The sequence below is a fragment of the Cyprinus carpio genome, unplaced genomic scaffold (assembly GCF_018340385.1).
Source record: "Cyprinus carpio isolate SPL01 unplaced genomic scaffold, ASM1834038v1 S000006481, whole genome shotgun sequence".
NCBI lineage: Eukaryota > Metazoa > Chordata > Actinopteri > Cypriniformes > Cyprinidae > Cyprinus > Cyprinus carpio.
In genome coordinates this window covers 1231872-1303960 of record NW_024879156.1, presented here as the reverse complement: position 1 = coordinate 1303960, position 72089 = coordinate 1231872, and the positions used below count along the sequence as shown (strand labels likewise).

General features: G+C 39.5%; 1 protein-coding gene, 1 long non-coding RNA gene and 2 pseudogenes across 2 annotated transcripts; all 4 read right to left on the bottom strand.

The window, feature by feature from the left end:
• LOC122143667 overlaps positions 1-242 on the bottom strand; it is a 605-nt pseudogene extending 363 nt beyond the window's left edge.
• Positions 243-23817: 23575 nt separating this feature from the next.
• Positions 23818-24901, bottom strand: LOC122143674 (annotated as a pseudogene).
• Positions 24902-39441: 14540 nt separating this feature from the next.
• On the bottom strand, positions 39442-40401 carry LOC109064334 (olfactory receptor 146-like). The gene has a single exon (XM_019081379.2). The coding sequence runs from the start codon at positions 40375-40377 to the stop codon at positions 39442-39444; it is 936 nt and encodes a 311-aa protein (XP_018936924.2). The 5' UTR covers positions 40378-40401.
• A 3954-nt stretch (positions 40402-44355) lies between these two features.
• LOC109064335 lies at positions 44356-46392 on the bottom strand. The gene is made up of 3 exons (XR_002013373.2): positions 45527-46392; positions 45080-45154; positions 44356-44719 (listed from the first exon to the last, which is right to left on the bottom strand). It is a non-coding gene; the product is annotated as an uncharacterized LOC109064335 (long non-coding RNA).
• Positions 46393-72089: the final 25697 nt, after the last annotated feature.

Sequence of the window (72089 nt, the reverse complement as noted above, 5' to 3'; positions counted from 1 at the left end):
TTTTGGATCTGCAACGAGAGAGGCGTATAGTGAGACCTAACAGAATTGAAACTATGAATACTGAAAGCCCCCAGGCTGATGCTGATAGTTTAACCACCATTTTATTGGTCATTATAGCTGTGTATCACATTGGATAACATATAGCCTCATATCTGTCAAAGGCCATGATCATCAGCACATAATGGCATGCTACCGCACAAACGTACAAAATAAGCTTGTACAACTCACTCTGCATTTGTCATATACAGACATCCCACCTCTCCCGGAAGCTCCGGGAGTTTCCCTCATATTAATAGTTTGGCCTCCCTGACACCCCCGAAAAATTAGATACAATATCCCGGAAATGGTGACGGCAAGGGAGAGGATGAGCAAGAGGAAAGAGCGCCACTTAAGTGAGAGAAAGACACATGTAGTGATATATAATCATAACTGTAGCAAGCTATGAGATCACCACATGAGGGTCTGCATTTATAATTCAGTTTAGACAGTTTGCAAGAATGTTCAGCGTCCGTGTTATGAAAATGTTCACTGCGAGACACTGGCGGAGTGAACATATCTTGATGGCATGGGCGAGGCCTCCGCCGTGTTGCCAGATCCAGTGATTATAGCCATTTTTTGGACTTGTCCTTTTCCATTTAATTTGACATAAATTCAAATTTTAAATAATTTCGGTTTGTTTTTTATTTTTTGTTTTTTATTTGTTTTAATAGCAACATCTGGCAACACTGCCGGCACTTAAACTGACAGTTTATCAAAAGGGCCCAGCGACATGTTATTGCTTACAGGATAGCACATTCGGTAAGGGAAACACAAAAAATATCATGATATTATCTATCATACAATTTATCAACGTTATCAAAAAATAGTAGCATTTAACACTCCTCACATCCTCTGATGATTGGTCACATATGTGCTAAGTAGACCAAGCAGTTATCTCTTATTTCATGCAAAATTAATAAAAGTCATTGACACAGACTGCTATGACTTTGAGCCATCCAGTTAAAAGGCTCAATGCTCTGCAAAGCAAGGCACATCACAGAACAAGGAAAGGGGTTGTAAATGAACTGCATGAATAAGAGTTGCATTACCATTTATTTTAGCCATTTGAGACAGAAAACATAATACAAAAGTAATGAATGCATGTATGTGTGTACTGGAAATAATTCAAACATGTGCTTAAAAATGTTCTATTAATTTAGTTTACTTAATCAATCACGTGTCATAGAACCTTGGGAGGCTTGGGGGGTTGTGGTACTACCTCCCTGAAATGAGTTTTCTCAGGGTGGGATGTCTGTTGCTATATCTTTTCTAACTGATCCGGCTTACGGTTTTCGTAAACCAGACTATCAAAACCACCTAAAATCCCTTAGACTTTAATTGAGGGGGTGAAAAACTTTTATATAATAAGACCTATGGTGTATTTAAGCTATCTATTGCTATAGCAAAGCTTAACAACTTCCTACTGAAAAAAACAGATATTATCAGTTTAATATTGTTAAGTGATTTGACTGGTCTCCCAAGCTGGTTTAAAAAGTGCTCACAAAATGCTAGTAACTTGCTAATCATGCTAGAAACATGTTAACAAAACGCTAGTAACTTGCTAATGTAACGGAGTTATTTTGTTTATGTTATTTTCACTCAAAATCCCCCTTTTTCTATTAAATACGATGTATATGATCTTCAAGATTTGTTCAGGAAGTGCATTGTCACTTTAAGAGTATATACTTTGTCTTGTGCCACGCGCGCGCTTTGCTCCCTCAGTTCACTTCCTTCTGAGCCGAGAGAAGTTTGTCTCGTGGTTCATTAAATGGTAATGTTACTTATATTTGATGATATATTCTGAATTAAAGCTGTTTCTGGCTTTGTTAAACATACCTTGTATGTGGGATAATGAAATCGTATTTGTGAATGATTGTGATTGTGACTGTTTGCGATTGTGAGTGAGATTAGCATATTAGCCTGCTGTATTTACTCTCCGTTTGCCAACAGGTGTTTAATTAAATGTAAAGATCACAACATTCACGTTTTCAACATATTTCCCCATTTATGCAGGTAATGTGGTAGTAGTTTGGTGTGCAATCTTTGTTATTAATTTCATGTTATTGTCTTATGTTACCTTATGATAAGCAGATTAACTCAATGTATTTTCCTTTGTGAAATCGCTCGCTCAGTTCACTTCCTTCTGAGCCGAGAGAAGTTTGTCTCGTGGTTCGTTGAGGCATTAAATGGTGTTTAATTAAATGAAGAGATCACAAAATTCATGTTTTCAACATATTTTCCCATTTATGCAGAAAATAAAGACAGTGCTAAGCAGTGAAAGGTATGAAGTTTCTTTATTGAGTGACATCAACACAACGCAGAGTGGATTCCCTTTACCTGGGACCCGTTACAATAGTGCTGTGACCTTTTAAGGATCCATCTGAAGATCGACGCCTGTTTGTTCGCCGTGGGAAGCTGCAGTGACTGGTTTTAGGTATTTTTCTCAAGGACTGGAAGGACTATTTTATATGAGGGTGGACAATTTTTTCTCAGAAGACACGTCACCAATTTAAATTCAGACTTTCAACCAATTAATTTGCTGATTAGCAAATTAACATACTGATTACTGTTATCAATTTATGCTGTTCAGAACAGTATTTTTGTTTGTTTGTTATACTAAAGTTAAAGTTAATTGACCTTAACAGCGTGGAAATATGGCAGAGAGTTTTAGTAGTTTTACTGATGAGGTGAACGACAATGTGACATTTGACCAAAGTAGCCGATTTGGTAGGGGAAGGGGTCTTTTCAGTATACCTTCTGAACCTAGGACACCAGGGTCTACTACCAGGGCCTTTGATACACCCGTTCTGACTTCCACAAGATATGTAGATCGTGCCATGACAAATCATGTTAACCAAAACCCAGATTTGGGTTCACTCATCAATGAAATAGCTGAAAAACTGGGCCAGTCCATTACTGCTCAACTACGATCTGATAGAAGTACACATAGCAGTAATTTTGAACAGCCAACTGAGATGACACTGTCTAATGTCAAACTAGTGATGCAGTCAGATGTAAAAGAACCATCAATATTCAGGGGTGGTGGTTCTGACAGACTCACTGTACAAGAGTGGGAAAATCTCATGTCTCTGTATCTAAGAAAACGTGCTATTTCAATTCATAAGCAGTCACAAGAAATCCTGGATAGGCTTATGGGGAAAGCAGGTGATGTAGTTAGAAATAAACTTCGTAATTACACATCCGTTGATCACTGCAAAAATCCACAATTGATTTTTGACATTTTAAAACAACATTTCAGCACAATCACCTACTCTAGTATGCCACTAGCTGATTTTTAAAATACTTTGCAGATGCCATCTGAAGATGCAATGGAGTATTGGATCAGGCTGAACACCTTCTCCCTTAGCAGAGTCTGGCAGTGACACTGATTGTATGAAAAGCCTAGTCAGTCTGTTAGATCATCTTGTCACTCAGCAACCCCAATTCCAAGCGAGCCCTCATCATCAAGTTACAATGTTTCAGACTTACCGCAAACCATGCAGAGTTTGTAGATCCTTGGATCATTCAACTGTGTCTCATTGCAGACAGGCGAACCGATGTCTGAAGTGCTTAACTCCTGGTCATCGGAAAAAAGGACTGCCCTCAGCGAGCCACTCCTCATCTACATCAGTTGAACAGTGATGTTAACGGACCACCTCACCAGTTAAACTAGATGGCCCACGTCAGGGAAGGGGTGATGTGGGTATGGATGCTAATTCCCTTCATGAAGAGTGCGATCTTGCTCTGCTATATGAGGAGAACTGTAATAGTGCTCCTAAAGGGACCAGGATAATTGTTCAATCCAGTGAAAAAGTTGAATCCTTCAATAGTCTTTTCTATGTTCCTGTTTGCATCAATGGCCATGTTCAGCTTAACAGAATGCTTGATTCCGGTTCTATGGCATGTACAAACAGCAAAAACGCTGAAGAGAAAATTGGTTCAGCTGGCGTTTTGTCTGAGAAGTAACATGCTGAAGAAAACATTGTCTTGGTAGGCTGTGGTGGTCAGCATACCCAGCCTGAGGGTTTCTATGATTTAGAAATCCAATTCTTTGGCATCCAATGTGTTGTCCCTTGCTTGGTCGTGCCTAGTCAGCGTGATGATCTTATTCTGGGCTCTAATATCATCAAACACTTGATTCATGAACTGAAAAGCAACAGTGATTATTGGGACATTGCTTCTAGACCTTACCATCAGCTTGACAGAGACATTCAGCAGTTCTTGTCAATGTTTACCGGTGTTGAACATTGGAAAGGCGAAACTGTCCCTGATAAAATAGGCACTGTCAAACTCACTCAAGCAGTAGTACTTTTGCCAGAGCACAAACATTTGGTCTGGGGCCGTCGAGAGGTGGTGAGGGTACGAAATTTTTGTTATGATTTGGTTGTGTTCATACCGGTTTGATATTTTATTTTGTTATATTGAAAAGTACCAGTCTAAAAATCTACTCAAGTAAAAGTAAAAAGTAGCTCATTTAAAATTTACTCAGAGTAAAAATTACTTAGTTACATTTTAACAGTGGCAGGGAGGCAAAAATGGTACAGGCCAAGGGTGTCAAACCCAGTTCCTGGAGGGCCACAGTTCTGCACAGTTTAGATATAACCTTAATTAAACAAACCTGATCCAGCTAATTTAATCATTTAGGCTTATTTGAAAACTACATGATACTGTGCTGGAGCAGGGTTAGAACTAAAGTCTCCAGGAACTGAGTTTGACACCCCTGGGATAGGCCTATTCATCTCAAACCAGTTGTTTTTAATTAAAGGAATCAGTTTATTTAGAATAATAAGACATTTGGGCTGTTACCAGGCAAATCAGTATCAACAAACTCATCTTTTCAATGCAGAGGAAATGCAGAAGCTTCATCGGAAGTGGCATTTAGATGTATTTACACACTGTTTTAATGCAGGACAAGAATGCATTTAACCTGCAGTTACAAATGCATGAATAATGTTTTGATATACAAGACATAAAATGTTGAATACTCATTTGAAATGATAAGAAATTAGTTATTAAAAAAATCAAAAGATACTTTAAATGTGAAATCAAAATGGCCAGTAGGTGTCAGCAAGTCACTGTTAATAAGTGAATCATTGCGATTGAACCGAATCATTTAAACGGTTCATTCATTCAGGAACGAAATACTGTCATGTTGCTCAGAGACAAAACTGTGCTATGGTGGCTGTGTTTGGAATTATTTTTTGTTGTAGAAATAGAGCAAAAACAGGCAATATGGTGTCTAAAACGAAAGTCTCTTAATTAACTTGTTTACTGACCTGTTGTATATATATATATATACATATATATATATATATATATATGACCTGTTGTATATACTCATGATAATTTTTGGAGGAAAAGACGGCATTCTTTGTGATTTTGATTTACTATATGAAATGATATAAATATTTACATTTTCTGCCCCTATATCTTCAATTTTGTGATCGTTCTAAATGCATTTCTACAGACTGAATCACACAGTGAAAGAACGCACTATAAATGCGCGCGCACATCATTAAAACAATTATGATATTATCGCAGACGATATTATATCGCACACTCCGCACCACTGTCTTTTTGGCTAATTTGTGCAAAACCTCTTACTAAAATGTCAAGCTTCATTTTAACCACCAATGCAACGATGCAGTTATTTAGCTTACCTCTACATGCTTGCGAAGGGTGGATGTCTTGTCGAGATTTTATAAGCTGCTAGTTTGGTCTCCCTAGGCAAGCACAGCTTACACTGCACAATAAAGCATAAATATGGCCAGGGGTTCACTTCATTTCCTTCGAGTTCAACTTCAGAATATGACGAGGTTTTGTTTTCAGCGGTGTCTGCACCACTAACGCCTGTTTTGTCCGTCTGCATCATTCTTGTGATTTTAGCGCCAGTTTGCACTCCTGCCCATTATTTAATGCAGTAGTTTACAGGGAGCGATTTTTATTTATTTATTTTTTTACTCAGGAATTAATGTATTTTAAAATGTAGCGAAGTACAATACTTCAAACAAAATATACTTAAGTAAAAGTAAAATTACAGATTTTAAAAATTACTTTAAAAAGTAGAAGTACACAAAAAAGCTACTCAATTACAGTAACGCGAGTAAATGTAATTCATTACTTTCCACCTCTGGGGCCGTCTGCCACCTAACGTGCCCATGTCACCTGGCAGCACAGTGATTGTTGAGCTGACCAGTTCCAAATCTATGCCTCGAGATATTCTGGTCAGTCGCCTTGTCACACCACTCTAAGGTGATAGGTGGGTGCCTGTGACAGTTGTAAATCCAACTAACAAAATTATTACATTGAAAAGAAACTCCAAACTGGCTGATGTGTCTCCATGTATTGCGTCTGAAGATTTTGAGATTTTTCAGGGTCTGCATATTACTCCTATTACTCCATTTTAAAACAAGTCAGATGTCTTATGTAATACCTATCCTGTTAATAAAACTGACAAAAGTCTGCTGAAACTGGCCCTTGGTGACATTGAAATTAATTGGAGTCAAATCAGTGATGATTGTAAATCTAAGTTAACCAAGTTACTAGCTGACTATCAAGACATCTTCTCCAAACACCAATTGGACTGTGGTGAAGCCAGGGGATACGTGCACCGTATACAGTTGACTGACGAGCGACCCTTTCGCTTGCCTTATAGGCAAGTGCCTCCTGCCCACTATGAAAAATTAAGACAAGTTCTCACTGATATGGAAGAAAGAGGTATCATCAGAAAGTCTTCAAGCGAGTATGCATCACCATTAGTGATGGTGTGGAAGAAGGATGGTGGGTTGCGTATTTGCACAGACTTCAGGTGGTTAAACGCCAGAACCATAAAAGATGCACATCCCTTGCCACACCAGGCTGACTGCCTTGCCGCGCTTGGAGGAAATTGCTTCTTCAGCACGATGGACCTCACATCATGAATATAGCCTTCATGAATATAACCGTATGCCACAAGGGCTTTGTAATAGTCCAGCGTCCTTTTGGGTTTTGTTTCATGTTCATGTTTTCATGTCTTTTATTTTGTTATTGTTTTGATTTTGTTGTTTGTGTCATGCTTTCCTTGCCCTCATGTATCTCTGCTTTGTGTATGTGCCATGTTCTCATTGGTTATTGTCTGGTCATGTGATTATCAGTTATGTTTGTTCTCATTGGTTGCTTTAGTCATGTGTCTTGTTCCCATTGGTTTGTTGTTGTCATGTGACCCTCATTGTTTGTATAAGTAGTCATATTTTTGCTATTTTGCTTTGTCGTGTATTAACGTAATGTTGCAACCTGGTGTCGGTGAGTCTAGTCTGTTCATGTCATGTCAAGTCTGTTTCTGTCAAGTCTGTTTCATGCCTCGTCAAGTCAAGTCTGTTTAAGTCAAGTCTGTTCAAGTCAAGTCTGTTCAAATCAAGTCAAGCCTTCGTTTCTTGTTGGGATTATGTTTGGATGTTTTGGATTGCACCTTTGTAAATAAACTGCACTTGGGTTCATCTACGCTCGCCTTCAGTGGACTGTTTGTTACAGAATACACGACCGCCTACCATGAATCCAGCAGTTTCACGCCTCCTCTGTCTTCGTCAAGGTAACCGATCCATTGAGGATTATGTCCCGGATTTTTGTGAACTTTCTAACCGGGTGGACTTTAATGATGTGGCATTGAAGGACACATTTTGGGTGGGTCTTAATAAGCCCATTTCCTCTCAGCTTCCTGGGGGAAAAGTTCACTGGTTCCTTGCAGAATATATAGACTATGCCTTACTGCTAAGTGGATCACCATTCACTGTGGGAACTGTGGATGATGGTATCCACAGTCCCGCAGCACCTGCCAAGCCACAGCCTGTTCATACCCTGTCTGCTACCCCAGGGTTTGCTCACATCATGACTGCCAAGCCAGCACCTGTTCACGTCATGCCTGCTACGCCAGAGCCTACTCACATCATGCCCATTTCTCAAGAGATTCTCCACAACATGGCCGCTATTCAAGAGCTCCGTCGCAAAATGGCTGCCACTCAAGAGTCTCTTCAGAGAATGGCTGTCCTTCTAGAGTCTCGTCACGCCTCAGCTGAACTTCCTGAGCCTCGTCACACCTCAGCTGAACTTCCGGAGCCTCGTCACGCCTCAGCTGAACTTCCGGAGCCTCGTCACGTCTCAGCTGATCATCCAGGGTCTCGTCGCAACATGGCTGCCATTCCAGAGTCCCATCATGACATGGCTGCCATTCCAGAGTCCCGTCACGACATGGCCACCATTCCAGAGTCTTGAGTGGAGTGGAGGTCATCACAAGGATAACAGCACAAGATCTGATGGACAGTGGTGGCTGCACACCATCTGTCAAAAGAATAAACTCTTTCCTTGGCATGGTATTTTATTACCAACACTTTATTCCCAACTGCTCATCTATCTCTAAACTGCTTTTTAGTCTTAAAGCTGGACAGAAAAGTAGAGGAAAGTTGTCCAAGAATGGGAAATTTCAAGGCACTAACCATAAACTTACCCCTTCAGATTGGACAACAGAGTGTCAGATTGCTTTTGACCAACTCAAGGCTGCCTTATTGGAAAGTGTCATGCTTGCTCATCCTGATTTCAACGAGCCCTTCATTCTTTCTGTCGATGCCTCATTGGACGGCTTAGGGGCTGTATTGTCGCAAGTGCCCAAAGGGGAACTCAAAGCCAGACTGACTGCTTTCGCAAGCAAGTCCCTCAGTGCATCAGAGCGCAAATATCTAGCTCATAGACTGGAGTTTATTGCTGTAAAGTGGAGTGTATGTGAGAAGTTCAGCCATTGGCTGAAAGGCCACATATTCACCATCTGGACAGATAATAATCCTCTCACTTACCTCCTAACTAAACCAAAACTTGATGCATATGAGTTGAGATGGGTTTCAAAACTTGCGTCATACACGTTTGACCTGAAACACTTGCCCGGAAAAGCGAATGTGGTAGCAGACGCTTTGAGCCGTGACCCCTTTGTTAAGCCAATCGGTCAGAGACTGTTGAATGAGCCGTATTCTTCTTTAATGCAGGAGGCCAGTGGGGTGAGTGAAGACTGTGTTCACAATGTTTTCAGGCTCAGTAGCCAAGTTCAGTCCAATCAACCCACGAGGAGTTTTTCACAAGGAGAAGGCTTTGACATGGATGAAATCAGAGCTCTTTGTCAGTCTCACTGCAGTTGGACAGATGGAGCAGAGTTCAGAGCCCTTCATTTAGTCCACCATGTTCAGAAGATTTCAGGTTGCCAAGAAACTTTACAAGTGTTCTCTGCCCAGGAGCTTAGGCAAAGCCAACAGGAAGACCCAACAATAGCCAAAGTGTTGTTATTTCTGTCTAAACAGAGACGTCCATCGAGAAGAGAAAGATATGGTGCCAGTGTGCAAGTGCTGAGACTGTTAAAACAGTGGAATGAACTGGAAGTTAGAGATGATGTGATGTAGAGAGTGACAAAAGATCCTTTGTCTAAGAAGAAGAGATTCCAGTATGTGCTGCCTGGTAGTCTGAAGAACAAACCTTTATCTGGCATCCATGATCTTGCAGGCCATCAAGGGCAGGACCACACTCTATCACTTGCGAGACAGCGTTTTTATTGGCCTGACATGGAAAAAAAAACATAAGAGAATATGTGAAATGCTGCCAAAGGTGTGTTTTTGCAAAGTCCCCAGAACCTTCTGCTCGTGTCCCTTTGGAGAACATTAAGAGCTCTGCTCCAATGGAGTTGGTGTGCATAGATTTCTGGTCGGCAGAAGACAGTAAACAGCATTCAGTGGATGTCCTCGTAGTTACTGACCATTTTACAAAACTCGCTCATGCCACCCTTGCACCAATCAAACGACGAAGCAAGTTGCAAGAAAATTTTGGGACAATACGTTTTGGATCTACGGGTTCCCTGAAAGAATACACTCCGACCAGGGCACCAGTTTCGAGAGCAACCTCATAGCAGAGCTTCTTCGTCTAGCTGGTGTCAAAATCTCATACAACAGCTTACCATCCAATGGGAAATGGTGGCACTGAGCGTTTTAATAGAACCTTGGGTGGCATGCTTCGATCAATCTCTTTGAAAGCAAAGCACCAATGGCCTCAGCAGATCCAAACCCTAACATTTGCCTACAATGCTACTGTTCACGAAACCACAGGCTATCCACCCTTCTTTCTCATGTTTGGACTCATACCCAGACTTCCAGTAGACATCATGTTTAATCAGGTACTTGATAACCCTGATGTTGCTGATTATGACTCTTATGCCAAGTGTCTTGTGCCAAGACTCTTATGCCTTTGCTGTCTTGTTTGAAACATGATATGCAGATTGCTCAGAAGCATTCATCAAGCTCAACAGTACAATAAGCATGTTAAAGGCACTATCTTGTCAGTGGGAGATCGGGTTTTGGTCACAGATAAGTCAGAACGAGGAAAAAGAAAATTGGCTGATAAATGGGAGGATGGAGTGTTCACTGTTGTTGACGTGAATCCAGACATCCATGTTTATAAGATAAAGGATGCAACAGGCCGCATGAAAGTTGTGCATAGGAATCTATTGTTGGAGGTGAACTTTCTGCTAATCCCTGGCATTACTGAAGGGTCAAGTCCCACTGAAATTGATCAGTCACTTACCTCTGCAGAGTCTGATCAGAATAATTATGGAGTAGATCAGGCAGCTTGTGCGATTCAGACGTAGAGATTTCAACTCTTTTGTCCACTGATATTTCATCTCAGTGTTTCTCTGATTATTCAGATGAGCTTCTTAGATCAGCACTCAGTCCTGTGGCTGACATGACCCTACCTGGTGATTTGCCACCCACTTTCCGATCAACTGTGGTAGACACAGTGGATACAGAGGCCACACAATATCCTAGTGCAGCTAATGGCTTGTCTATTGATGAAAGACGTGAACAACAGTCAGTTGAAATCCCACAAAACTTACCTCTCTCATCAGATTTGCTCTGCACTGATTTATCATCACAAGCTGATGTACATGCTCATACCGAGCTTGTTAAACCTGTTAAAACAAGAGTGGGAAAAATAGTTAAATCTGTAACAGGTTGATTGAAACTATGGTGCAGATACCATACCAGTTTTAAGAGTTCAAGAGGTCTTACTGATTCTGAAATATTAGCATCCCTTACTTCTGCTCTAAAGAGTACTTATAAAGATTGGTTGTTGGTTGAAAGAAGACGTGCTTACCTGGAAACAATTTAAACACAATTTTTTTGCATGCTTTCCTTACTGATGGCTAGACTAAAGTCGGGAAAAAATAGTAGAATGACATTGTCCTGCATATATTTCGCTGGATATGCCTGCCGAGCACCTTTCAGGATCGCCAACCTGTCATGCCATCTTAGTACACGGAAGATGAGAGTATGCGGCCGATCAGAGTTTTTCCTTCCATCATACACACATCGAGATTGGCCTGGTCAATCTCGATGTCACAGCCTTTCAGTGATGGGATCCACTTGGAAAGATAAGCTCTGGGGAAGCCAGCTGCATTTGAGCCCTCCGCCCCTTCTGGGAATCCCACCAGTCATACGTTATTTCTTCTGCTCCTATCTTCAATGTCCGTAATTTTTTCGGTGAGTTGTTCCAGCTGAATTCTTAAGTTTGTGACTGTCCTACTATCCTCACGTGCAGCTGCTTGAACGGAATCAACCCAGTCCCGTGTCTGCTTTGCTGCGTTGGCTAGCTTTTCAACTTCCGCTTTTAGCTCTTTTACAGAATCGTTGGTCGTTTGTATATCCAAAGGTAAATCACGGAGTGCTGTGGTGAGTACAGAGTCTATTGCTTCTCTTACAGTCAAAGCCACAACCAAATCGAGAGTACTTTGTTGCTCTTTGAGCGCTAGCTTAATACCGTTAGATATATCAATGTTGACATCCTCTCTGGAGATAGTGGAATCGTTGATTTTTTTTTCTTTATTGGCAATTGTTCAATCTTTCTTTTCCGAATGTCCTTGACTGCTGGGGTACTCATAGTGGGCTAGGTAAAGAGTGGTTAAAAATTTAGTGACAGGGTATATACAATTTCTGACAAAATGAACAGAGCGAAGGACTATGCGTGCATTGTTGCCAAAGGGTCACATGATCTCCTGAGAGCTGACTGAAATATGCTCATGACAACCCATTAAGTGGAAATCTTGGCAGGCTCAAGACATTGTTGAGGCTGGTGGACATATGCTACTGGCCAACGATATGTTCTGACGTATGAAAGCATTGCAAGGAACGTCAGGTATGTCAGAAGTACAAATCAAATGTGGTGAAGTTAGCTTGCTATATGCAGTTGACATCGACAGTAGAACCTGGGCATATGCTAGGGATTGACCTCATGGGACCATTCCCTGAAAGTCAGAAACAGAATGAACATCTCTTAGTAATTGTTGATTACTGCTCAAAATGGGTTGAGTTGTTCCCACTGAGAGTGGCAAAAGCTCCACAAATTGCACACATCCTGGTTGAAGAAATTTTCACCAGATGGGGGACTCCCATGTACCTGGTGTCTTACAGAAGAACACAATTCACTTCTCAGCTCATTACTCTAGTCTGCAAGCAGTGGAATGTCATTAAACAAATTGCCACTATTGCATATGACGTGATCTACAAACATCCCAATTCCAATTTATTCAAGGGGCCCTTCATAGTGGTTCCGTGGACATTTATTTTTTGTGCAAATCATACAATATTATGACATAAAACTGACATGGAATACAGTAGAGGTTGTTTCATCAACAATATCGCTCGTTCTTATGGAAAATAGACTTTATTCATGAGTGTCCACGAAACTGCTGTGAGGAGTCCGCTGAATACATTGGAATTGGGATGTTTTAACTGCAACAACTAGGAGGGTTCTGATCATGCTGAATTCGAAATCTTTGCCTTCTGTGCAAAGAAGCGGGCAGAAAAGTTTGGTTGACCCTACGACCTCCTTCAGGGGTCCAAAGGTCAGAAAATGGGCGAGCACATGTCTGTATTTTCCCTTGAATATTTTTGTTGATTTCTTCTTAAATGCTGAGGGCTTTGACCCTTTTCCACATGGTACGTGAGGGCTGCTTGGTCAAGCATTCGAAGCCCCTGGGCCCTGTCCCCAATATGACTGTTATTCTTAATCAAACATAAAGAAACATTCCAGCCAGCAGCCATATCACCCTGCAGCCCAAGACTGGTTGCCCTCTGAAGCTAAGCAGGGCTGAGCCTGGTCAGTACCTGGATGGGAGACCTAGGTTGCTGCTGGAAGAGGTGCTAGTGAGGCCAGCAGGGGGTGATCACCCTGTGGTCTGTGTGGGTCCTAACGCCCCCAGTATAGTGATGAGGACACTAAACTGTCAAAAAGCACCGTCTTTCGGATAAGATGTTAAACCGAGGTCCTGACTCTCTGTGGTCATTAAAAATCCCAGGATGTTCTTCGAAAAAGAGTAGGGGTGTAACCCCGGCATCCTGGCCAAATTCGCCCATTGGCCTCTGACCATCATGGCCTCCTAACAATCCCCATATCTACTGATTGGCTTCATTACTCTGTCTCCTCTCCACCAATAAGCTGGTGTGCGGTGGGCGTTCTGGCGCAATATGGCTGCCGTCGTATCATCCAGGTGGATGCTGCACACTGGTGGTGGATGAGGAGATACCCCATTCTATGTAAATTGCTTTGAGTGCCCAGAAAAGCGCTATATAAATGTAAGGAATTATTATTATTATTATTCCATTTGCAACTTATTAACCCTCTGGGGTCTAAGGGGTTTTGGGGGCCTGGAGAAGTTTTGACATCCCCTTGTGCTTTTTTCAGTTGCTTATAAACATATACATGACTAAAGTCTAATAACACTGTAATCAGTACAAACTGGGCTACAATAATATGTAAATAGCATGTATGTACATGACTGTGTTTTTGAGAAAACAATGTTTATGCGTGGTTATTGAAAAACTACAATTTTGAAGTCACTGAAATAAGGTCATAAAACACATACAGAACATTTGTTCACAAGACTGTAAAATATGGACCTTGTAGCCTAGAATTTTTGCTACAAAATGATGTGAAAATCATCTTGTTTACTCACTCACAGAAAACAATAGATAGATTTAAATTTTCTAAGACACTTTTTGTTTTGAAAGGGTATATGCGAGTAGGCGTGATTGACCATGAATATTAGTGTGATTGACACCTGAGAAGACAAAGGCCCGCATAATGAGCTGCATAATGAGCCTTTCAGCCAGGTGTGTGACTGAGAGAGAAGAGTTACAATAAAGAATGTGATGAAAAAATATATGTATATATTTTTAGGTTTGTAGTTTATTTAGAATATATTTAATTATCCTACAAAATAACTTGAGATTCACTTGTGAGTGCAGTTAAACAGTTTATTAGGAATAATCAAAGCTGACTTTCAAAGCTGAATTTTTAGCATCATTACTCCAGTCACACGATCCTTCAGAAATCATTCTAATTGTCACATGATCCCAGTCTCAGTGTCACATGATCCTCATTCTAATGTGCTGATTTGCTACTCAAAAAAAACATTTATTATTTTTGTCAATTTTTTTTTTTTTTTTTTTTTTTTTTTTTTGATTAATTGAAAGTACAGCATCTTTTGTAACTTGACTATTGTATTTATCATCACTTGTGTGCTTAATAAAAGTTTTAATTTCTATATATACTGACTCCCAGCTTTTGAATGGTATTGTGTATATTGTTACACTTGGAGTAAGACTGGAGTAATGATGCTGAAAATTTAGCTTTGATCACAGGAATAAATTAGATTTTAAAATATATTCAAATAGAAAGCAGTTATTTAAAATAGTAAAAATATTTCACAATATTCCTGCTTTAGCAAATACAACTTTCTGTATTTTGGATCAAATAAATGCAGGCTTGGTTAGCAGAAGAGAATTCTTTACAAAAACATAAAAAATCTTGCTTTTCAAAAGTTTTGACTGGTATTGTGTCATGTTGAATTATATAAATGAACATCACATACCTGGCACATACCTCATACTACGTTTATATCGTATTGCTGTCTATGTTATACGTTAGAACATAAAAAAAAACATCCTGGCATCATGAAACATAGAGATGATGTAAATGAAACTTGATTATACATTTAGTCAGGAATTATATTTTGGAAAATGTCTAACTAGTAAAATGTGTACAAGTTATATGAAAACTAATACAAGCAGATTAATAATAAAAAAGACTTACTCATGTTTATGATCTCTGGTTTAAGCCACTTCATTCTTTTTTCTGAGGTACTCCAAATCTTATTCCTCTCAGCACATCTTCTTGGGGTGAATTATGTACCGGTATTATTCCTCTCAGCGTGAAGTGGACAGTAAAATAAAAAAAAAAAAACCTTGAAGAACAGTCTCGCTGCTTTGTTTGCTGTCATGTGGGCGTCTACACACCGCGAGCTTCACGTAGACGATTGTAATATCAATAGCGCGTTCAGCGCGGGCGTGGGCGTGATCGCATTAGATATAATGAAGGGAGACAACGCACCCTGTTTGTTTTCTTTATTTTATAAATGCACAAAGTTTTGTTGTTATTATGTGTGTATACAAATAAGAATAGACCCTTTACAGATTCGATTGATGTATTGCTCTTCTTATCTGTACAATCAAAACTGAAAGTGTAATTTAAGTTATTTTTGGGGTTATCAGGAGAAGATGCCACAAAACGCGTATCTGCGTTAGTCGACCACAGAGGGGTTAAGGGCATAGAGGCCTCTTGTAGACGGTGCTCTAGCCTGAGAGATTGTGTTAAGCACATTCTCTGGGAGGTTTGCAAGCTCCCATCGAGAGGCCAAAGGTGCAGAGCCCACAGCTCACAGTATGCAGACTGTATGATGATGAATCTTAGTGACTCGTAGGCTATGACACAAGTTACTATTAAAGAAAAAAGGTCATCAGCATGCGTTAGTGGTAAACAAAAAAAGCAGAACGAATCACTGTTTGGCAGTTGTACTTTTTGTGTGTGCTGAAAAAAGGAAGCTGCAAAATAGGAACCCATTTCATCCTGCATTTTTATTGGCTGGTCAGTAGGCGTAGGTCGTAGCAGCAAACACACTGTGCAATGATCATGCTGAATATCTGACAATGTCAGAAAATTATTGTAGGCTACCTTTGGCTGCAAGTCCATGAGCAAACTCAGTCTACCCAGTCATTGATTACTTTCACCTTGACAAATCCACCTCAAATTACCAATTTAATACAGAAATTGAATTCCTCTTCAAGCCGGCTAGACCCTGCACGTACTTTCTTCCTGAAACACTGTACCTTTGTTATTTCTGCCCCTATCTCACACCTCATCAACATGTCTTTTATTTCTTCCACTGTTCCAATTTTAATCAAACTGCTGCTGTTACACCTATTCTCAAAAAAAAGAAGAAAAAAAACAAACAATTTGGATCCTGTAAATTTATCTAACTACCATCTGATTTCTAACTTGCCATTTATACAAAAAAAATATGGAATAGGCTGTTGTCTCTCAGCTGCAGTCATTCTAGCCCAAAACAATGTCTTTGATATTTTTCAGTTTGGTTTCCACTTACAGAACAGTACGGAAACTGCTCTAGTAAGGTCGTCAATGATATTTTACTCTCTGGTGACTCAGGCAGTTTGTCAGTTTTTTTATTACTTGACCTCAGCCTGGCTTCGATACTGTTTGTCCTAAGATATTACAGCTTTGTTACTCTATTGAGATATCCTCGTCCTCGCCCAATTCAGGTAGGCCGAATATACCCTCTCCTTCAGCCAACATTTCTGATTCTACAACCTCAGCCATGAAGATTTGCGAATCTATCGAGATATCCTCATCCTCACCCACTTTAGGTAGGATGAATATAGCTTCTCCTCTGGCCAGCACTTCTGAATCAGGTGATGATGATACAACTGATACAGGCCAGCAGTTTTCTCCAATTGAAGAACATATTACACAATTAGTAGTAAGTTACTAAGGGCTAGAAGCATCCCTGTTATGTAAAAAAATAAAGATGCACCATTCCATGCATCAGTAATTTTACAAAAACCAGAAGAGGTGTTTAAGCAAAACCTTGTTTACTCACTCTCTGTGTAGTGGTAAAGTATATTTATATTTCTAAGTATATTTTAATACAGTTAATTAGTCAATACTTTGTTGATTAAATAATATTAACTAATTTTGCTTTGTAATGTTTTACTGCTTAATAAATATTGCACAAAAGCTATTAAAAGGCCTATAATATATTTGTATAGTACAGATGGTATTTGTTATCTTTAGATCATATTTCAAGTTGGAGACAAAGAAATGAAGTCATGGAAATTAAACAACTATGTTGACAAGATGATTGACAAGATGGTGTCATGGACGGCTGCCTCTGTGTGTTGGTGCACTTTGTTTTGTGTTGTTTTGTTTGTTAAAACAGTTTTTTGTGATGACACATTGAGCTCGTACACCAGAGAAGTGCTCATGAACATTAGAGCTTCAGTCCCTACGGATTTATTTCCATCGACACATCCGTGAATTTTTTGGACATCCTGGTCAACGGTGTGCTCACCTTTGCGTAAGTAGGGAAATGCCGGAGGAGGGGGAAGCGTGCCAGTGTGTTTGTGCGCCTCCACCGACGCGGACATCGTACACGGCTACCAGGAATATTTCTTTCCAATGTGCATTCACTGTGCAACAAAATGGACAAACTTCAGCTACTGGTAGTTAAAAAACAGAGACTTTTCTTTGTCCTCAGTCCTGTGCTTCTCTGAAACGTGGCTGTGTGAGCTGATACCGGACTCGCTGCCAGGATTCCAACTTTACAGATCGATCACCGAGCAGACCTTTCAGGAAAGACGAAATGTGGAGGAATCTGTTTTTATACTAACAGTGGATGGTGCAATGATGTAACAGCGGTTCAGCAGTTCTGTTCTCCTGGTCATTTTTCATTAACTGCAAGCCCTTTTACTCCCCTCACGAGTTTGCTTCATTCATACTGGTCGGTGTTTACATTCCACCGCAAGCCAATGTGCAGAATGCACATACCCGGACTCTTTTGTTATTGTCCTTGGTGACTTTAACAAAGGAAATCTCACAAGTGAACTCCCCAAATACAGACAATCTATTAAATGTCCTACCAGAGAGGAGAACATTCTGGATCCTAGCTACACTACAGTAAGCAGTGCCTATCACGCCGTCCCATGAGCTTCACTGGGTCACTCTGACCATGTCATGGTCCATCTGATTCCTGCATACAGGCAGAAAGTAAAGTTTTCCAAACCTGTTGTGAGGATATCAAAGCAGTGGACGAGAGAAACTGTGGGGAATCTTCAGGCATGCTTGGATTGTACTGACTGATGATACCAACAACCTGGATGAGTATACAGAGGCTGTAACATGGTACATAAGCTTCTGTGAAGATAGCCGTGTTCCATCACGCACCAGGGTGAGTTACAACAATGACAAACCCTGGTTCACAGCCAGACTCAGACTGCTAGAGAAGGAGACTGCATTTAAAAGTGGAGATAAAATCAGGTTTAACCCTTGAGCGGTCTTCAGTCATTTTTGACAGGAGAATTTTACATTTTGAATTTTTAAAAACTGTAGCTTCACCAGAATGGTACGAAACTTGGTGACTTTTATGGCACTTGGTATGTGAACACACACAAAAAAAAAAAATTTACGGCATGATTCGAAAAAGATAAGTGGTCGTAAAAAAATAGTCCCACTCATGGTCTTCGGTCAAAAATGACCGACCATAGGAAATGAAATACAGAAAATACAGAACATTTTTATTTGTGCAATCTTCAAATCCTCCACAATGCAGGGAAAAAATTGCACAGCAATGAAGGAGTGAAACTCTAAAACATCTAGAGTGCAAAATCAACACACCAACTCACACATGTGCGGACACACACACTTGTACACACATACACACCTATGAACTGGTGTGACTGTAACACTGCAACTATGTAAAATAAAATCAATAATTGGACTACAATGGAATGCAGTAAAAAGGTGGACAGCAAGGAAGGGGCTACACTCTAAAACATCAAGAGTGTAAAACAGATACATTCACTCACACACACTCACAGACACACACATACAGAAATATTCATACTCAAATGAATTGGTATGACTATAACCATATAGCCAAAATGATTCAGAAGACTGAAATAAGAGGTTTAAATCTGATCAGACCCAGAAGGATTAAGCTCTGATAAAGCATTCCTGTTAATTTTTGTTACATTTTTATAGAATTTTAATGTTTTGTGTAACAAAGTGCTTTCTGTGTTCAGGTTTGAATGTAGTAATAATAATGCAAAAGAAAAAAAAACTACACTTCAAATCAACATTTTAAACAACAAAAAATATAAATCTTGACAAAAAGTAGTCTTTGAGAATGCCTTAATATACATTTTAATCCACAACCTAATAAAAGTAAACAATTATGTATAAAAACAACAAGGGAATTCACAAGCCTCTCTATAGAGTCCTATACAGGAATCTAGTGGTTACACCATGAAATTACATTCTTTTTTTGCTCTCACCAGGAGGTGCTATTCTGCCTTCTAAAATTGGATTGAAAATGCCTAGTCTCTATTTTAATCTGAAATACTGCATTAATTGAAATATATATATATATATGTATATATATAAGTTTTTTTGTACTATTTTCAATGGGAAAAAAATTATCATAATTATTGCATAAATATTAATTAGTACCATGAAATTATCTCAAAATACAAAAGAAAAAATGTTATTGAACAAAAATATATTACATTGATTTTACTGAAGGAAAAAAAAAAAGTTACATTTCAGGTGTCCGGTCACTATTGACCATGAAGACCATTAGTGTGACTCTCAAATGAGGAGCGCACAAGGGTTAAAGAGTCAAAGTACAAGTTTAGCAAGGTGGTGAGAGAAGCTAAACAACTGTACTCTGAGAAACTACAACAGCAATTCTCAGCTAATGACTCCACTTCTGTCTGGAAAGGACTCAGACAGATCACAAACTGTAAACCTAAAGCCCCCCACTCGGCTTACAACCAACGACAGGCCAACAACCTGAATGAGTTTAACTGTCGCTTTGAAAGACAATGGGACAGTCCTGATACATCCCCTGTGACACCATCCTTCAGCTTGAGCTTGAACATCAGCTCATCAGCTCCACCACAGCAGAAGCTGAGGCCTCCTCACAGCCCTTCACCTCAATGGCTCCCTCCCCCTCCAGCCCCATCACAGGGACATCTCTTTCCATCGAGGAGAGAGATGTTAACAGAGTCTCCAAAAGACAGAACCCTCAGAAAGCAGCCAGACCAGACTCTGTTTCTCAATCCTCCCTGAAGTACTGTGCTGACCAGCTGTCTCCAGTGTTTACAGAGGGGGGACTGAGGTTCAGAGTTCAGTGGTGCATGGGGAAAAAAGAGGGTGGGGGGCAAGGTCAGGAGGGAGTTCAGCTTCCTGACAGCCTGATGACTGAAGCTGTCCTTCAGTCTGCTGGTCCTGGCCTGGAGACTCTGCAGTCTCCTCCCTGATGGCAGCAGACTGAAGAAGCTGTGTGACGGGTGAGTGGGATCACCTGCGATGCAGAGAGTCAATTCAAGTCAAGTCTGCTTTATTGTCAATTCTTCCACATGTACAGTACATACATACAGAGAATCGAAATTGCATTACTCTCAGACCCCCGGTGCATACAGATAACACTAACAGTAGAGCCTAAAAATCTAGATCAAATATAAAATATAAGATAAAACTATACAATAAGGGAATGTAAAAAAGACATAATAGAAAAAAATAAAATAAAAATAAAAATAAGGTTAAATAAAAGCAGCGCAAGGCACATGGCAGATAGAGTGCAAACCAGTGAACAAACAGTGCAGATAAAAAGATTTTTAGTGCATAAAAAAAGCTTATTCAGTCTGATTAAAGTGACAAAGGACTCAAGAGCAGTTATTTTATTTAAACTGACTGATGAGGTGGTAGAATGACATCAGTTCCATGGTGAATGAGGTAGTGAGCAGACCAATGCTGCACAAAGTGACTGGTGCATGTCATCGTATGTTAGAGGGAGGGGGGGTGAAGGACCTGGAGATATGGGATCTGGGCGGGGGGGGGGGGGGGGGTTCATAGTTCAGTGGTGCCTGGGGCAGAAGAGGGATGGGGGGGCAAGTTCGGGAGCGAGTTCAGCTTCCTGACAGCCTGATGGATGGAGCTGTCCTTCAGTCTGATGGTCCTGGCCTGGAGACTCCGCAGTCTCCTCCCTGATGGCAGCAGACTGAAGAAGCTGTGTGACGGGTGAGTGGGATCACCTGCAATGCAGAGGGCTTTGCGAGTGAGACGGGTTCCATAAATGTCCTGGAGGGAGGGTAGAGAGACACCAATGATCTTCTCAGCTGCTCTCACTATGCGTTGCAGAGTCTTCCGGCAGGACGCCTTGCAGGCGGCATACCACACTCCGGCAGGACTAGTTGGAGTGGTCTTGATGGTGCCTCTGTAGAAGGTGTACATGATCGGGGGTGGGGCTCTGGCTCTCCTCAGTTTGCGGAGGAAGTAGAGACGCTGTTGTGATTTCTTGGTCAGTGCTGCAGTGTTGTCGGTCCAGGAGAGGTCCTCTGTGATGTGCACACCCAGGAACTTGGTGCTGCTCACTCTCTCCACAGTCGCACCGTTGATGGTGAGAGGAACATGCTGAGTGTGCGCTCTCCTGAAGTCAACAACAATCTCCTTCGTCTTCTCCACGTTCAGAGAGAGATTGTTGTCACTGCACCACCCGGCCAGGTGGCTCACCTCGCTCCTGTAGTTTGTCTCATCTCTGTTGCTAATGAGACCCACCACAGTCGTGTAATCAGCAAACTTAATAAAGAGGTTGGAGTTGTGTGACGGTGTGCAGTCGTGGGTCAGCAGAGTGAAGAGGAGGGGGCTCAGCACACATCCTTTGGGGGCCCCATTGTGCAGTGTGATGGTGCTGGATGTGTTGCTGCCGACCCGTACTGCCTGAGGTCTTCCAGTCAGAAAGTCTAACAGCCAGTTGCACAGTGAAGTGTTAGAATGGCCGGCACTTAATAATCATAAAATCACGGCACCACGCATCATTGTGGGTTAGCCGTTAGCTTAGCCCGGATACCTCCGCACTTACCCCTATTCTGCTTTCTCTCACGCCGCTTGTGGCACCTCCGCTGTGGGCGAGACGCAGCAGTGGGGGTCGGTGATGGTGAAGGCCTCTGGAGCAGACCGAGATCCCACAGCTCTTCGGCGTGTGCAGAGTTTAACTCTAAAATAGTGGTTCTGCCGACATCGAGCAGAATCTCATGACTGTATGCGCGCTTAAAGACAGGCAGACGTGATGAGGATGTACAAAAACATTGCAACTCACAAGACAAAAAACACGAAAACACTGTTCTGACGGAAGAGAGAGAAGCCACTGCATGTGGACATGCCACCATCTTGAGATTCCATCATCCCTGTCCCCAAAAAACCCAGGATCACAGGTCTAAATGACTACAGACCTGTCGCCCTGACATCTGTAGTAATGAAGTCATTTGAGCGCCTTGTTTTGTCCCACATCAAATCCATCACAGACCCTCTCCTGAACCCCCTGCAGTTTGTCTACAGAGCAAACAGGTCTGTAGATGACGCAGTTAACATGGCCCTCCACTTTATCCTTCAGCACCTTGGCTCCTCAGGAACCTATACCAGGATCTTATTTCTGGACTTCAGCTCTGCGTTCAATACAATCACACCAGCTCTGCTACAGGACAAGCTCTGCCAGCTGAATGTGCTTGATCATAGACTTCCTGTCTGACAGGAATCAGCATGTGAGAATGGGAAAACATGTTTCTGACCCCCGAACCATCAGTACTGGCTCCCCTCCCCCCTGGCCATGTTCTTTGTCCTCTCCTCTTTTGCACTGGCTCCTCACTGCACATTTTGCACAATGTTCAGGAATGTACAATTTAAGTTTCAACTTAATTTGAACATTTGCACTCCCTCACTTTACATATTCTGCACAAATGTAGAGTTAATGTTCATGTTTGTTTATGTAGTATTTTAAATGTTTATCTTCCTGATTTTTTCTGCTCTTATTGTATAGCTTTTACTTGTGTTTTTTTTTTATTCTTTATCTCATTGTTGTATTATATATTCTTGTTTTTCTTTTGTCTTTGTCAAGCACCAATTTACCAAGACAAATTCCTCATACATGTATACATACAGTACTTGGCAATAAACGTGATTCTGATTCTATGCAGTACTTTACCTTTCCCTATGGTACTTACAACTTGTACCTTACTGGTAATATGTATTGAAAATATTTAATATGAAAGGTCTATACAAATCTGGAATTTGCTAGTGTGGAGAGACAGTTTATTATGTATTGGAATTTTAAAACAATGAGTGGGTGGATTTTTACCATTATAGGCTGGTTGCTGCCACACAACTGTGTTCAAACACCTTATAAAAAGTGATTTTTGCATTCTATGGCACCTTTAAAATATACAGCTAAAACGACCCTCCTATACAAGCATTAACTGCTTATTTTTATTGTAAACTACTACCAAATAGATGTATTTTAAATGGTGAGAAATACTAAATTACAGAAATTATATAAATACTAAAAATTAGTGTAAGATAAAGTGCTACTGTTTTTCCAATATATTCACTGGCAATCAAGGAAAAGAATAACATAGATAAAATGCATGCATCCAATATTGAGAACTTTTTTTTCCCAGAGATGTGTATGATGTACAAAAATATACAATACAGTTGGCATTTAAAAGAAAAAAAAAAAGAATATATATATATATATATATATATATATATATATATATATATATATATATATATATATATATATATAATTGATTAAGGATTCACCTTCTTTCTACAAAAAATATGTAAAAATTTCTGTCTTATTTCTTTGGTTTGTAAACCATATACTAATGGATTTAGTCCTGGGGGTACAATATTGACCATACTAGCTAGTTTCCTGCTTTCAGAGTATTCAGGAGGAAAACGATGAAGAAAAATAAAACTAGCACAAGAAACAAACATGATTATATAAACAGATATGTGAGTGACACAGGTTTTTATGGCTTTACTGTTCAGTGATTTGTTCGCGCTGGTTATGCATACAGTAGCAATCTTGCCATATGTTATAAATACAGACCCAAGTGAAAAGGTAAAAACAATCACAGTATAAACTATTCCAAAGATATTATTAACAACAACATTTTCACAGGACAGTTTAAACAGTGAGGCATTGTCACAGAAAAGGGTTTTCAATTTTGGATCTGCAACGAGAGAGGCGTATAGTGAGACCTAACAGAATTGAAACTATGAATACTGAAAGCCCCCAGGCTGATGCTGATAGTTTAACCACCATTTTATTGGTCATTATAGCTGTGTATCGCAGTGGATTACATATAGCCACATATCTGTCAAAGGCCATGATCATCAGCACATAATGGCACGCTACAGCATAAATATGTACAAAATAAGCTTGTACAACACACTCTGCATACGTCATATATCGCTCTGAAGTTTCTCTGAAAATATCATGCATTATGCGTGGCAAAATGACAGTGGTCCCCATTATATCATTTAGTGGCAAGTTACAGAACAGAAAGTGCATAGGATGATGTAGGTTTTTTCTCAGTTGAAATCAGAATTATGAGTCCAGTGTTGGAAACCACAATAAAGACATAAGCCAACAGAAGCAGGATGAAAACAGGATAGGAAGTTTGAGGTGTAACTGTTAGTCCCTCCATGAGGAGAATGCTGTTTGTGAAAGTCAGGTTGTCCATTGGCTGCCCTGCAAAATCATTTGTATAGAGTAACAAGCAGACATTGTCATCAAAAACATGTCATTTGGTACAACTGCATTCCACTATGAGGAAAATACATACAACGTTTCAGATATTTATGAGCACTTTATAGTATAAATAGTTAAATGGCTTTTCATCTTCAGTTGCATGATTCTGTCTGTATAATCTGTATACATGGTTCATAAATGCAAATCTTGTCATCTGAATATTTCCATAGGGCAACACACCATAATTCTAAACTGTTTTATTCACTACAAAAAAAAAAAAAAAAAAAAAGTAGCAACAAAAATACAGGCATTTTGCTTGTCTAATAAACCAACACTTACTCAGCACGCTATTTTTTACCAAGACAGATGGCAGTCAGGTTGCTAGATGTTCAGTGAAGGACTGTTTACTTGCCCTTAGCTTTTATTTTGTGGTTCAATGCTGTTTCTATGATGCTGCTATCATCCCAGAGGGGAAAACGGCTCTGGTTACGTTTGTGACCTCGTTTCCCTGAGAGTAGAGGTGGAAAGTAACTAATTACAAATACTTTCGTTACAGTACTTGAGTACATTTTTCATTTTTTTCCCCACTTTCTTGAGTATAATTAAATTGTGGTACTTTTACTTGAGTAGAATAAAACTAAAGTAATCAACTTCGTTACATTTATTTTTCAAGAAAAGTACAAAGTACAAAAAAAACAACAACAACAAAAAAACAACAACAAAACAAAACAAAGAAGGCGTCGATGGAGAAACAGAGCGAGCTGGCTTTGTAATAGTCACCTACTGACACAGTTAAGTTCATGTTATGTTCAAACTAGCCACTAGGAGGACACATGTAGCTCACCCTTTTATTAAATAAAAACAGTAAATAGTAGAGTAAGTGCTAGGATAGCAAAAGAAGCATTGGAAAAAGAGCAAGTAGAAATTAATATTTCAATGGGAAAAGGAGAGATTAAAGCCAAGATTAAACAGGAAATAATGCAAATATGGCAAAAAGAATGGGAGTCTGAGTCTAAAGCTAAACATTATCATATAAACCAAGCAAAAGTAGGAGTAAAAAGGATAAATATGGCAAATAGGCTAGAAGAAGTAGTATACTCAAGGCTGTGATTAGGTCATACTGAATTGAATGATACATTGCAGACAATAGGGAAGAGTAATAGATTATGTACAAAATGTTAAACCAAGGAAGATGTAGAACATGTCTTGTTTAGAAGCAATAAATACAACAAATACAGGCAGAAATGGCAGGAAATGGAAGAAAATAAAATTTAAGATATTCTTCAGAGAACAAGGGATGAAAAGAAATAGATTCAAAGATTTGTTTATATTTCTTGAAAATACTGGAGTAATAAGAAGAATTTAGGCAAGGCAAGGCAAGGCAAGTTTATTTATATAGCACATTTCGTACACAATGGTAATTCAAAGTGCTTTACATAAAAGAAAGTAAAATAATCATGAAGAAAAATAAAAAAACAAGCAATTTTAAAACTTTGAAAATGATTTAAAAGTTGACTTATTTAAAATGAATTTAAAACAGTTAAAATAGAAAATGATTTTAGATAAAATACAGTGAATACGTAATATACAGTGCAATCAGTTCGGACATCGCACAGTGCTCATTCAATAAATGCACAGCTAAACAGATGAGTTTTGAGTCTAGATTTAAATGTGACTAATGTTTTAGCACATCTGATCTCTTCTGGAAGCTGATTCCAACTGCGGGCAGCATAGTAACTAAAGGCGGACTCCCCTTGTTTTGATCTGAGTGGTCTGTTAGGTTCATTTTCAGTGAACATATCTGCAATATATTTTGGTCCTAGATCATTGAGTGATTTATAAACGAGTAAAAGTACTTTAAAATCAATCCTAAATGTAACTGGAAGCCAGTGTAAGGACCTGAGAACTGGTGTGTGATATGCTCAGATTTTCTTGTTCCAGTCAGAATCCTGGCAGCAGCGTTCTGGATTAGCTGCAGCTGTCTAATGGTCTTTTTTGGGAAGGGCCGGTACGGAGACCATTACAATAGTCCACCCTGCTGGTGATAAAGGCATGAACAAGTTTCTCCAAGTCTGGACTGGAAACAAAACATCTAATTCTTGCAATGTTGTTTAGATGATAGTAGTATGCTGATTTAGTTACTGCTTTGACATGACTACTGAAACTAAGGTCTGTCTCCAGAGTCACACCAAGATTCCTGACTTGATTTTTAGTTGTTTGACCCCTAGAGTCAAGGTATGCATTCACCTTGAAAACTTCATCTTTGTTTCCAAATGCAATAACTTCAGTTTTTTTTTCTTGTTTAACTGAAGAAATTTCTGGCACATCCAACTATTAATTTCATCAATACATTTGCAGAGGGAGTCAATGGGGCTGTAGTCATTTGGCGATAAGGCTAGGTAAATCTGTGTATCATCAGCATAGCTGTGATAGGCAATTTGGTTCTTTCTCATTATTTGGCTTAGTGGGAGCATATACAGGCTAGACAAGAGCGGTGCAAGAATTGAGCCCTTGTGGGACTCCGCATGTCATGGACGTCCACTTAGACTTATGCTCTCATATACTCACATAATAACCTCTCTCTTGACCTGAACCATTTGAGTACCATCCCAGAAAGCCCAACCCAGTTTTCCAGTCTCTCTAGTAGTATGTTATGATCAACAGTGTCAAATGCAGCACTGTGATCTAGCAATACCAGCACTGATATTTTGTCAGAGTCAGAATTTGAGCGAATATCATTTATTATCTTAATGAGTGCTGTCTCTGTGCTGTAATGCTGTCGGAGACCAGATTGAAAATTGTCCAGGTATCCATTTGAGTTTTAAGTATTTGTTCAGCTGATTAAGGACTACCTTTTCTATAATTTTGTCTATAAAAGGAAGATTAGATATTGGTCTATAATTGCTCAAAATGGTGTTATCAAGATTGCTCTTTTTCAGAAGGGGCTTAACAACTGCAGTTTTCAGGGAGTTTGGAAATGTCCCAAAAAGAAGTGAGGCATTCACCACTTCTAAGAGGTCTGCTTCTAAACAGTTAAGCACACTTTTGAAAAAAAGATGTGGGAAGTGAGTCAAGATATTTGATATTGCGGCCAAATCTGTCTGACCTCTGCATTACTTGAGGATGTGCTAATATCATTCCTGATATTGATGATCTTCTCAGAAAAGAAGGAAGTAAACTCATTGCATTTGCTGTTTGAGAGCATTTCACTGGGAATCTGTCTTGGGGGGTTTGTCAGTCTCTCAACAGTGGCAAGAAGAGTACGAGTAGTGTGTAAGTTACTGTTTATAAGGTTTGAGAAAAAAAGTTTGTCTAGCTGTGGCTAGTTCCACATTAAAAGCATGACGGCTGTCTTTATAGATGCTATAGTAAATTTCAAGTTTCGTCTTCCGCCGCATCCCGTTCGGCTTTTCTGCATTGTCTTTTCATAGTATGAACTGCTTTTGATCTTCTCCACACTGATTTCTGTCTGTTTGTTTGTTTTCTTACTGACTACTGAGTCAAGGAGAATATCAACAGAGTCTGCAGAAATGCTTGGTGTTAAAGATATAGCCTCCATAAACAGCACACCAGTGTTCTCGTTTATGCATCTCCTTCTGACAGAGACAGATCTAAATTCAGTGGTAGCAGAGATAAATATATCAAAGAAAATACAGAAGTTATCAGATAGTGCTACTGGTCCTTAATAACAATGGATGAAATGTTTAGACCCCTACTGATGATTAAATCTAGAGTGTATCCACCTTTGTGTGTGGGTCCATGCACATGCTGAATCAGGTCAAAAGTGTTTAGAACCGTTATCATTTCTTTTGTAGTTTTGTTTTCTGCATTATCTATGTGCATATTAAAATCCCCTGCAATAGCAAAACAGTCAAACTCTGAGGAAATCATTGATAACATTTCTGTGACCTCTTCAACAAAGGCTGGAGAGTATTTTGCAGGCCTGTAAATAATGATAAACAGAATGCGTGGAGCACCTTTCAGCACAATTCCTAGATATTCAAAAGACAAGTACTGACCCAAATGACACTTGCTTGCATTGATAGACACCTTTAAATAGAGCAGCTACACCTCCACCTCTCCTAACAGTCCTGCAGACACTCATGAAAGTAAAGTTAGGAAGGGCTGCTTCATTGAGGACTGTTGCACTGCAGCTGTCTTCTAGCCATGTTTCGTTTAGAAACATAAAATCCAGATTGTTTGTGGTTATAAAGTCATTGATTAGAAATGATTTATTTTTTAGTGAGCGAATGTTTAAAAATGCTAACTTGATGGCAGAGCTTTGTGTCTTTACATTAATCTTAGTAGTTTTTGATGCATAATAGGCCGCAGATTAGATGAGTTTGCCCTTCGGCTTGAAAAGGCCTTGGACTTTCTATCACGTGATAACACTGAAATAGAGAAAGCTACAGGCACACTGGGTTCTTCTGTGTTATTCTGTAAACATTTGTGAATGTTGCTGCTATTATAGCAGGGACCCGACACATATCACTGAGAGCTGCTATCAGTTGTTTTTGGTTCACCTACAGCAAATGGAGGGTTTGGGCCCTGGCGTTGTGGCAGCGGTCAGAGAGCTCTCACAGGCTATTGTGGTTTGGGGGCCCGCAGTTTTTTTGTTGATATCTGCGGGCTTGCAGCGAATGAGTGAGAGAGTTTAGTCCCAGCATACACCAATTCCTCCATTTTCTGTGAAAAGCACAGAAGTGGAGATGCTGGAGAGAGGGATAATGTGTCCGTTGAGCAGGGGCTGTGTGTTTGGTGTTTCCGGTGACTGTGATATGTTGTCTTGGCTTCCCTGGCTGTTTTCCAGAAAGTCGTCCTTGGGTGCTGAGTCTTGTAGCTGTTTTGATACATTACAGTCTGTCTGTGAGGAGCTCTGTGGGCAGGGCTCAGCTGGGATAGTGTCCATCAGCAGTGCTTGTTGTGGCTGCTTGGTGTTATTAGTGTCCTTGTGGTATATTTCAACCACATGATGACTCGGACCTGGTGTGTGTGTTGAATGTATTGACACACTCTGCAGAAGGATGTCGGAAGGAAAAGTAGATATTGTCCTTAAGCACTCTAGCACCAAGTTGTTTGGGTGGAGGCCATCTGGTTTAAACAGTTTGAAGTTGTTGATGAAATTTACTCCTTTTATATTTGCAAGATCTTTGTAGCCATGTGTTCAGCCCAAGCAACTGTGGAAAACCATATTTGTTCCCCTTTGCTGGGAGTGGTCCACTGATAAAACAACTGAACTTTAAGTCTTTGAAGTGTTTTCAAAGAGCTCACTGAAGTCCTTCTTAAGGAATTCTGACTGCTCTTTCCGAATATCATTCTTCCCCACATGGATGATGATTCGATTTGCAGTCTTGTGCTTCATCAGAATGTTCTGAAGTTTCCTGTTCACATCAGAGACCGTTGCTTGGGGAAGGCAGCATGTTGTTGTATTTCTACTACTAATGTTTCTGATAATAGAGTCACCCACTATCACAGTCCTGGGCTCGGCTGCGCTCTGAGCTGAATGCAGCTGTCTGCTCGACCTTGAGCGCCTGTTAGTAGTGGTGTTAGCTGCTGGGTGATCCGATCCATGTTTAATCACATTTGGGGATTCCTCACCCGCATTCATTAATGCTTCAAATCTGTTCTCAAGATGTATAGGGGAGGGTAGAATACCAATGAGTACAAGCCTTGTCATAGTCGAATCTGGGGTAGAGGATGCTACGGCAGCAATACAAGAAACTTGTGACAATCTGATGTCTCGTGTTCCTTTGGGTCTCGCTCCTTGTTTGTGCTATCGATTAGTGTGGCGATCAGTTTCGGCTTGTTTCTCTACACTTGGTATAAACTGTTGAGATTCAGAAGATTCATGGAACTCACCGGCTGTATGCTGAGAGGGTCCATGATGATGGTTTGCTGAGTGTTCCACATGTTTTGGAAGTCCAGCAAGTAACTTTGTTTCAAGAACCACAATCCTTCGTAGAAGTTTGCAGCAGTTCATGCAACAAGTATATTCAACAGGAGGCATTTTCTCTCTCTTCTGTTTGAATGTAGGCAGTTGTTTTCCCGTCTCCGGAATGTAAGCTGCTGGCAGTGGGGAGACAAAGTCTTCTTTTTGTAATATTATTCCAGTCCCAGAGACTTTTTAGTTTTAGTGTTTGTGCCAAAAATCTGTTGTTTGAGCACTGTGCTGATCTGCTGAAGTAAAAATCTTAGAAAAAACAGAGAAAAGTACAGAAATAAGAAGCAAAGCGCAAAACAATAAGCTAGAACGTCCGAACCGTAGCGAAGCCGGAAGCATATAAATGAAAAGATAACCCTTTGTGGGGTTTTTTGATCGTTTATTTCTCTCCCCCCTAAGTAAAGTATCTGCCAAGTCCCTTTGTACACTCCTGTACAGTAGGTGGCGATATACAATAATTACAAGTTGCAAAAGCCAAGAAGAAGAAGTAAGTGCTAGGTTCTGCTTGAAACTGCCACATGAGACATTATTTTTCAATTCAACCTACATTACTGCACACATCATTCACAAGATTAAAGAGGAGGGATTATGTGGTAATCACTAGATTAAGACTGGGGTATTGTGCATTGAATTATGGGCTGGCAAGGGTTGGCAAGCATCTAGACAGCAGATTCAGTTTCTAATTCAGTTTGTGTGGAGAATTGGAAACTGTGAAGCATGTAGTAATGGAGTGTGAAATTCTTTGTGCTGCAAGAAATTGAATGTTTTCTGATCTGTTGGAATACGGGGTCTCATCTTTATCTTTAAAATCGATTCTTTAAAATAAGGAATATGAAACAACGAAGGTTGTTATAAGATTTTTACTCCACACTGGACTTTATTTGAGGATTTAATCTATGAGATGGAGTTCTTCAGATGAACTGAGGAGGGCAGCAATATGCCTTTGAAGCATCTAAGCTGCCGCAAATCACACCAGAAGAAGTAGAAGAAGCAGCTGCCTCATGGTTGCCTATGACCTACAGTACAGACCAAAAGTTTGGAAACATTACTAATTTTAATGTTTTTGAAAGAAGTTTCTTCTGCTCATCAAGCCTGGATTTATTTGATCAAAAATACATTAAAAAAAATGTAATATTGTGATATATTATTACAATTTAAAATAATTGTTTTTAAATTTATTATACTTTAAATTATCATTTATTTCTGTGATGCAAAGCTCAATTTTTAGGATCATTATCACATGATCCTTTAGAAATCATTCTAATATGATGATTCATTATCAAAGTTGGAAACAGTTCTGCTGCTTAATATTTTTTCAGAACATGTGATACTTTTTTAGGATACTTTGATGAATAAAAAGTAAAAGAAAAAAAAAAAGAAGCTATGTTTTTAAAATATAAATATTTTGTAATAACAATATACACTACTGGTCAGTAAATTTGGGGTCAGTAATTTTTTTTTCTTTCTTTTTTTTTAATAAAATCAATAATTTTATTCAGCAAGGATGTGTTAAATTGATAAAAAGTGATAGTAAAGAAAATATATTATTAGAATATATATTATTAGAATTTTTTATTTTTATTTTGAATAAATGCAGTTCTTTTTTAACCTTTTATTCATCAAATATATTAGACAGCAGAACTGTTTCCAACACTCATAATAAATCAGAATATTAGAATGATTTCTAAATGATCATGTGATAGACTGAATGTTACATGCGACACTGAAGGCTAGAGTAATGATGCTGAAAATTCAGCTTTGCATCACAGGAATAATTTTTTTTTTTTTTTAAGTATATTCAAATAGAAAACTATTATATTAAGTTGTAATAATATTTCACAATATTACTGTTTGTTTTCTGTTTGTATTTTTGATCAAATAAATGCAGGCTTGATGAGCAGAAGAAACTTCTTTCAAAAACATTAAAAATAGTAATGTTTTCAAACTTTTGGTCTGTACTGTACATCCTAATCCTGTTTGAGAAACCTTTATGTTTCCTGCTCAAACGTAACTTTAATGTTTATTGGTTGCTTCCATTGCTTTGGTGAACTTAAATGGAGCTTGCTTAGTTTATTGGTTTATTTGATGTTTTCTTTTGTAGAGGATTATTTATGCTGTAGTTCTTGATCAAGTATGTGGCTACCTCATGTGTTTATGGACTATGGCCTTACTATATTGCAAAGCAAATCCTGGGTGTATTTGGAATGAAATCTTCATGCTGACCAGACATCAAAGTTTAAAGATATCATCATCAGCCCTCTTAACTCTGCTCATCTACAGAAAGGACTGATTTTTTTTTTTTTTTTTATGAACTGTTTATGATCTCAACCTGCCGTGGACTGTGCTGGACATTTCAATTCCTCACACACACACACGCACTCATGTGCATGGAAAATTGTTGAATAGTATGTGTATATTTGTAAATGACTTGCAATATTTGGGGTTTGTGTTTGACAAAATGTGTATATTGTTTGAAAATATGCTGAAAGAAACACCATTTCTTGTTTGTGTATGAATTTTTTTTTTTGTAGACGTCTTTCACATTGGACCAATTCTGGTATTTGCAAAGAAGGTGACCCTAGTCCTCCAACGGCTTTTTTTTCCTGTAGCCCAACCAGTGCAAAGTAACTAGGACTGTTATAGATGGTGCCTGAACAGGGACCGTTTTTGCAAATTGAGTGTGAAAAGTCTTTTTTTTTTAAATAATTTTATTCTGATTAATGTGTGAATTGTGTTGTAGAAATTTTGATATCATCACATGGTGCAGAGGATGAGTATGAACCCCCAACGCAAAAGGCCCCGAGAAAGATGCCTTCTTATCCTCCTCTATGGGCTATTTCACAACAGGCCATAACTTTGCACACGCAGCAGCATCTGCAGGGATCAATGCCTCTGAAATACGTAGGCGAGATTCTTTCAAGTATACGTTGTCCTTCCCAGCCTTCCAAACGATGTCTCGGAGTGGTCGCGTTCAAAATCTTATGATTATGCTTCGATTACCACCATCCTGGTTCCGTTTCCTGACACGGTGCATCATGTGAAGTGCGTCGCTGAGCTTGCCATGGATATCAGAGGACTTTTTGCAGGAGACGCTGGAAAGGGTGTCGGCAAAAAATGTATCACGAATCACATCAGCCGATGCAGGAGGGTCAGCTAGCACATCAAACCTATTGCTCAGGCCAACTTCAGAAATTAGTTCAACTTCGGCGCTGACATCGACATCCATAACTTTAGATAAAACTGTGTCACTTTCTTCCCATTTAAGAAATAAACAATGCAACACAATGCGGAAACATTTCTTCGAAGACAGCAAAAAAAGTATAAAGATTTAAAGTCAACTGATTAATCACATTGCTACCACCACCACCAGAACTCAAAATCACACATCTATCCTCCACAATGCCATCTTGGCCCCCCATTTACCCATGTTGAAAGGTACAACTGTGAAACAATGTCACGCTATCAACGTAGATTCACTTTGCAAAATCAATACCTAATTCAACGTTAATCCAACGCCTACAGAACGACCATAATTCACCCATGATGAAGGTAAAACAGTAAAAAAGCGTTGCAATATCAACATTGATCCAATTTGCAAAATCGACACCTAATTCAAAGTTAATCCAATGTCTACAGAATAACATTAATTCACCCATGATGAAGGTAAGACGGTGAAACAATGTTGTGATTTCAATGGTGAAACGTCACAATATCAACGTTGATCCAATTTGCAAAATCGAACCAATCCAACGTTGATTCACCAGTGCGGGCTGGGTTATATTTTACTCTCTGGTGGCAGTTTGTCAATTCTTTTATTACTTGACTTCAGCTTGACTTTCGATACTGTTGGTCATAAGATATTACAGCTTTGTAAATCTATCTAGATATCCTCGTCCTCGCCCACTTCAGGTAGGCTGAATATACCCCATCCTTCAGCAAACACTTCTGATTCTACAACCTCAGCAGTGGAGCTTTGCAAATCTTATGAGACATCCTCGTCCTCGCCCACTTTAGGTAGGATGAATTTAGCCCCTCCACTGGCCAGCACTTCTGAATCAGGTGATGATGATACAACTGTTACAGGCCAGCAATTTTCTCCAATTAAAGAACATATTGCATAATTAGTAGTAAGTTAGTAAGGGCGTAGAATCATCCTTGTTATGTCAAAATAAAGACCCACCATTCCATGCATAAGTGATTTTACAAAAAACAGAAGAGGTGTTTGAGCAAAATCTTGTTCACTCACTCTCTGTGTAATGGTTAAGTATTTTTTCTAAGTATATTTTAATACAGTTAATTAGTCAACACTTTGTTGATTAAATAATATGGCAAAGATTTTTACTAAACTGGATTTAAGAAGTGCATACAACCTGATCCGGATCCGCGAAGGGGATGAGTGGAAAACGGCCTTTCTCACCACTAGGGGGCACTACGAGTACCTCATTATGCCGTTTGGCCTAGCCAATGCCCCAGCTGTGTTCCAGTCATTCATTAATGAGATACTTCGTGACCTGTTAAACCAGCTTATATTGATGACATCTTAATCTATTCCAAGTCAGAAGTCGAGCACATCCAAAATGTCAAGATGGTTCTTTCACGTCTCCTCAAGAATCAACTCTTTGTCAAGGCAGAGAAGTGTGAGTTTCACGTTCCACAAATGACATTTCTGGGGTACAACATCAGCCATCAAGGGGTAGAAATTAATGAATCCAAGGTCAAGGCAGTCAGCGAATGGCCACCAACTACCATCAAGGAACTGCAGAGGTTCATGCGCTTTCTTTTCGGCAGGCAGAACATAATTATGATGTGGGAAATAAGAAACTATTGACTATGAAGGCCGCCATTGAAGAGTGGAGACACTGCTTAGAGGGGGCAGTCCATCCATTCCAGGTTATCACAGACCACAAGAACTTGGAGTACATCAAAAGTGCAAAACGTCTGAATCCTCGCCAAGCTCAATGGTCCCTGTTTTTTACATGCTTCCAGTTTACAGTTACATACAGACCCAGAAGTAAGAACAGTAAAGCAGATACTTTGTCAAGATGCCATGACTCTCCTGTCATTCCTGGTCCACCTGAAACTATACTGCCACCAACTGCCATTATCACACCAGTTACTTGGGACTTCATGGAGGAAATTCAACGCGCCCATCAGCAAGAACCACCACCAGCTGACTGTCCCCCAACCAAGCATTACATACCTCAAGCTCTTCGCCATAGTCATGCAATGGGTTCATGCAACTCTAATATCCCCTTTGTGGTGAAGGATAATCAGCGGCCCCAGATTATTGTTGTTTTCACTTTCACAGCACGTTAAACATCACACTCTGGACAAACTGCGCAATCAGTAGAAAGATTAAAGACTCTAGTTTCGATATTTGACCACTTAATAAAACATTGTTGATAAAACATTGTTGCAGTAACAGTAATTTATTAATTTATGTCAGGAGTGCAAAATAATAAATTCGTATTATGTCAAATTTTGAATATAAATTCACCACGCATTCATATTCAGTCACGTCAGCAGCGGTTTTGAGTTTTGAGTAAAAGTGTACTTATAATTTCATAAATTGTCTTATGTAGCTTCATGCTGTTGTTAGTGCTAAAGCAGCTACATAACAGGTGTGGTTCTTCTTCAAAATGCATTTTGTCATAATAATTCACGTAAGGTCGTAAGAAAATGTTTTGTATTTTTATAGAAAGACTTTTGATAATAGTTGGGTAAATGTATAGTTGGATTGAAGCGATGTGGCTTGGTAAACCTCGAAATACCAGAACAAAGGCTAATAATGGCTGAATAAAAACAAAAGAATAATGATAAAAAAATAATGCGGATAATGTCTCATACTTGGCCGATGTGTGAAAGGCTCGTTTCGTAAGAACAATAGAATCATGAATTAGGCAGTTTGCGGAAACAAACATATGGAGACAGCAAATAAATTTTATTAGCCTTTTATTAGTCTTCTCTAAAAACACACGTGACATGGCCTTAGAAAATGTTTCATAAAATTCACAGTTTTCCAGATTATATTATGAATTTTCAAATGAAGCATTAGTAGACTTGTGGTTTATCTTTATGTGTCTAAAATCATATCCTATATCAACAATTTTTTTAATACATTTAAATTTTTTTTTTTTTAATTTCTTTATTTTTGTTTTCATGTTTGAGCTTATATATCTTTATTATCATAACAGTCTGAGTAATTCTGATTCTTGAACAGTAAACTTTGAAGTGTCAGCTTTGTAAACATATGTTGATTATGTATCTAGTCAGAAAGACTCATGAGCAGAAACCTTTTTATTTTGGGTATGTCATTTGTGTCTCCATGCTGAAAATGGGGGGTGACCGGTAAGGGGCTAAGTTCAGGTCATCCAGGAATCTCACGCACAATCAGCCTGATACAAAATTCTTTCTGGTGGCCCTCAATGAGTCAAAATGTTACCACTTATGTCAAGACATGTCAAGTTTGTGCCCAATCAAAGACCCCCAAAGAACTGCCCTCCGGCCTGTTACAACCACTACCCATTCCACAACGCCCCTGGACACATCTATTGATTGACTTCCTCACTGACCTACCTCCCTCTGATGGATTCACTACCATTCTGGTGTTTATCGACCGGTTCTCTAAATCATGCAGACTAATACCCCTGAAAGGTCTCCCTACAGCCATGGAAACAGCACAGGCTCTTTTCCACCATGTCTTCAGAATCTATGGCCTACCTGAGGACATTTTCTGACAGAGGAACTCCAATCACTTCACGAGTCTGGGAAGCTTTCTGCAGGCAACTTGACATAAACATAAGCCTCACCTTAGGTTACCACCCTCAGTCCAGTGGACAAGTTGAACGACTCAACCAGGAGATTGGAAGATATTTGCAGAGTTATTGTAGCCGGGAAAAACATCGGTGGGCAGAATTCCTTCCATGGGCCGAATATGCTCAAAATTCCCTGACACATTCTTCTACAGGACTAACCCTCTTCCAATGTGTTCTGGGATATCAGCCTCCTCTGTTCCTGTGGTCAGGAGAACCTTCATCTGTCCCAGTGTTGGATGATTTGATCAGGCGTAGTGAGAGGGTGTGGGGTGTGGTTTCAGGATGACTTTAGAGTTGTTGGGACCGAATTCCAGGCAGGTGGCTCACAGATAGCACCTGCAGATCTCCCATATGCTTTACCGCTGCTAACGCTAGTAGGCATGAAGGTCAATGAACTGTAGAGGGCTTTTTAACACTGTGGGCAGATCCCATATAGGGATGGTGATTGGGGGAGACGGGTTGTAAGATATTACAGCTTTGTGAATTTATGGAGATATCCTCGTCCTCACCCACTTCAGGTAGGCCTTATATACCCCCTCCTTCAGCCAACACTTCTGATTCTACAACCTCAGCCATGGAGCTTTGCAAATCTATCGAGACATCCTCGTCCTCGCCCACTTTATGTAGGATGACTGTAGCCCCTCCTCCGGCCAGCACTTCTGAATCAGGAGATGATGATACAACTGATGCAGGCCAGCAGTTTTCTCCAATTAAAGAACATATAACAGAATTAGTAGTAAGTTAGTAAGGGCGTAGAATCATCCTTGTTATGTCAAAATAAAGACCCACCATTCCATGCATAAGTGATTTTACAAAAAACAGAAGAGGTGTTTGAGCAAAATCTTGTTCACTCACTCTCTGTGTAATGGTGAAATATATTTTCTAAGCATATTTTCTATTTCTAAGTATATTTTAATACAGATAGTTAGTCAACACTTTGTTGATTAAATAATATTAACTCATTTTGCTTTGTGATGTTTTTGTGTTTAATAAATATTGCTCAAGAGCTATTAAAAGGCCTATAATATATTTGTATAATACAGATGGTATTTGTTATCTTTAGATCATATTTCAAGTTGGAGACAAAGAAATGAAGTCTTGGAAATTAAACAACTATGCAGTACTTTACCTTTCCCTATGGTACTTACAGCTGGTACCTTGCTGGTAATATGTATTGAAAATATTTAATATAAAAGGTCTATACAAGTCTAAATGTCTATAAAACAAATAAATTAACTAAATTCCATTATAAATCTATTTTAAAATCTATCAGTAGATCAATTAGTTCCACCCTGTGACAAGCAGAACAGATAATAAAGTTTAACATAACAACATAACAAAGCTATTTTATCATTCTAATAGAATATTATTTAACATACCCTAGAAAAAAAATGACACAAATAGGGAGACCACCACTTTATAAATATTCTGAAGGGGAATTGACAGACTTAACATGATAGAAACTAAATGGAAATGTTTAGTCAAGATAGATACTCTCTTGTGGTTACATTTATATATTCAGTTAAAATATACATTTAAAATGACCCTCCTATACAAGTACTAACTGCTTATTTTTATTGTAAACTATTACCAAATATATGTATTATAAATGATGAGAAATTCTTTATTACAGAAATTATATAGATACTAAAATTAGTGTAAGCTAAAGTGCTACTGTTTTTCCAACATTTTCACTGAAAATCAAGGAAAAGAATAACATATGTAACAAAAAATAACAAAAATGAATGCATCCAATATTGAGAATTCTTTTGTTCCAGAGATGTGTATTATTTACAAAAATATATTACAGCTGGTATGTAATAATATATATATATATATATATATATATATATATATATAATATATATATATATATATATATATATATATATATATACATGTATATATATATATAAAGATTAAGGATTTACCTTTTTTATACACCAAATATGTAAAAATTTCTGTCTTATTTCTTTGGTTTGTAAACCATATACTAAAGGATTTAGTCCTGGTGGTACAATATTGAACATACTAGCTAGTTTCCTGCTTTCAGAGTATTCAGGAAAACGATGAAGAAAAATAAAACTAGCACAAGAAACAAACATGATTATATAAACAGCTATGTGAGTGCCACAGGTTTTTATGGCTTTACTGTTCAGTGATTTGTTCTTGCTGGTTATGCATACAGTAGCAATCTTGCCATATGTTATAAATACAGACCCAAGTGAAAAGGTAAAAACAATCACAGTATAAACTATTCCAAAGATATTATTAACAACAACATTTTCACAGGACAGTTTAAACAGTGAGGCATTGTCACAGAAAGGGTTTTCAATTTTGGATCTGCAACGAGAGAGGTGTATAGTGAGACCTAACAGAATTGAAACCATGAATACTGACAGCCCCCAGGCTGATGCTGATAGTTTAACCACCATTTTATTGGTCATTATAGCTGTGTATCGCAGTGGATTACATATAGCCACATATCTGTCAAAGGCCATGATCATCAGCACATAATGGCATGCTACTGCACACACATGTACAAAATAAGCTTGTACAACACATTCTGCATATGTCATATATCGCTCTGAAGTTTCTCTGGAAATATCATGCATTATGCGTGGCAAAATGACAGTGGTCCCCATTATATCATTCAGTGGCAAGTTACAGAACAGAAAATGCATAGGATGATGTAGGTTTTTCTCGGTTGAAATCAGAATTATGAGTCCAGTGTTGGAAACCATAATAAAGACATAAGCCAACAGAAGCAGGATGAAAACAGGATAGGAAGTTTGAGGTGTAACTGTTAGTCCCTCCATGAGGAGAATGCTGTTTGTGAAAGTCAGGTTCTCCATTGGGTGCCCTGTAAAATCATTTGTACAGAGTAACAAAAAGACCTTGTCATTAAAAACATGTCATTTGGTACTACTGCATTCCACTATGAGGAAAATACATACAACATGTTTCAGATATTTATGAGCACTTGATAGTATAAATAGTTAAATGTCATTTCACCTTCAGTTGCATGATTCTGTCTGTATAGTCTGTATATATGGTTCATAAATGCTAATCTTGTCATCTGAATATTTACATAATAGCAACAAAAATACAGGCCTTTTGCTTGTCTAATAAACCAACACTTACTCAAACACGCTGTTTTTAACAAGACAGATGAAAATAAGGTTGCTAGATGTTCAGTGAAGAACTGTTAACTTGCCTTTAGCTTTTATTATGTGGTTCAATGCCACTTCTGTGACATCATCCCAGAGGGGAAAACATCTCTGGTTACGGTTGTAACCCCGTTTCCGAGAGTAGAGGTGTAAAGTAAGTAATTAACGTATCCTTGTGGCGTGGCCGACACAGTATACCATATGCCACCTGCGTACTGCTCAGATTCTCCAAAATGGCGCTACAGTGATGTAGGTTCTTCTCGGTTGAGATTCCCATCCTGCCGAGCAAGTGAGTCATGACCTGACTGAGCGAGTCACAACTCTCGAAGGTGGTGAACAAACTTGCCTACAAAAGTCGATGCTGTTCACAAACTGAGTTTACCAAGCAGTGTAGGTTGCTAGAAGAAAAATTTTATTACAAAGTAGAAAGAGAATGTGAACGAGTTAAGAAAAGCCTGATTCTGAAATACAAGCATCCCTTACGTAATGGTATGAGATTTTCATGGTATGATAATTGTCTCAGAAAATATCATGATTTTACGGTTATCATAGTATATATTAAACAATAATTCTTATCAGTAACTGATTTTTAAAAGAACAAGAACAAGTTATTTGAGTGAACAAATCCTTTATTATAGGGCTGCACGATTATGACAAAAATCATAATTGTTGATTATTCCCTTGAAATTGTAATTGCGATTATTAATTACAATTATCACAATTTACATTCCTAATTAATGTTGTTCAGTTGCTTTGATGCAATCTTTTTTGTTTAAAGCGCTATATAAATAAAGATGACTTGACTTGACATTGAATGATGTCTATATTATAGTTTGATGCAACTATATGCCATATATTTATATGAAAATAAACAAGCTGAAAACACTCTTAACTGATAAACTTTTAGTGCTTTTCTATAGTATTAGGACTCAAATGTCAAATATACATCAGGTTGGTTTCTTTAAATTATAAAAAAAAGTAAAAATATGAATGGTATTGTAATGTTATACTAAAACTAAAACAATGGGAAAACCCTTAAGATAACATGTAGAAAGGAAAAAAACACATCTTAAGCATGCAGAAAAACATAAGTTGACTTTGAAACGATTAATTGCCACTTTGAACGATTATGTTATTGTGCCATCCATAATTGTAATCGTGATTAGAAATTTGATTAATCGTGCAGTCCTAGTACTTCAGTATGTAGTAGATTAAACGGCGCCACTCAGAGACATGCAGAAACAAGCAGATTATTTATATAGCTGTCCCTTTGTGCATTAATATTCAGACACATATCATATCCACCTTTGACATCCATCAGATTGTTTTATGTGACATTCTCATTATACTGTAAATTCCATGTTCACAACTGCAATGGGATTCCCTCTGCACCACGAAAATCATACGGCCTTAACTTATAACTTGTTATTAACGTGACACACCTTTATCTGCACGGAGGGATGGTGTCCACGAATATGAGCGAAGATGTTGGATGTATTGCCTGCTTTTGCAGCAACCTTGTGTCTACATTTTTTAGGGGCCAAGCACCAAGGGTGCTTAGGCACCTATTGTATCTGTTAGTGTGATTTTTTTCTTCCACCGCAAGTCTATACGCCAATTTCACGCAGCCGCCATGTTGAAAACGAAAGCGAGGCTCCGGGGGGATGAAACCCATAAGTAAAGGTACACAACAATGGCTTGGACTACCAACCTAGAGCTGCTACCACAATTTAATATATTAGATGTCGAAAAATGGGCAGAGGAAGGATGTCGAATCCCACAAGCTGTTTTGTTAAAGGGATACAGCAACTGGATCGAGGGCTATGTCACCGATATTGAAGGTAAGGTTAACGTTATATCACATCACCTGAAGCCAAACAAGCTAGCAAGATAGCTCTGCCTTACCGGTTGAAATGAATTCTGTGTGTCCATGTTAATTTCATTTTTTGTTTTTACATCAACAGGACAATTTATGTTATAATCATTTATGATATGCACTTCAAATATTTTTCCAATGTTTGCAGTCAGAAGAAGTGAGGCAGGCTGTGTTGTGAGGGCAAGGGCATTTCGCTCAATGTGAAAAAATGATACCCCTTACATGGTGCAGGTAACGTGTACGAGTAGACAGTGAGTTCAAGTTCAGATATTGAGGCGCTAGTTCAAGTGCCAAAGTTCTTATTTTTTTGGGGAGTCTAGCCCTCAAACCTATTACTCTCATGAGTTGCAGAGATCAGCAGTACTGGTGTTCTGGGGTTGCTTGAAATCAATTGCCCTGATGTAGACAGTGTACTAGAGTGCAAATACCTTTCTGTAAAAGAAGATGGTGTGCTTGCTCTGAAAACTAGCCATGAATATCATTTTCAGATGATTGGACAAATGGGAATCACAGGGATGACGTGGTGTCATTTTTTTGTAAAATCCAGAAATGACTTCCATCTAGAGCGCATTGACTTTGATGAAGAGAAGTGGGAGTTTGTAAAAAATAAATTAGACTTGTGTTTTTTTTTTTTTTTTTTTAACTACTGGCTGCCCAACCTGTGCTTATAAATCAACCTGTGCTTAGTGAGTAACACACACTAACACACTTAACAGCGAGTCAATGTACACATTAGATAATTAAGTAAATTTATGTACAGTTTTAGAACAACTAATTTCTACATTAAAAACAAATAAACAAATATTGTCATTGCTATTTACAATAGGTTCTCACACTGTAGTGTATAAATAAGTACGAAATAAATGTGTATAGTTTTAGAACTCATATCTAGATTAAAACCAATGAAAGCTAACAGGTACTATATATATATATGTATATATATATATATATATAATATATATATATATATTATATATATATAATATATATATAATTTCAGTAATTCAATCCAATGTATTTGTCTTTCTACTGTACCAATGAAAACAGTAAACCAAAGTTACATTTAAATGACTCCTCATTTATGTACATTTTGTTTTTTTTAACTGTAAGCTAAAATGTAGATTTGCAGAGTAAATTAATAGTCTACCAAAAATAATAATAATAATTGTTGAAAATGCACTTACTCTCAGGCCACCCAAGATACTGAGCAAATGGTGTAATGCTAAATTCCTCTAAATCTGTTTAGAAAAAATTACATCATGGATGGCCTGAGGGTGAGTACTTTTTCAGCACATTTTCATTTTTGAGTGAACTATTTATTTAAAATAGAGGTCCTTGGAAATTTGTCAATAGAGCTCAAACAATCCACATCTGGTTGAACCACAGAGTGAAAGGTCAAAATATGATTTTCCTTGATGCCTGACTCTTTAGTGATTTCCTTGTCAGAGATGGAGCCTGTGTACAGGTTGCTTACAAAGCTAACTGTCCCAAAGGATGTGATGCCAATCAGGGATTTCAAAGTTGTGGTTCCCTTGTAATGAGAGTATGTCATGGTGTTCAGAACTTTTGAACTTGCTGTTTGAATATGGATCTCCATATAATCTGGCACAACACGTGTTTTTGGAAAGGTCTTCTTGAAGCAGGGTGGCATTAGTACATCTACAGCCTCTCTACTTGGCCATACTGGTAGTGTACCAAGCATGAAATACAGGTAGTTAGCCCAGGTTATACATATCCTGCTGACTGTGGGCCTTGAGATATTAAACCTTATTGCTAAATCTGCGGAAAGAAGCCCCTGCCTCATACGGCAGAGAAACAAGAAAAACTGGTCAAAGAGACCGATGTCTTGAGCCTGAAAGCCAGCAGTTACAGTCTTTTCTGTTTTATTAAGTCTTTGCATTTGAGTCCATCTCACCAGAGACTGCTAGAGACTGGTAGAGTGCTTTGAGGGTTTCATAATCTTTAAATCCGGTGTAAAACTTGATCAGCTTGGGCTCACATTGGAATCTTTGTAGACAAAACTGCTGACTTTTCAAATTTTCATTTTCTTTTGTCAGACGAGCAATCTCCTTCTGTGCTGCATTCAGCTGCTCTTCTGTGGATGTTTCCATGTAATCATGGTCTTGCAGTGCCCCAAAACCACAGTTAGATCTGTTTTAGGATAGAAGAGACAAAGAAAAAAATTATGAAGAACAAAAATAAGTATCAAGGATGTCATTGTGTAGGTTTACACAAATTTTCATCAATCTGAATAAATCCAATCCGATTTCAGATTCTGAAAGTTCTGTTTATATGAACCCAAAATTTTTATCTGGTTCACAGAGATCTTATAAAAGGGCTCTAGTAAACATTCATTCCAGCACTGTGCATGTGTGCAAGGTATTTGAGCTATCAAACCTATTACTAACATTATTTGGGTGCTTGTAAATTTAGCAATTGAGTCATTATGCAGCAACTATCATGCCTATATAAGACATCTTTCACTCTGTTGGCATTAGATCGATAACTCACTGTTCTCCTGTGTTCTGATCAGAAAATGAATGGTCCTCCTCTTTATCCTCCTCTAATGTTTCAATATCATTTACACTGGGTAGGAAAATCACAATTAATAAAGTTGTCACAGACATACATTTTAAAAATCAGAATTTCTGTAATATCATATTTGCCACCAATTGATGAAGATCTGACACTTTCAACAGTTTTATATGTCAAGTCTGAATAAAACAGCATTCTGTCAATACTGTTAATTATATTATACAAATTGTGCAACTGTAAGAATTGACAGCAAACAAAATTAATTCATATCACTTTGGTTAGGTTATGCAATATGACAAATTACATCAGGTAATATGATAAAACATTACAGTACTATCATATTTTTATATTTTTATTCAGCAAAGGTTAAATTAAACTTAAAAAGAGAATTCTAATATCATCAAAAAAGTGAATGGCACGCACCTCTGATGTTGCTCAAGTGTCCTCCTGGGCTTCAGTTCACAGCTCCACGTAAACAAAGTTGGCACGCTTCTATGTTACAGTCTATGTAAACCAGTGAGCGATCGTACAATGCAGTCCAGGGTAAAATGTTTGGAGCATACTCTAGTGTTGTCTGTAACTATGGGAGAATCAGTACACTGACATGCGTTTGATAACTGAGTAAAACGTTTCGCTTGGAGAGCTAGCGCTAGCTAGATTAATAAAGGTAACGTTATTTCACTTACCTGAAAGTAAGGTCCAACATCTCTTCTTATTTTTACAATCCATTCACGGCAGACTTTTGGGTCACTCGGAAAGTGATGAAACTTCTGGGTTTCTTCCAACCGGAGCCTTGCTTTCAATTTCAAAATGGCAGCTGCGTCAAATCGATGTAGGGCAGCCCATAGAACCGCTTGCGGGAAAGTTGTGAAATTTGGCCCAATGATAGAGGACATTGAGAAAAAGTTACCATAGCAAATTTGGGGTCTCTAACTCAAACTCTCTAGCACCACCACTTGTCTAAACTTTCAAAAATTTGATGATAATAACTTTTGAATCGTAAGCCACAAAATTAAAATTCTTTGATTCCTTGGCTTATGCTGAGTCAAAAGGACACCAAAATTAAAATAAAAGGTTAGTTTTTTCACTATTTTCAATTGTTCGTAAAAACTACTTTTTCTAGAAAACTACTCGTCCTAGGCCGTTGAACGGATTGTCACGAAAATTTAACCAGATCATCTTCAGACCATGCTGGCAAAAAGTTATGAACCCTATGACACCCAGTTTTCCCAAGTCCACCATTTTGGCCGTCGGCCATTTTGAATTATGTTCTAAAATGCTGTATTTTACGAAACGCATTAGCGTATCATTACGAAACTAATTACAAAAATCTTTGGCTCCATACCCTCATGGTACTCAAAAAGTTTGGGGGCAGAGCCACCTTCTGGTCAAAAGTTATAATTAAATTTAGAAAAATGCTAATAACTTTTGCTTACATTAACCTCTTGGAATTGGCCTGATGTTGATAGATTCCTTTGATCATGACGAGAACACAGATACCAATTTTACCAATATTGGCTGAACTTCCTGTCCACCAGTTTGACTCATGTTGACAACCTAATTTTTCAAACTCCTCCTCAATTTTCACCAAATTTGGCTCAGATCATCTTCAGACCAAGCTGGCAAAAAGGTATGGATTTTGTGTCGATGCACGAAAAGGTTTTCGTTTAGCGCATGAACTTATTTGCTGGAAAGATGCCAAACTGCATCTGAGGGCTGTATCTCTGCAAAGGTTTGACATATTTACACCAAACTTTGTATGTGCCATTGTCACCCTAACACTGACCACGGCACATCACTTTGTAACAGCGTCACCTATTGGCCAGAGTAATAAATTATTAATTAACCTTTAATTATGAAATTTCCAAAAGTGCTAATAACTTTTGATTGCAGTAGGCTATTATAATGAAACTAGTCTCAAAATATTCCTTGGGTCATGCCGACAACATACATACCAACTTTTGCATTTGGAAATCTGAACTCCCTGTCCGCCATTTTGATTTATGTTAAAAAACTACTTTTTCTAACTTCTCCTCAACTGTTGGTCCGATTCTCACCAAAATCGAGTCAGATCATCTTCAGACTGTGCTGACAAAAAGTTATGCATTTCGTGTCGATTGACAAAACTGTTTTTGTACAGCACCGTAACAAATTTTAGGCATGGTGCCAAAATGAGTCTGAGGCTATTTCTTTACCAAGCTTTGACATAATGACAACAAACTTTGTGTCAAATCATCACCAAGATGATTTGATTACAGCACCTCCTGTTGGTCAAAAGTGATAAGCCATTTAATCATATTACTAGAGGTTGAATTTATGATTGTTCAGCCATTTTAATTACAATCATCCTAAAATTGCTTTTATTACCCATTGTTGCATTTGGTCTGATGCTCCAAGTATTCCCATACTGCAGATATTAACTTCCGGAGGGGATGGAGATGAGATATAATCTCTGTCTCTGTCATTTTCTCCGCTGCATGTGCATGTAAGCAGCCAAGTGAATGCATAGTGAAGCAGCAAGCGGAAGTAAGTTTCATATGCGGGGTTGAGATTTTTTTTGTTATTCATTATTTTTTAAACAGTAGATATGCAAATGTTTGCAGTATGATAACTGTGCATGTTTAAACTGTGATAAACTGTCATACAAGTATAGTGTTCCTGTGGCACATTGATAGAGCATTGTGTTAGCAGTGCAAAAAGTCATGGGTTCAATTCCCAGGGTACGCACATACTGATAAAAAAATTTAGTCGCTTTTTCTGCTAAATGCATTATTTAAATGATTGTTAAATTATATATCTTTACAACCCTAGTTTCTACACACAAGTACATTTGATGTGTGAGCGGCCAATTCTTTGTAGAATTGCAATATTTTTTGGACATGTATAATTTAAAATTGTTTTGTATTGTATTGTTTTTTTATTTGATTGAGCATTGGGGAAAAATTAGCATATTTTTACTTAAAAAATAATAAATTTATAGTATATTGCTTGTGTGTTTCAAAGACACTCAGGGCCGCTGCGTTAACTGCAAGTCAGTCACGTGTTAAAGTTATTCGCGAAACTACCGCCCGGTGGCGCAAAGGCACTTGTTGCAAACTGACTGTAACTGTAAAATTTGGGTTTGTAAATGGAAATGGAAGGTCGAAGTAAAACAACAATAACATTATAATATAACATTGTAACGTACTTAAAAACTGTTAGAAAATTTACAGTGAGTTAATTTCAAAATGTGGGATAGCCTTAGGCTACAGTCAATGCATCAATAATTAAAAGAAAGACCTCTTATACAAAGGCTCTTTCTGCATGCTATTGTTATTAAACAATCATTATATATACATATATGCACACACAGATTAAAAGGTAAATGTTTTCATTTCATTTCATTCTTGGCAAATTGGAAAAAAAAAAAATCCTTCAGGTTCCATATTAAGAGCAAAATGAGAATGGTCCAGCTTTTAGAAATAATTCTTATTAACTCTGCTTCGAACTATGCCTTTACCGTGTGCCCAAAAATTGGGTATTATTATCTGTTTCAGCTGTTTGATGACGCTGGTCATATTCATTGGAAACAGTGCAGCCGTTCACCATGCCATAAGGTGTGAGTAGTGGTGCACTTTTGCATATTTTTTACTCATTATGATTTTTTTCCCTTCGATACAGAAACACCGCGTGAACTACAAAGCTTATTTTACCTAATGATATAATAATTTAGCTTCAAAATAGACAACATCATGAATATGGAAACGTTTGCATTTGTCTCGAATGAAAGAGGTAAGCCCAACCTTACCTTATGTTTCGCTTTAAATTATTATTATTATTATTATTATTATTATTATATTTTATATAGCTAAGCCTATATTATTATATACTGCAATTATATTTTATACATTAGAATTATACATTTTTAATTGTTGTTCTTTTCTGATAGTTAAATTTAAAGGATTTGTTGTAAAGTGAGGGGAACTAAAAATATCCTGTTGGTACCTTATAATATTATTAGGCCTGCTGTTATTATTTCTGAATGTAATAAAATGCGACTTATACATTACATTTTTGTTTCCTCTCAAAAACGTAATTTATTTTTAGCGTGTTTTTAAAAACATGCAGCAAACGAAAATAGGCGATTAATCGGTTAAAATTGGTTACTGTGGGTTAATCTAGACTGTGTTGTTTCGTGTTTGTGTTTATCGTTTTTTTTTATCCCGTTTTTTTCCATTGCATCTGAAAATCACTTTAAGAAACAACCCCCCCCCCACAAAAAAAAAAAAAAATTGTGCATGCACATTCACTTTGTGCGCTCAGGCACAGAACCCGCATTGCTCAGCTGTGGACAATTTAAAAATGTTTGATATATAGGTTGCTGTCCCATTTTATACAGGAACTGTTCATTTTAAAAACAATCAAATATTATCAAATTATATTGTTAGTTTCATGGTAACATGCAATCAAGTTCTTCGGTTAACAGAGATGTCTAGAGGGTATTTAATAGGTCTGCCCACCACGTAAGATTTTTCTAGTTACTAGTAGTTGTTCATTTGTCATTATTCAACTAATCGCACGTTCAAGCACACGCATTAAGTTTGCCACAAAGCACAGACAAAAGTAGCCTAATAATTGTGAAAAAGGAGACATTTTAATTATTTATTAATAAACTAATGTTTTCTTGTCGGCTGCAAAATGAAATTTACGGAGCTGACTCTCATCTCCACAGTGTGCTCAGAGACTTCTATGTATCCAAGAAAAATGTCTTGAGTGAAAGATATATAAAACCGATTCCAAAAAATTTGGGACACTGTACAAATTGTGAATAAAAACAGAATGCAATGAGGTGGAAGTTTCAAATTTCAATATTTTATTCAAAATACAACATAGATGACATTCAAATTTGACTTTGAATTTCATGGCATCAACACATCTCCAAAAAGTTGGGACAAGGCCATGTTTACCACTGTGTGGCATCCCCTCTTCTCAGTCTGGGGACTGAGGAGACAAGTTGCTCAAGTTTAGGAACAGGAATGTTGTCCGATTCTTGTCTAATACAGGCTTCTAGTTGCTCAACTATCTTAGGTCTTCTTTGTCGCATCTTCCTCTTTATGATGTGCCAAATGTTTTCTATGGGTGAAAGATCTGGAATGCAGGCTGGCCATTTCAGTACCCGGATCCTTCTCCTACACAGCCATGATGTTGTAATTGATGCAGTATGTGGTCTGGCATTGTCCTGTTGGAAAATGCAAGGTCTTCCCTGAAAGAGACGTAGTCTGGATGGTAGCATATGTTGTTGTAGAACTTGGATATACCTTTCAGCATTGATGGTGCCTTTCCAGATGTGTAAGATGCCCATGCACTCATGCAACCCCATACCGTCATAAATGCAGGCTTCTGAACTGTGCGCTGCCCTCTTTAGTTCGGATGACATGGCGTCCCAGTTTTCCAAAAAGAACTTCAAATTTTGATTCGTCTGACCACAGAACAGTTTTCCACTTTGCCACAGTCCATTTTAAATGAGCCTTGGCCCAGAGAAAACGCCTGCGCTTCTGGATCATGTTTAGATATGGCTTCTTTTTTGACCTATAGAGTTTAAGCCGGCACCGGTGAATGGCACGGTGGATTGTGTTCACCGACACTGTTTTCTGGAAGTATTCCTGAGCCCATGTTATGATTTCCATTACAGTAGCATTCCTGTATGTGATGCAGTGCCGTCTAAGGGCCTGAAGATCACGGGCATCCAGTATGGTTTTCCGGCCTTGACGCTTACACACAGAGATTGTTCCAGATTCTCTGAATCTTTGGATGATATTATTCACTGTAGATGATGATAACTTCAAACTCTTTGCAATTTTTCTCTAAGAAACTCCTTTCTGATATTGCTCCACTATTTTTCGCCGCAGCATTGGGGGAATTGGTGATCCTCTGCCCATCTTGACTTCTGAGAGACACTGCTACTCTGAGAGTTTTTTTTTATACCCAATCATGTTGCCAATTGACCTAATAAGTTGCAAATTTGTCCTCCAGCTGGTCCTTATATGTACATTTAACTTTTCCGGTCTCTTATTGGTACCTGTCCCAACTTTTTTGGAATGTGTAGCTCTCCTGAAATCCAAAAAATGAGCCAATAGTTGGCATGACATTTCAAAATGTTGCACTTTCAACATTTGATATGTTATTTATATTCTATTGTGAATAAAATATAAGTTTATGAGATTTGTAAATTATTCCATTCATTTTTTACTCACAATTTTTACAGTGTCCCAACTTTTTTGGAATCGGGTTTGTAGTTTCCGTGCACGGAAGCAGCTGAATGAGGAATCCCTGTCCGAATATGTGGCTGCGTTAAAGGGATTAGCAAGTTTGGCCTTTAATTGGAAGAACAGTTGTGGGACCAGCTTATTTACGGTATATGCAGCAAGGATTTACGAGCTCGGCTTTTAAGTGCAGTTTACGCTGAACCGCTGACCTGGCCTAAGGTATTGGACATTGTGAACAATTTTGAATGTACTGTGACCAGTTTAAAAGCCTTTCAGCACACGCCGCTCTGAACTGACGGTGTGAGTTATGCCAAGCCGGCTAGAGAGCATCCAGGAGTGGAGGAAAAAAATGGGGAAAAGCAGTCGCGAAAAGGGCGAGCAAAATCCCTGTTACCGGTATCTAGGAAAGGGACATGCTGCATCCAGTTGCAAATACAAACACTTTCAATGCTGAGCCTGTGGAAAAAAAGGATATCTGGATCGTGCCTGTAAAAATGCCACGCCACAGAAAGGACCGGAGAAAAACAGCGGCTGTTTCTCAAAATCATGAGCTGCGAATAAGCCGTTTTGGGAACGCGAGACAAAATACATTTCTACTGAAACAGTCAACGAGGGAGAGATCGCGACGTGGTCAAAAAAGAAGATTACGCCCAATACTTTAAAGGATAAATGGAGCGCAGATCAGCTTGTATGACCAATGGACACAGACTCCAGTGAGGATTTGAACCAACCCTCCGTGGAGTCAGATATGGATAAGGACTGTGGGCTGTTTGCATTAAAAGGGAACAGTGAGTATGTAAAACCATACATGGTAATGATCTGATGTAATGGTGTTAAGGTAAAGATGGAGGTTGATACAGGAGCAGCCATCTCCATCATTTAAGAGACTTTGTACAGAAAAAGGTTTAAAAAATGTAAACTTCAGCCTTGTGATGTAACCTTGAGGACCTACACCTCAGAGTATGTTGATTTACTGTACATGTACCCAATACTTGGTAGGGGCTCCTATTGCTTTAATTACTGCCTCAATTCGGTGTAGCATGGAGGTGATCAGTTTGTGGCACTGCTGAGGTGGTATGGAAGACCAGGTTTCTTTGACAGTGGCCTTCAGCTCATCTGCATTTTTTTGGTCTCTTGTTTCTCATTTTCCTCTTGACAATACCCCACAGATTCTCTATGGGGTTCAGGTCTGGTGAGTTTGCTGGCCAGTCAAGCACACCAACACTATGGTCATTTAACCAACTTTTGGTGCTTTTGGCAGTGTGGGCAGGTACCAAATCCTGCTGGAAAATGAAATCAGCATCTTGGTCAGCAGAAGGAAGCATGAAGTGCTCCAAAATTACTTGGTAAACAGGTGTAGTGACTTTGATTTTCAAAAAATACAATGGACCAACACAAGCAGATGACACTGCACCCCAAATCATCACAGACTGTGGAAACTTAACACTGGACTTCAAGTAACTTGGGCTATAAGCTTCTCCACCCTTCCTCCAGACTCTAGGACCTTGGTTTCCAAATGAAATACAAAACTTGCTCTCATCTGAAAAGAGGACGTTAGACCACTGGGCAACAGTCTAGTTCTTCTTCTCCTTAGCCCAGGTAAGACGCCTTTGACATTGTCTGTGGTTCAGCATTGACTTAACTAGAGGAATACAACAACTGTAGCCAAATTCCTTGACATGCCTGTGTGTGGTGGCTCTTGATGCCTTGACCCCAGCCTCAGTCCATTCCTTGTGAAATTCTTGAATCGATTTTGCTTGACAATCCTCATAATGCTGCGGTTCTCTGGTTGGTTGTGCATCTTTTTCTTCCACACCTTTTCCTTCCACTCAACTTTCTGTTAACATGCTAGGATACAGCACTCTTTGAACAGCCAGCTTCTTTGGCAATGAATGTTTGTGGCTTACCCTCCTCAACAGGTCAAAAAAGGGAACGCGCGTCTATGAAATAGTTACCCGCTTAAATGGGAAGCGGGATGTCTGCTGCAAGGAGACAGAAGGTCACGGTACCTCAAAACTCAGCACGCACCCCCGTTGTGGGCACCACACTGAGTTTGAGGGCTCTAGCTGCTTCTTAAGCCTTTTAATTCCGGCTGCGTGTCTCACTTAAATCGGGCCTGTTTCTGGTTCTCTCCCATTGACTTGATGAAACAGATGAAAAACCACGAAAAATCTTTTTTGGTGTCCCGGGCCCGGGCCCTTTCGGCACATCGCTCCATAGCTCCTGATGCAACTGCGTGTGCGATTTCTGCCTCCAGGGACCTTCCAAAAAAAGTCCCACTTTCAGCTTATTTGAATGGGTTCGGCCTAGTGGTTTTGTGGACCCGGCTCAGAAGGGTCCGATTGAGCCAATGTGAAATCTTTGTCTCAAGGGGACCCCCTCAATCAGGCGGAAAAGTTTGATGACCCTACGAGCTCATTTAGGGGTCAAAACATCAGAAAAGGGGCGAGCACATGTCTGTATTTTCCCTTGAATATTTTTGCTGATTTCTTTTAAAAGTCTTCCCGAACACTGAGGAATTTGGCCCTTTTCCACGTGGTACGTGAGGGCTCCACGGTCAAGCATTCAAAGCCTCTAGGCCCTGGCCCCAATATGACTGTTATTTTAAATCAAACATAAAGAAAAATCCCATTTGCAACTTATTACATTTACATTTACATTTAGTCATTTAGCAGACGCTTTTATCCAAAGCGACTTACAAATGAGGACAATGGAAGCAATCAAAAACAACAAAAGAGCAATGATATATAAGTGTTATAACAAGTCTCAGTTAGCCTAAACACAGTATACGTAGCAAGGGCTTTTGAATAATATAATAAATAAAAAGAAAACAGATAGAATAGAATTTTTTTTTTATAATTGTATAATAAATGAAAAGAAAATAGATAGAATACAAAAAGATTAGAAAGGTAGTTAGATTTTTTTTTTTTTTTAAATAGAATTAGAATAGTGAGTGAAAAAGTTAGAGGGTCAAATAAAGATGGAAGAGATGTGTTTTAAGCCGATTCTTGAAGATGGCTAAGGACTCAGCTGCTCGGATTGAGTTGGGCAGGTCATTCCACCAGGAGGGAACATTTAATTTAAAAGTCCGTAAAAGTGACTTTGTGCTTCTTTGGGATGGCACAATCAAGCGATGTTCACTTGCAGAACGTAAGCTTCTAGAGGGCACATAAGTCTGAAGTAATGAATTTAGGTAAAGGGGTGCAGAGCCAGTGGTGGTTTTGTATGCAAACATCAATGCCTTGAATTTTATGTGAGCAGCTATTGGTAGCCAGTGCAAACTGATAAATAGAGGTGTGACGTGTATTCTTTTCGGCTCATTAAAAATTTATGTGCTGATTAATTGCAAAGGTTTGATAGAACTGGCTGGAAGACCTGCCAAGAGAGCGTTGCAATAGTCTAGCCTGGACAGAACAAGAGCTTGAACAAGGAGTTGTGCAGCATGTTATTAAGCGGGCCCTCAATAGTGGTTCCATGGACATTCATTTTTTTATGCAAATTATACACTATTATGACATGGACCTGACATGATTGAGTTCCACTGAGTCTGCAGAGTATGGTAAAGGTGGTTTCATCAACAATATCACTCAGGTTTATGAAAAATACACTTTATTAACGTGTCCACAGGCCCTGTATTGAAGGTCCTCACTGTAGAGGTCGTTTCCTCAACAATATACCTCACATTTATGAAAAATACACATCACACAACAAACATCAAAATCAAACATCCCATTTCCAATTTATTCAGCGGGCCCTTCATAGTGGTTCCATGGACATTTGTTTTTTATGCAAATTACACAAATGTATGACCTGAAACTTGCACGAATGGGTTTCATTCAGTGTCCTGATTAAAGTAGAGGTGGTTTCATCAACAATATCACTCATACTCATGAAAAATACACTTTATTAACATGTGTCCACGGGCCCTGTACACAAGGCACAATAAATACATTGTAGGTGGGATCTTTTAAATTTTACATCCTTTTTACGCAAATTATACACTATTAGTCAAGTCACCTTTATTTATATAGTGCTTTTAACAATAAAGATTGTGTCAAAGCAACTGAACAACATTAATTAGGAAAATAGTGTGTCAATAATGCAAAATGACAATAGTAAACACTAATTTTTCAGTTAAAGGCAGTTCGTCATTGAATTCAGTGATGTCATCATTCAGCTCAGTTCAGTTTAAATAGTATCTGTAAAATCAAGTCAACGATATCACTGTAAATGAAGTGTCCCCAACTAAGCAAGCCAGAGGCGACAGCGACAAGGAACCAAAACTCCATCGGTGACAGAATGGAGAAAAAACCTTGGGAGAAACCAGGCTCAGTTCTCCTCTGGCCAGACGAAACCAGCAGTTCAATTCCAGGCTGCAACAAAGTCACATTGTGCAGAGGACTCAACTGGTTCCTGTGGTCTTGTCCCGGTAGTCGTCTGAGAAAAGGTCTTTACAGGGTATCTGTGTCTGGGGCTCATCTAGTTGTCCTGGTCTCATTTGGATATTCAGAGACTCCGTAGTGTATGTGATTACGTCATCACATTTTGACAACATTGATTCGTCAGAAGAGACCAATACATTTCGTTCTCCTAAGCCAGACAGAAACGATTGCTGATGCTCAGTCCCACCCCCATGCCCAGATTGGTTAAACTGTCCCATATTCAACCAATAAACATAGGTTTTGGTCTTTTGAACCACTATTTAACATATTTCTTTGGAAATATGAACGAATGCAAAGTGAAAGTAAAGTCTGTCGTAAAGTCTGTCGTACACATTTGCATGAGAAAACTCTCTGAAAAAGCCCAGAAAAACACACGGGAACTTTGACATAAAACAAACCAAAAACAACTGTCATGAATCCGGTCTTCGAACTTCCGTTCACTCACCACCAGAGGTCACCCGGACACTACTTGGACTCTCACATTACACAGACTGTTACACATACCCTGGACTACATTTCCCATCATCCATTACACTGATTGCACACAGCTGTCATCAATCTCCTGCTCACCTGATAACAATCACACCATGCACCTGAGACCAATTACACATACAGCACAATCAATCAGACATGCTTTATAAGCACTGGAGTTCCTTTCACACACTGCCAAGTATCGTTCTGCACATATCCCTCTCCTAGCAATAGCTGCGATACCAAGCCATTCCGTGTTTGTTTTCATAGTCTTGTTTTGGTTTATAGATTTCATAGTTTTGTTTCAGTTTCTAGTTTTCTTAGTCTTATCTTAGTTTCTAGTTTTCATAGTTTAGTCTTTTTCTTGCCTTACTCTGTTACTCGTGTTTTGACCCTTTGATCTGAATTCTGGATTACCTCTCTTGCTTAGCCCTCTTGCTTAGCCCTCAAAGATCCACGCTTTCCCTAGGAATATTCTTTGTCTTGCCCTTGATATACCTGTTTGCCAGTGTTTGACTCATGCCCGTTATGACCACATCTCTGTCCAATAAAAGCTTGCGTATGGATCCGCATGTCTCACGTCTCATCAGCCCTGTTACAGCAACCATGAAACAGCGGTACACATATCTGATAATTCTTTACTACCTAAATGTTTTTGGACACATCTCTATTGTTAGTAAGCGAAATAAGGCTATTTTTCAATTAAAAGTGCAGATAAAAATATTGTAATAAATGGCTATAACTTGCTTGGGGAATGTTATATTTAAACAAAATTTTATTTGGAAGCATAAAACACCCAGATACAACTTTCTAAAGAAAAATATCATAACTTTAGGAGTTTCTGTTTGAGTACACAGTAAACAACACCCAATTGTTGCTTGCATTTTTCTTAAAATTCTGTTATTTCATTCATTCTTAGAGAAAACAAAAGGGAAATTGAGACTTTAACCCTCTGAGGTCTAGAGGTTTTTGGGGGCCTGGAGAAGTTTTGACATGCCCTGATTTTTTTCAGTAGCTTCTAAACATATACATGGCTAAAGTCTGAAAACACTGTATTCAGTACAAACTGGGCTACAATAATATGTAAATAGCATGTATGTACATGATTGTGTTTTTGAGAAAACAATGTTTATGCTTGGTTAGTGAAAAACTAAAATTTTGAAGTCACTGAAATAAGGTCATAAAACAAATACACAACATTAGTTCACAAGACTGTCAAACCTGGAGCTTGTAGCCTAGTATTTTTGCTTCAGAATGATGTGAAAATCATCTTGTTTACTCACAGAAAACAATAGATTGATTTCAATTTTCTAAGACACTTTTTGATTGTAAAGGGCATATGCAAGTAGGCGTCAACTATCATGAATATTTGTGTGAATATTTGTGACATACATGTTGTTGGTTTAGGTGATTTAACAAGTTTATACAATTCTTCCTCTCCTTTGTCTTTTGAAAAGACAAAGCCCTGCATAATGAGCTGCATAATGAGCCTTTCAGCCAGGTATGTGACTGAGAGGGAAGAGTTACAAGAAAGAATGTGAGGACAAAATAAATGTATATATTTTTATGTTTGTAGTTTATTTAGAATATATTTAATTATCCCACAAAATCATTTGAGATTCACTTGCAAGTGCAGTTAAACATTTTATTAGGAACAATCAAAGCTGACTTTCAAAGCTGAATTTTTAGCATCATTACTCCAGTCACACGATCCTTCAGAAATCCTTCTAATATTCTGATTTTTTACAAAAAAAAAAAAAAAAAAAAAAACATTTATTTTTATTATTATTATTATTATTAATGTTGAAAAGAGCTGAGAATATTTTTTTCAGTTTTTTTTTTTTTTGATAAATTGAAAGAACAGCAAGACTGGATGCTGAAAATTTAGCTGATCACAGGAATACATTAATCCTCTGAGGTCTGGGGGGTTTTGGGGGCCTGGAGAAATTTTGACATCCCCTGACTTTTGTGCTTTTTTCAGTTGCTTATAAATAGATACATGGCTAAAGTCTAATAACACTGTAATCATTACAAACTGGGCTACAATAATATGTAAATAGCATGCATGTACATGATTGTGTTTTTGAGAAAACAACGTTTATGCGTGGTTCGTAAAAAACTATAATTTTAAAGTCACTGAAATAAGGTCATAAAACACATACAGAGCATTTGTTCACAAGATTGTCAAACCTAGAGCTTGTAGCCTAGAACTTTTGCTTCAAAATGATGTGAAAATCATCTTGTTTACTCACTCACAGAAAACAATAGATTAATTTAAAATTTCTAAGACACTTTTTGTTTCAAAAGGGCATATGCGAGTAGGCGTCAACTATCATGAATATTTTTGTGATTCACACCTGAGAAGACAAAGACCCACATAATGAGCTGCATAATGAGCCTTTCAGGCAGGTGAGTGACCGAGAGGGAAGAGTTACAAGAAAGAATGTGATGACAAAATAAATGTATATATTTTTAGGTTTGTGGTTTATTTAGAATATATTTAATTATCCTACAAAATAACTTGAGATTCACTTGCGAGTGCAGTTAAACAGTATATTAGGAACAATCAAAGCTGACTTTCAAAGCTGAATTTTTAGCATCATTACTCCAGTCACACAATCTTTCAGAAATCATTCCAATATTCTGATTTGTTACTCAAAAAACATTTATTGTTATTATTATTACTATTAATTTTGAAAAGATATGATTTTTTCATTAATTGAAAGAACAGCATCGTTTCTAACATGATTATTGTATTTATCATCACTTGTGTGCTAAATAAGTTATATATATATATTCCAGCTTTTAAATGGTATAGTGTATATTCTTACGCTTGGAGTAAGACTGGAATAATGATGCTGAAAATTTAGCTTTGATCACAGGAATATATTACATTTTAAAATATATTCAAATAGAAAGCTGTTATTTTAAATAGCAAACATATTTCACAATATTACTGTTTTAGCAAATGCAACTTTCTGTATTTTGGATCAAATAAATGCAGGCTCATGTGTCATGTTGAAATATATAAATGAACATCACATACCTGGCATTTCCAAAATGTATATTGTGAATGTGCTCTGAAGGACATATTTTTTTGAAGAGACTTTGAAGAGATGGGAGTGTGCCTCGCTTGGTCTTAGCTGTGTTCCAGGTTCTTGAGTGGGCTGCTTATTTGCATTGGCTTGCTTTGCAACAGGTTATTATTTATCTGAAATAAAAAAGTAAGCATGCTGTTTACGCAAATAAACTGCATTATTAACATTATTGTGATGTTCACTGATACTATTAGTAATTTACAGGAAAAAAAGAACACAATTACCAAATAGAACATTTATTGTCAGTGATATTTACAGCTTACTTGATAGACTTTTTTTATTATTATTATTTACACCAGAGCAGATATTGATGAACAGAAGCTTAGTTACATTCTTGAAAACACAAGCATGCTTTGTATGAAGGCTTATACAATATATATAGTTATAAACATATATGGCTATATTTGTGAACAGAGAATAGCCTATCTCAGTAAAGTTTTGTCTAATCATTATTACTGACATTAAGCTAGCAACATTATAACTCATATTACTTTTATATCGTATCGCTGTCTATGTTATAGAACATAAAAAAAAAACATCCTGACATGGTGAAACATTGAGATGATGTAAATGAAACTTCATAATGTTTCACCTGATTATACATTTAGTCAGGAATTATAGTCTGGAAAAAATCTAACTAGTAAAATGTGTATAAGTTATATGAAAACTAATACAAGTAGATTAATAATAAAGAAGACTTCTTTCTGAAGTAATCCAAATCTTATTCCTCTCAGTGGTCTTATTGAGGTGAGTTATGTCTTATTCCTCTCAGCGCGAAGCGAACAGTAACATTTAAAAAACGTGAAGTACAGTCTCGCTGCTTTGTTTGCTCTGATGAGGGCGGTTCGCAATCTTCAAGATTATAATATCAATAGTGCGCTTGGGGCGTGGGCGTGGTCGCATTAGATATAATGAAGGGAGACGTGAAAGACGGACATCACGTTGTTTTCATATGGATTACTTTATCACAGAATATTTGTTTTTGGTAGCACTTGCTCAGTGTAAAAGTAGACATGTCAAGCTTTCTATAGATCTATCTCTCATGTCTCTGTGTTGAGTATTCACTGAGTTGCAGTTCATTTTAATGACACATTTCTGAATGAAGATCACCGCAGACCAAGGCTGCAGACAGCGCACTCCGTTTGTTTTCTTTATTTTATAAATGCACAAAGTTTTGTTGTTATTATGTGTGGATACAAATAAAAGTAGACCCTTTACAGATTCAATTGATGTATTGCTCTTATCTGTACGCTCAAAACTGAAAGTGTAATTTAAGTTCTTTTCGGGGTTATCAGGAGAAAATGCCTCAAAACGCGTACCCACGTTAATCGACTTCAGAGGGTTAAATTGTAAAATATATTCAAATAGAAAGCAGTTATTTTAAATAGTAAAATTGTTGAACAATATTACTGCTTTAGCAAACTGGTATTGACTGGTATTGTGTTAAAAAATGCAGGTGTGTCAGGCGCCCCCAAAATGTTCTAGGTCTTTAAGGGTTAAAGAGATGGGATTTTAATCTAGATTAAAACTGCAAGAGTGTGTCTGCCTCCCGAACAATGTTAGGTAGGTTATTCCTAAATTTGGTATAACAGCATAACAGTGAAAGCTAACACTGTGTTTCTTGATGATATCTCCCAAGGGTAACATGTAAAGCGTGAAGAGTAACGCCCCTAGTACTGAGCCTTGAGGTACTCCATACTGCACTTGTCATCGATATGATACCTCTTCATTCACTGCTACGAACTGATGGCAGTCATATAAGTACAATTTGAATCATGCTAATGTACTTCCATTAATGCCAACAAAGTTTTCTAGTCTATGCAAAAGAATGTTGTTTTCAATAGTGTCAAACACAGCACTAAGATCCAATAGCACTAATAGAGAGACACAACCATGATCAGATGATAAGAGCATGTCATTTGTAACTCTAATTAGAGCAGTCTCAGTACTATGATACGGTCTAAATCCTGACTGGAAATCCTCACAGACACCATTTTTCTCTAAGAAGGAATATAATTGTGAGGATATTACCTTTTCTAGTATCTTGGACAGAAAAGGTAGATTCGAGATTGGTCTGTATTTTTTTTTTATTTATTTATTTTTTTTTGATGAGAGGCTTAATAACAGCCAGTTTGAAGGTTTTGGGGACATATCCTAATGACAATGGTGAATTAATAATAGTCAGAAGAGGATCTATAACTTCTGGAAATACCTCTTTTAGTAGCTTAGATGGAATAGGGTCTTACATACATGTTGTTGGTTTAGATGATTTAACAAGTTCATACAATTCTTCCTCTCCTGTAGTAGAGGATGAGTGGAATTGTTCCTCAGGCAATCTATAGCATGCTGTCTGATGCGATACTATAGCTGATGGCTGCATGGTTACAATTTTATCTCTAATAGTATTGATCTTAGAAGTAAAGTAGGTCATAAAGTCATTACTGCATTACTGATACTGGAAATGTCAACACTTGTTAATGCTTAATTTTTCGTTAATTTAGCCACTGTATTGAATAAATACCTGGTGTTATGTTTGTTTTCTTCTAAAAGAGACAAAAAATATTCAGATTTAGCAGTTTTTAATGCTTTTCTGTAGGATAGGTCACTTTCCCACCAAGCAATATGAAATACCTTTAGTTTTGTTTTCCTCCAGCTGCGCTCCATTTTCCGGGCTGCTCTCTTTAGAGTGTGCTCATTAAACCATGGTGTCAGACTGTTTTCCTTAATCTTCCTTAAGCGTAAAGGAGCAACTGTATTTAAAATGCTAGATAAAATAGAGTCCATAGTTTCTGTTACATCATCAAGTTGTTCTGAGGTTTTGGATATGCTAAGGAATTGGGATAATTCAGGAAGATTACTTACAAAGCAGTCTTTTGTGGTAGAAGTGATGGTTCTACCATACTTGTAACAAGGAGTAGAATTTACAGATTTAGCTATATGAAGTTTGCACAAGACTAGATAATGATCTGAGATATCATCACTTGGCTGCATTTCAACACCATCAACATCAATTCCATGTGACAGTATTAAATCTAGAGTATGATTTCGACAGTGAGTAGGTCCTGAGACATGTTGTCGAAGCCTAACAGAGTTCAGAATGTCTATAAATGCTGATCCCAATGCATCTTTTTCATTATTAACATGGATATTAAAATCACTAACAATTGAAACTTTATCTGCAGCCAGCACTAACTCATATATAAAATCAACAAATTCTTTAATAAAGTCTGTATGGTGCCCGGGTGGCCTGTATACAGTAGCCAGTACAAGCATCACAAGGGATTTATCATTAACACTTGTTTCTCCGGACAATGTTATATGAAGCACCATTACTTCAAATGAGTTATATTTGAAGCCCGCCCTCTGAGAAATACTGAAAACATTGTTAAAAATTGATGCAACACCTTCCCCTTTACCCTCTGCACGTGTCTCATGTATATAACCGTAATCTTGGGGTCTTTGTATAAATAAATATTATCTATTTAAAATAATGTGATCATCAGGTTTTAGCCAGGTTTCTGGCAAACGAGCACATCTAGGTTATGAACAGTGATCATACCATTTACAAAAAGTAGTTTTCGTAGAAAGGGACCTGATAGTCAATAAGCCAAGCTTTATCATTTGTTTATCTGTATTGCATCTGTTTTTTATTTGTTGAACATCAATTAAGTTGTTACTCTTAATTTGTTTTGTTTTTTTTTTTTTTTTTTTTTTGTATTTTCTATAGTGTGATATCTAGGTAAAGAGTCTCTATGTGCTGAGAATTAACTGATTTCTGTGACATGAGGCGGCTAGCAGACGGTCGGATTAACCAGTCTGTCTGCTTCCTGACCTTGGCCCCAGTTAGTCAAGTACAAACTCTAAGACTATGTGCCATATTTCTAGAGGTGGCTTCATCAAAGAGACACTTTATTAACATGTGTCCACGGGCCCTGTACAGAAGGCCCATTAAATGGATTGCAGGTGGGATCTTTTATAATTCAATAATTTTTTCGACCCAAAATAACTACAAGGACACCTTTAAACCTTAGAGATTTTTTGGGGGGTCTGAAAAAAAATACTTTATCCAATCTTCTTGAAACTCTGGATTCTGATAGAGGGCACTGAGACTAAGACAGGGATGTATGTTCTAGCTGTCTAACCTTTTCCAGAGCTGAGATATGGAGATCCCACTGGCAGTTTATTCCATTGTCTGAAATAGCGGTAAATGCAGTTAAATATATATATATATATATATATATATATATATATATATATATATATATATATATATATATATATATATATATATATATATATATATAGATAGATAGATAGATAGATAGATATACACAGTACAGGTCAAAAGTTTGGAAACATTACTATTTTTAATGTTTTTGAAAGAAGTCTCTTCTGCTCATCAAGCCTGCATTTATTTGATCAAAAATACAGAAAAAAACAGTAATATTGTGAAATATTATTACAACTTAAAATAATAGTTTTCTATTTGAATATACTTAAAAAAATAATTTATTCCTGTGATGCAAAGCTGAATTTTCAGCATCATTACTCCAGCCTTCAGTGTCACATGTAACATCCACTCTATCACATGATCATTTAGAAATCATTCTAATATTCTGATTTATTATGAGTGTTGGAATCAGTTCTGCTGTCTAATGTATTTGATGAATAAAAGGTTAAAAAGAACTGCATTTATTCAAAAAAAAAAAAAATTCTAATAATATATATTCTAATAATATATTTTCTGTACTATCACGTTTTATCAATTTAACACATCCTTGCTGAATAAAAGTATTGATTTTATTTAAAAAAAAGAAAGAAAAAAAAAATACTGACCCCAAATTACTGACCAGTAGTGCATATTGTTATTACAAAATATTTATATTTTAAAAACATAGCTTCTTTTTTTTTTTTTAATTTTTATTCATCAAAGTATCATAAAATAGTATCACATGTTCTGAAAAAATATTAAGCAGCAGAACTGTTTCCAACTTTGATAATGAATCATCATATTAGAATGATTTCTAAAGGATCATGTGATAATGATCCTAAAATTCAGCTTTGCATCACAGAAATAAATGATAATTTAAAGTATAATAAATTTAAAAACAATTATTTTAAATTGTAATAATATATCACAATATTAAATATTTTTTTTTTTTTTTTTTTGTTAAATTAATTGAGGGTTTGTTGGGAGGAGGAAATTTTTTTAAAAACAAAAAAAATAATGTTTCCAAACTTTTGACCTGTACTGTATGTGTATATATATATATATTGTGACGCGTGTCCCGAGCTCTCATCAGCGTCGCCCTGGAAACAGAGCAGGCACACCTGCACCTGCTCATTATGGGCTGAGCGGTCACATCTGCAGCCCATTGCAGACGGGCTTTATAAGTGGCACCGACGAACACAGAGAGGTGAGATGTCTCCCAAGGACTCAGCTAACAATTCTCTGTGTTTCTCCTCCAGACAGCAGCGTGTGACCGCCAGCCCGCTAAAGACACGAACTTCACGGACCCACACAGCACTGCTCACCGAGGGAGGAAGAGAAGGCTGAGCACTGAGCACCGGAACCCCTCACGTTGGCTATTTTTCCCTGCACCACCCCAATAAAATCCACCCTTCGGGGAACTCAACTTGATCCTCGTGTCGTGTGCTTCTTCACCCCGTCACACTGGTGGAGAATGCAGGCATAACAGTGAAGAAGTTACCGACCAGGATCCCACCACATTCACTCTCACCGGATTAGTTTTCTCACGTCCCCTTCCTGTTTCCCCAGGTGGCGCTCCTCCCCCAACGATGGAAGATCTGCTGAAGCACCTCACCGAGGTGAGCATCCGCCAGCAACAGATCATGGAGCACATGGCCTCCCGACAAGGGGAAACGGAACGAGAGCTCGCCGCCATCCGCATGGCCGCCGCCCCGCGAACTCTGCTACCTGACCCCCCCCCGAGCCCAGGCTACCCAGCTCATCCCGAAGATGACGGGGCATGATGACGTCGAGACCTTCCTTCAGATGTTCGAGGCGATCGCTGCCCGGGAGGTGTGGCGCAGGGACGAGTGGGCGCGGATCGTGGCGCCATTGCTGACGGGAGAGGCGCAACGGGCATACTTTATGCTTGGCCCCGAGCGGAGTAGCTCTTATGAAGATTTGAAAAAGGAGATCTTGGGGCGGGTTGGACTGTCCCGCCCATTAGCGCCGCCCAACTGTTCCAGGACTGGTCCTACAATCCACGGCGGCCCGCTCGTGCGCAAGTGACTGACCTCTCACGCCTTGCCCAACATTGGCTACTGGCCGGGGGTCCCACCGCACACCAGGTAGCGGAGCGCGTAGTAGTGGACCGCCTCCTACGGGCCCTTCCCCGCCCTCTCCGGCAGGCGGCTGGTATGCGGAACCCCTCCAATGTCGACGAGCTGGTGGAGGCCATCGAGCTGGCGGAGGCCACCCAACACCCGGGAGGCTGGGGAGCGAGCGCCGCCGCCCTTTCCTCGAAGGGGTGGTCCAGGAGCGACGCACGCCGGAGGGCGACCAGTCGGCAGGCCGGCGGTTCCCGGGCCACAGGATGAGCCCATGCCTACCGAAGCTCCCCATTCCCCTGGACGCGCTTGGCTGGCAGGCTGTGCCGTACACACGGAACCTCCAAAGCAGGCCCCACGAGCGGAAGTGAAGATAAATGGCCGACCGGGGGTCCTCGCCCTCCTCGACTCTGGCAGCGGGGTCACCCTTATCAGGCCGACGGTCCTTCCTCCACGGCCGGAACCCAAAGCCAGACTGTCCATCACCTGTGTCCACGGCGATACCAGGGAAGTACCGGCGCGGCGCGTCACTATCACGGCTCCTCCCCCGGGTGCCTGGCCAGTGGAAGTTGGGATCGTCAGGGAGCTGCCTGTACCGGTCCTCCTCGGCAGGGATTGGCCGGGGTTCGACACCGCCTCTTCGCCTCCGCTAGCCAGCCTGTCAGCCCCGCCGGGAACCGCCCCCAGCGCCGGACGTCCACGAAGCCCCGACGGCGCCCCCGTGCTGCTAGCCTCGGACAGCCCCAGGGAGGGTGAGTCTTCCCGTCATAACCCTAACCTCTTCTATGACCTCTTCCAGCAGGTAGCTGGGGCTGGGGCCTTTTGCCCAGGAGCAGCACGAGGATGACCGCCTCAAACACTGCTGGGCCCAAGTGAGGGTCGCCGAAGGGAAGGATCTCCAACCGGCACCCCCACCCCCCAACACCTCATTTCGTGGTCAAAAAAAACGGCCTTCTGTACTGTGTCGCACAGCGAAGGGGGGAGGAAAAAACCTTGCTGGTGGTCCCAAGGACCAAGACAGGAGCGGTGATGGAGCTGGCGCATGCCCATCCCATGGCCGGCCACCTGGGGGCCCAAAACACCATCCGACGCATCCGCGACCGGTTCCCACTGGCCAGGCCTGGAGGCCGAGGTGAAGCGCTTCTGTATGGCCTGTCCTACCTGTCAACGGACGTCTCCACGCACCCCTCCCCCCAGCCTGCTGATTCCGGGGCCTATCATTGAGGTGCCCTTCGAGCGGATCGGAATGGACCTAGTAGGGCCGCTGCCGAAGTCCGCCCGGGGACATGAACACATTCTGGTCATCCTGGACTATGCCACCCGCTACCCCCCGAGGCCATCCCCCTTCGCAAAGCCACCGCGAAAGCCATTGCGCAGGAGCTCTTCCTGCTGAGTAGTCGGGTCGGCTTACCATCCCAGATACTGACTGACCAGGGCACCCCCTTCATGTCCCGGGTGATGGCTGACCTCTGCAAGCTCCTCAAGATTAAACAGCTCCGCACCACTGTATACCACCCGCAAACGGACGGCCTGGTTGAACGATTCAATCAAACATTGAAGCAGATGCTGCGGCGAGTGGCTGCAGAAGACAAGATGCTGCCCTACGTGTTGTTCGGCATCCGGGAGGTGCCCCAGGCTTCCACCGGATTTACCCCCTTCGAGCTCCTCTTCGGCCGGCAGCCCCGCGGCCTGCTAGATGTCGCCCGAGAAGCCTGGGAACAGCAGCCCGGCCGTCCACCGCTCCACGATCGAGCATGTCCGGGAGATGCGGGGAGAGGATCGACAGAGTCATGCCCATCGTCCGGGAGCACATGGCAAAAGCTCAGCAGGCCCAGCAACGACATTACAACAGGGCGGCCCAGCCACGGGAGTTTTCAGCCAGGAGACCACGTCATGGTCCCTCGTCCCCACCCGCCGCCTGTAAATTCTTGGCCAGGTGGCAAGGTCCCTACACCGTCACGGAAAGGATCGGCCCTGTCACCTACCGAGTCCGGCAGCCCGGAAGACGCAGAGAGGACCAACTGTACCACATAAACCTTCTGAAGCGCTGGGTCGGGTCCGGGCCTCAGCTGGCAGCCCTCGCTCATCAACCTCCCGTGGCTGTGGACATGGACCCCCATCTCTCGGCCGCCCAAAAGTCGGAGCTGCAACACCTGGTCAGTCAGTTCACCGATGTGTTCTCTCTCCCCAGCCAGGGCGGACCCACGTACTCAAGCACGATATCCGCACAGCACCCGGAATGATCGTCCGGCAGCGGCCCTATCGTGTTCCGGAGGCTCGGCGACACGCCATTGAGGAGGAGGTACAGGAGATGTTGAGGTTAGGGACCATCGAACCATCATGCAGCCCCTGGTCCAGCCCCATCGTCATGGTTCCAAAGCCCGATGGTACCTTCCGCTTTTGCAATGACTTCCACCGCCTAAACGAAGTCTCGGAGTTTGATGGCTACCCCATGCCGCGGGTCGATGAACTCTTGGACCGCCTGGAAAGGCCCGGTACATTTCAACCCTCGACCTCACCAAGGGCTACTGGCAGGTCCCCCTAACCGAACAAGCCAAGCCGAAGACTGCGTTCTCGACCCCCAGTGGCCACTGGCAGTACCGGGTCCTACCCTTCGGCCTGCATGGGGCTCCCGCCACCTTCCAGCGGCTAATGGACATCCTCCTGCGGTCCCACCAGGCCTACGCGGCCGCCTACCTGGACGATGTAGTCATTAATTCCGAGACTTGGGAGGAGCACCTGGAGCGGCTGCGGAAGGTGCTATCGGGAACTCCGCGGGGCGGGACTGACCGCCAACCCCCGTAAGTGTCACCTGGCCCTCACCGAAGCCAAGTACCTCGGCTACCAAGTGGGCCGCGGCCTCATTCGACCCCAGGAGAAGAAAGTGGCGGCGATCCTCTCCGCGCCGCGGCCCACCACCAAAACGCAGGTACGGGCCTTTTTGGGGTTGGCGGGATATTACCGATGTTTTATCCCTAACTTTTCCTCCTTAGCCTCTCCCCTGACAGACCTGACCAGGAAGGGGCAACCAGAGAAGGTCCCGTGGAACCCCGAGACGGAGAGAGCGCGTTCCAACGGGTGAAGGCCGCCCTCACCTCCGAGCCCGTGCTCAGGGCCCCCCGACTTCAATCGCCCCTTCCTGGTGCAAACGGATGCATCCGATACCGGGTTGGGAGCCGTCCTCTCCCAGGTCATCGACGGCGAGGAACACCCGGTGATCTATATCAGCCGGAAGCTGACCTCAGCAGAACGACGGTATGCGGCCGTCGAGAAGGAGGCACTGGCCGTCAAGTGGGCAGTCCTGGAGCTCCGCTACTACCTTCTCGGCCGCCAGTTCACCCTGATCACGGACCACGCCCCCCTACAGTGGATGGCCCGGGCGAAGGACACCAACGCCAGGGTGACTCGGTGGTTCCTCGCGCTCCAGGACTTCCACTTCACCGTACAACACCGGGCGGGGACGGCCAATGCGAACGCCGATGGACTCTCGAGGATATGGTCAGCTTTCGCAGGTCTGTCAGGCTCCACATTCCCCGCACTCCCCCAATCTCCCCACTTCTCCACAGGGACAGGACGACGCTTAGGGGGGGGGAGTGTGACGCGTGTCCCGAGCTCTCATCAGCGTCGCCCTGGAAACAGAGCAGGCACACCTGCACCTGCTCATTATGGGCTGAGCGGTCACACCTGCAGCCCATTGCAGACGGGCTTTATAAGCGGCACCGACGAACACAGAGAGGTGAGATGTCTCCCAAGGACTCAGCTAACAATTCTCTGTGTTTCTCCTCCAGACAGCAGCATGTGACCGCCAGCCCGCTAAAGACACGGACCTCACGGACCCACACAGCACTGCGCAACGAGGGAGGAAGAGAAGGCTGAGCACTGAGCACTGGAACCCCCTCACGTTGGCTATTTTTCCCTGCACCACCCCAATAAAATCCACCCTTCGGGGAACTCAACTTGATCCTCGTGTCGTGTGCTTCTTCACCACCCCGTCACAATATAATATATATATATATATATCTATATATATATATATATATATATATATATATATATATATATATCATCGCTGCCCAATGAAACTCACGTATGTCCAAAACGGTTACTTTTCAGGAAGTGAAAAAAACACCGTATTTCAAAAGCAGTTGAATGAAGCGTTGTCATACTTGGTACGGCATCTTTACATGTAACCATATTCTTGCCAGTGTAGTGATATAATCCACATTTGACCAAAATTGAGTTTAAATGGACATACGTGCATATTTTACAGTAACGGTGGTCGATACCCGTTCTTCCGATCATTAATTAGAATGGCCAGGTCGCGTTTCATATTGACAGATGAATACGCTCAGTTTATTAAATAGCCTACGTCTTAGTTTATTAAATACGCTTAGTTTATTTAATATTAATTATAAATTTATTAAATGTCCCTTGCAAACTATGAAGGGACAATGAATCAATACACTGACATGGTAATGCTAGACAGATACTTTGTTTGCACAGTCCTACCGTAATTTTGTCACTCCTAGACGTATGTCTGGCGTCAGGGGGGGAAACGTTTACCTCGATGAAGGAAAGTCATTGTCTCACCAGGCTATGTTTATTTGGCAATGAATTGCAGAAAAGAAAAGTGAAACTTCACGAGACCGGCGAGATGCCACAGGGCGGGAGATATGCGGCGTGATTGACAGCTTTGACACCCAATGGATATACGTGAAAATCAGATGACATGATTTCACAACTTTTCATTGGCCATTTAGATATGTGAAGCATACTGTATACGGAAATGAACCTGGACATTCAATCCGTTGAAAAATCTCAAAATCGGCAAAATGAGAGTCTAGTTTTAGCACTTTGAAAATTGTTGTTTTTATCTTTCTATGATTTGTTAGTGCTGTTCTGAACCGCGGTTCCATTTTAACATCACACTTCGTATTGTATTGTCGTGTGTGATTGTAAAAGTTTTGTGTGTCTGTTTTCCATGTTCTTTGTCAGGAAAAGCCATGCTACTTTTGCATTTTGCAAACAGTACCACTGTAATGTTAGCCAGCTCTTTATGTTCTTGGCTTCTCTTTATTCATATACATCAGTATTTGAGTTTGCTTAATTTATTGTAGTATTTAACAAAAAAAAAAAAAAAAAAAAAAAATTGTGGGTAATGCAGAATGCAGCACATGGATCTTTGAAAATATTTTATCTTGAAACATCCATGTAGAAGGAATAATTTAAAAGTTCTTCTTTTAAAATAAAACAATTAACACATTAACATTTTCCAAGAATTGTGAATGAGAGTTCTCGGCTGATTTGTACATTATATAATAATAATTTTTAATAGAGAGCGTCATGAACTGAAGGTGTAAACAAAAATACTGCCCAACACACTGTCCAGCATACTGCTGATCATTTTAATGCATTGTTTTCAACAACAAAAAAGAGATAACAATCTCACTGAATATGTGTCAAACCCTATGTTTTATGAATATTGAAGGTGTCACATCCTTGTTTGTTTCACACCTATGGGGTCCTACCTACATTCACAATTTGGTATTTAAACAAGGTTTAGGGGGCACATAGTTAATGGCAGAAGACATTCTACATTCTCCTGTTACAATGGCTGCCACTGTTCCAAACAGTCGTGAAACATCTAGAACAATGATGTGTGTAACACCAACAAGAAGTTCTGTTGAAATGAGAGAGGAGTTGACTTTGGCACCAAGAAAATATCAAGGGAAGAGCCTAACAAAGGTTCTCAATGAAGATGAAAATTTTGTGAAACAAGATTTCCCAGTGTCTGATGATCGTGTGGGAAGATTTGTGTTTGACAATAAGTTGCAGATTGTGAAACTCTGCGTTATGGAATCTTACGAAGAATACAGTAGGTAGACATCCAAAATGGGTAATACCGCCGCGGCGTTAACTGCAAATCAGTCGCGTGTTAAAATAATTTGCGAAACTACCGCCAGGTGGCGCAAAGGGACAGATTGCGAACTGAATGTAATTTTAAAATGAAAGGAAGATGTTAAACAACAATAACATTATAATATACATTATAACATCCTTAAAAGCCATTAAAAAAATAGGATAGTCTTAGGCTACAGTCTACTCATCAAAAATTTAAAGAAAGGCCTTTACACAAAGGCTCTTATGCATGCTATTGTTTTTAAACAGTCATTATATATATATATATATATATATATATATATATATATGTATATATATATATACGGATTAAAATTTTTCATTTCGGTTCATTCTTGGTTAAAAAAAAAAGAAGACAATAATAATCTTCAGGTTCCATTTGCAGAGCGAAATGAGAACGGTCCATCATTTACATATAATTCTTATTAACTCTGTTATAATTCTTGATTTTTCAAACTGCTAACACTTTGCATTTTTGAATTATGCCTTTACTGTGTGACCAATAATTGTGAAT

Bases quoted from the DNA above. Each gene is read 5' to 3' on its own strand.
- LOC109064334 (XM_019081379.2), bottom strand. From the start codon at position 40,377: ATGGAGAACCTGACTTTCACAAACAGCATTCTCCTCATGGAGGGACTA.